Source organism: Cervus canadensis, chromosome 8 (assembly GCF_019320065.1).
Source record: "Cervus canadensis isolate Bull #8, Minnesota chromosome 8, ASM1932006v1, whole genome shotgun sequence".
NCBI lineage: Eukaryota > Metazoa > Chordata > Mammalia > Artiodactyla > Cervidae > Cervus > Cervus canadensis.
Window position 1 is genome coordinate 80642480 of NC_057393.1, and position 60948 is coordinate 80703427.

The window sequence follows — 60948 nt, forward strand, 5'->3', positions numbered from 1 at the left end:
AGCATTTTTTAATTTCATGGCTGCAGTCACCATCTGCAGTGATTTTGGAGCCACCAAAAATAAAGTCTCTCCCTGTTTCCATTGTTTTCCCATATATTTGCCATGAAGTGATGGGACCAGATACCATGATCTTAGTTTTGTTAGTATTGAGTTTTAAGCAGCTTTTTCACTCTCCTCTTTCACTTTCACTAAGAGGCTCTTTAGTTCCTCTTTGCTTTCTGCCATAAGGGTAGTGTCATCTGCATGTCTGAGGTTATTGCTATAACTCCTAGCAATCTTGATTCCAGCTTGTGCTTCATCCAGCCTGACATTTCTCATGATGTACTCTGCATAGAAGTTAAATAAACAGGGTGACAGTATGTAACCTTGACGTACTCCTTTCCCAATTTGGAACCAGTCTGTTGTTCCATGTCCAGTTCTAACTGTTGCTTCTTGACCTGCATACACGTTTCCCAGGAGGTAAGTAGGGTGATCCGGTATTCCCATCTATTTAAGAATTTTCCAGTTTGTTGTGATCCACACAGTCAGAGGTTTTAGCATAGTCAGTGAAGCATAAGTAGATGTTTATCTGGAATTCTCTTGCTTTTTCTGTGATCAAATTGTTGGCAATTTGATCTCTGATTCCTCTGCCTTTTCTAAACCCAGATTGAACATCTGAAAGTTCACAATTCACATACTGTTGAAGCCTGGCTTGGAGAATTTGGAGCATTACTAGTGTGTGAGATGAGTGCAATTGTGTGGTAGTTTGAGCATTCTTTGGCATTGCCTTTCTTTGGGATTGGAATGAAAACTGACCATTTCCAGTCCTGTGGCCACTGCTGAGTTTTCCAAATTTACTGGCATATTGTGTGTGGCACTTTCACAGCATCATCTTGTAGGATTTGAAATAGCTTAACTGGAATTCCATCGCCTCCACTAGCTTTGTTCATAGTGATGCTTCCTAAGGCTTACTTGACTTCACATTCCAAGATGTCTGGCTCTAAATGAGTGATCACACCATCATCGTTATCTGGGTTATTAAGATCTCTTTTGTATAGTTCTTCTTAGAGGGATACCTTAATAATTTGGAGTCTTTCCTATTATCCTCAGTTGGAGGGAGGGACTATTGCCCCTACATGAGAACTGTTGTACTCTGTACATTATTGACATAGTGTTTTTGAGAATCAGAGTCAGGAAGCAGGTCCATGGGCGTATGGAGACAGTCTCTGAAAGACTCACATTTGAATCAGGACCTATATCTGTGCTTCAAGTAGGTTATATTTATTCACCATGGATTGGGAGAAACCTCAACCCAATCAGCAGAGCCTCTTTATTGATTTAGTCTAGAAAGTTGGGGGCTGAATCTAGACCCAGGTGATTTTCATCTAGACTTGGTACCTGCTAGGTCCTGGACCTCTATCCATAAGAGATGGGCTGGTGGACATACTCAGTGGACATGGGGACTGGAGCCATGTATTTTAACTTATGCCTAATCCAGGAAAGGCACTGGATCAAGGAAGGGTGATTTTTCATTTGGACCCTGGGCACTGACAAACGCAGGAACGTTTGGAGCAATGCTGAAGATCTTGAGCCTAGTGCTTGAGGAAGTAAGGGTGAATCTCTGGCTATTTCCTAGAAGACTCCTAAGGGGGCTGATCTGAAGGCATCCATTTTCCAAAGAGAGGACAACAGAGGTGCTGGGTGGTGTGTGAAGGGCCTGACATTCTGGCCAGTCAGTGAGGGATCTGCTGGAAGCCAGGTGTCTGGTGTTGACCTGATGTGCCCAGCATTTCCAAGGATCAGTTTGCAGATCTAGATCAAATTCCCCTGATTAGGCCTAACCAAAAATGCCCTCTGCCTGATAGATTGGGTCAAAATGATTTGGAATGTCTTACTTCTGATGTGCATGTCTCCCTTCTTCCCTTGATGTGGTTTTGGAACCAAAGAGCTTGGCACCTGGAGCAGAGCAGAGGGGCCTGTGAAGGTCCTGGCACGTGCACGCGTGCTCAGTCGTGTCCGACTCTTCGTGACCCCACGGAATACAGCCCACCAGGCTCCTCAGTCCATGGAATTTCTCAGGCAGAATACTGGAGTGGGTTGCCATTTCCTGCTCCCGGGGATCTCTTCATCCCAGCAATCAAACTCAAGTCTCCTGTGTCTCCTGCATGGTCAGGTGGATTCTTTACCAGTAAGCCACCTGGGAAGCCCAAAGTTCTTGGCAGAAGGCCCCCAATGCCAGGCTAGATCTTATTGCTCGTGGGAACAAAGCCACCTGTCCACTGCCCACAGTAGCTCTCATCATTTGCCTCCTTCCAATTTGCATTAGAGCATCCAGTCTTTTGCCACAGCAGCTCCTTTTTTCTTCCCCATGTTCTTTGTTCCTCCTGTGCCCTCTGTGGATTGGTCATTGAAATCAATGGTGGTGCAGCCTACCCCAGCTGTGCAGGGAAGAGAGAACTTTAAACCCCTGCGAACAGTTCCAAGTCAATCCTCAGCAGGACCAAATCTGCAAGTGGGTCTCCACCCACTCACACAGCTCTCTGACCTCCATCCCGAGGAACATACCAGGAGAGCAACTTGCAGACTGGCTTGAGAGCACTCCCCTTCCAAGACTCCCCTCAGCCTGACCTTGACAGTCCTCAGCCACACTTGCAGGATTTGGCTTGGCCACGCTTACCCCAAGCCACGGAACTGGGGACCAAAGTTGTAGTCTCCAGATGGGAGTCTCAGGAAGGAAAGATTCTGCAGACTGCACACGTTGAGCCTCATGTCTGGCAGTAGCAGGCACTCTCAAGTGAAGAGACATCCCCTTTGCTGGACCAACACCAGCACTCAGCACTCGGAAGCTTATCAAGCCTCTTAGATGAACTCTTGTCAGCCAAAGACATTCAAGAAAAGGTACAACCATTCCTGAATGTGGGTGCATGGGAACAGAAGCCACCAGAAACTCCAGAAGCTGCCCTCAGCAAAGAAAAATTTCAGGCTCTTATTGACATGCTGCCAAGCTGACAAAGGTCTCAGACTTAGGAGGAAGAAAGAAACTTTCTCTGGACCCACTTTGAGGTCTTCTTTCTTGAGATACAGGACCATCTTGATAGAAAAGAGGAACAAGCAACACTTAGTGTTTGGGAAACACACATAGGCAAGAAGACCCATCCTTGACTTGAAAGCCTGAAGGGCTTGTTTTCCCTTTGTCCTATTGCCTCCTTGAGTGTTTCCCAGCTCCACCTGGATTCTGAGGAAGCTTGGACACCAGGAGAGGCACCATTCCTGAAGTTTTAGTGAAATCTCACATTGTAATGACAAATGTGGCCCAATTCTTCTGTCTGCACCATCCCTGAACTAGAACCAGACCAAGAAGATTAGATATAAGGACTTGTTCACATGTATTACTTTTCTGACAAGATTGCAAGGCACATCTGAAGTGTGCTTGTTGTATAGACGAGGAGGGAATGTGATGTGGCTTGACCATTCAGGTCTAGGAACGTGAGCTCTTTTCATGGCTGTGAATGTCTGATCTGGCAACTGGAAGCAACTTAAGCCTCTAACTAGTAATGAGTGCTTCAGAGCTTCAGTCCTTAATACACTGGAGACCTCACATATTATTTTTCCCTGGAGCATTTGCAATATAAAAAAAAAATGGCAGGAGAAAGTACAATAACATCTCCAACCCATTACTCTGGAAAGGCTAGGAACCTCACTTTCTATCATTTGAGCATGTTTGTATGTGTGGGTCTGCATATGTACCTAGAGTTTTTTGTTATGGATTAAACAAAAAACGTCTGCTTTCTAACTCTTTGTGGTCTTCCTTCAACAGAACCTGCTCCCTTCCTTTGAAAAGGATACATAGGATTTTCAAGTTGTATGTGACATTCCATTGATTCAACAAGTGTCTCTTTGAATTCACTGTGACTTCTTTGTTGTGGTTTGGTTCATTCATACTACTTTCCCATCTTTCCAGTTCTCCTTATCTGTATATACACACACATCTACCTCTATTTTCATTTGACAGGAAGACTGTTAACAGTGGCCACACATGGTGGGATAGTGCCTCTGGCAAAGAGTCTGAATGTGGTGGCCTCATGACAATTGGGGCTTGAGATTTGGAATCGGACTCCTGGTGGAAAGGATTGTGTATTTCAGTATGGTGGGAGGAAAGGTGGCTAGAAACACTCAGATCCTTTGTTGGCAGGACTTCTGCAGGCTGTAGATAGAGCAAAGGGCTATCCCGCTGCAGAGGAGCCCCGGGATGGGCAGTGGAGCCCACATAGTGATCCGATGGCCTGCGCAGTACACCTGCAGGCTCTCAGGATACCCTGGATGCTGTGCATATTGAAGCCTCTGTTCTGGGACATCCCTGGTGGTCTAGTGGTTGGGACTCCATGCTTCCACTGCACGAAGCCTGGGTTTGATCCAGGTTGGGGAACTAAGATCCCATGAGCTGCATGGTGAAGCCAAAATATAAAAGCCTCTGCTCTGAAAAGCAGCCTACCACTTGAGTTGTCCAGTTGGGAGGTGGTGGAGGTCTGGCAGCCAGTGCTTTGGCAAGAGAAGCAATCTAATCAGAAGTCTCAGGAAAGTTTATCAGCCAAAATGTCCGCCTTGAGGCAAGACTGTCCTGATCCACAAGATGGTCTCATCACCTCCCCACCTCTGGCACCTGAGGATGAAGGACTAGAATCTGGATGTCTTCAAGACGTTCTCCTGAGACTTGAAGACAGCTTCTAGTCCTGTTGGCAGCCATCCACAGGCACCACCTGACGACCATCTTTAGAGTGGGCAGAAAATGAAACACACACAAAAATATAGCAACCAGAATGACCATTTGGCCTCTGGAGCCATGGTTAAGACATAGATCCTGGGCCAGGTTGGGGCTTTTATGCTTTCACAAATGCTATAGTTGAGGCCCTCCTTCTGCAAAAAAGGTTACTGTGCTCATGCTTGAAGCTTTATACTCAAGTAAGTCCTTGTGCTGTAAGTAAATAAGTCCTAGAGGCATTTGAGGGTGGAGAGCGAACTACTGTTTGGGAAGAGTCATGTGCTTCCACAAAACATACGCTTAGTCAAAACAATGGTGTTTTGCTTATGTAGAGCCAGTGGCATTCAAAACAAGCACACTCACATCAGCATTATTTTAACTAATTAATTTTAATTAAGAGCTGGTGCAATTATTTGCATTCCAAATTCTAAATAGTCTTAATTTCATCTTAGTCCATATTTCTGAGTTTCATAAACCTGAGTGACAAAAGAATATACTAAAGTTGGTAATATGAATGTGTTTTAATTTTTGAATCGCCAGGAGTTCAAACTGAATTGAAATGTTGGCATGGTAGTATTTTTCATCCAAATCATTCCTTTCAAACATAACTGTGGGGGACCAACTCGAAGATGGTGTTGGAATAGGACGGGGAGATCACTTTCTCCTCCACAAATTCTCGAATTATCCTTTGAACGCTGAGCAAACTCCACAAAACAACTTCTGATCACTAGCAGAGGACATCAGGCATCAGAAAAGCAGTCCATTGTCTTCGAAAGGAGGTAGGACAAAATATAAAAGATAAAAAGAGAGACAAAAGAGGGAAGGGAGTCTTAATAGAGGAAGTTTCCAAACACCAGGAAACCCTCTCACCGGCGGGTCTGGGGGAAGTTTTCGAATCTCGGAGGGCAACCTAACTGGGAGGAAAAATAAATAAAACCCACAGATTACATGCCTAAAAGCAACTTCCAGCAGAAAAGTACTCCAGACGCTCGCATCCGCCACCAGCAAGTGGGGGCTGAAGGGAGAGGAGTGGGCGGCATTGCTTAGGGTAAGGACCGGGCCTGAAAGCCCTGAGGGCAATCTGAGGGAGTTAATGTGAGATAGCAACTTAAACTGTGGGATAGCAAGAGAGAGAATTAACCTGTGCAAAGCCCTAAACTAAGGCACTACCCGCTGGTTCCCAGAACAAAGGACTGAGCAAATACCAGAGAAGAGCTAGCCGGACTGGCCCATCCCCCGCTGGAGGCAGGAGGCTGGGGGGAGGGAAAAGGGGCAAACTCAGCCCCAGAGATGGCATCCCCTATCAAACTGCAAACAGTCTTCCAGTCTCTAACCAAAGACTTCCTGAGATTCTGGATGGTTGACATCTGCCGGGAGGGTCGCAGCCAGAAAGCAGCTCCCCAGAAGAGACACAAGGTGCACTGGATCAGCGCGCCTGGAAACTGAGGCTGGGACCGCAGAGGGGATAAGGCGCACTGCACCCGGGGAGAGTGTGCTCGTCAAGCTCCTGGCTGCCTGAGCTGCTCGGACTGGGAAGGCACAAAACGCAGGCCCAACTGAGTCTGCGCCTTTGTGGAGTACCTGAAAACCTGAACCTGAGCGACTTAGGCCTGGGAAGTGCACACAACTCAGGGCCCGCTCCCTGTGGAGCAACCTGGAGCCTGGGCAGTGTAGACGGGGAGAGCACACACGCTGTGAGTGGGGGCAAACTCAGTGTGGCCAGAACACTGCAAGCACGCCCCACACACGCCAGTGATATTTGTCTTCAGTGCCCCTCCCTCGCCACAGCACGACTGAACAAGCGAACCTAAACAAGAGACCACCTCCGCCTGCTTGTGTCAGGGCGGAAATTAGACACTGGAGAGACCTGCAAACAGAAGCCAAATAAACAAAGAGAACCTTTTAGAAGTGACAGGTGCAACAGATTAAATCCCTGTAGTTAACACCGACTACACTGGAAGGGTCCCATAGATATTGAGAAGTGTAAGCTGGAACAAGGAGCTATCTGAAACGGAACCGAACCCACACTGCCCACAACAGCTCCAGAGAAATTCCTAGATATGTTTTTACCATTATTATTTTCTTTTTTAGATAAAAATTTTTTTCTCTTTCTTTTTTTTAAAGTTCTCTATTACTCCTTAATTTTCATTTTTATAACCCACTATAACCTTGCAAAAAAAAAGGACCCTATTTTTAAAGTGAACTTCATATATATTTCTTAAATTTTTTTTTTTTTTAATATTGTATTTTTAAGAGTCTAACCTCTACTCTAGATTTTTAATCTTTGTTTTTCAGTATTTGATATCTATTTTGGACATTTAAGAATCCAACCTTCAGTACCCATTTTTACTCAAGAGTGTGATTACTGGTTTGATTACTCTCTCCCCCTTTTGACTCTCCTTTTTCTCCCCCAGATCACCTTTATTTCCTCCTTCCCCCTTCTCAATCCAATTCTGTGAATCTCTGTGGTTGTTCTGGGCTGCAGAGAACACTTAGGGAATAGAGTACTGCCTAGATCTGTCTCTCTTCTCTTGAATCCCCCCTTTTCTCCTCCTACTCACCTCTATCTCCTTCCTCCCTCTCCTCTTCTTCATGTAACTCTGTGAACCTCTCTGGGTGTCCCTCACTGTGGAGAATCTTTTCACCATTAACCTAGAAGTTTTATTATCAGTGCTGTATGGATGGAGAAGTCTCGAGGCTACTGGAAGAATAAGACTGAAAGCCAGAGGCAAGAGGCTTAAGCCCAAAACCTGAGAATACCAGAGAACTCCTGACTACAGGGAACATTAATTAATAACAGATCATCCAAAAGCCTCCATACCTACACTGAAACCAATCAACACCCAGGAGTCAATAAGTTCCAGAGCAAGACATACCACACAAATTCTCCAGCAATGCAGGAACATAGCCCTGAGCATCAATATACAGGCTGCCCAAAGTCATACCAAACCCATAGACCCATCTAAAAACTCACCACTGGACACTCCGTTGCACTCCAGAGAGAAGAAATCTAGCTCCACCCACAAGAACACCAACACAAGCTTCCCTAACCAGGAAACCTTGACAAGCCAATCGTCCAACCCCACCCACTGGGAGAAACGTCCACAATAAAAAGGAATCACAGGCTACCAGAATACAGAAAGGCCACCCCAAACACCGCAATCTAAGTAAGATGAAAAGGCAGTGAAATACCCAGCAGGTAAAGGAACATGAAAAATGCCCATCAAGCCAAACAAAAGAGGAGGAGATAGGGAATCTACCTGAGAAAGAATTTGGAATAATGATAATAAAAATGACCCAAAATCTTGAAAACAAAATAGAGTTACAGATAAATAGCCTGGAGACAAGGATTGAGAAGATGCAAGAAATGTTTAACAAGGACTTAGAAGAAATAAAAAAGAATCAATTAAAAATTAATAATGCAATAAATGAGATCAAAAACACTCTGGAGGGAACCAACAGTAGAATAATGGAGGCAGAAGATAGGATAAGTGAGGTAGAAGATAAAATGGTGGAAATAAATGAAGCAGAGAGGAAAATAGAAAAAGAATCAAAAGAAATGAGGACAACCTCAGGGACCTCTGGGACAAAGTGAAATGCCCCAGCATTCAAATCATAGAGGAGTCCCAGAAGAAGAAGACAAAAAGAAAGGCCATGAGAAAATACTCAAGGAGATAATAGCTGAAAACTTCGCTAAAATGGGGAAGGAAATAGCCACCCAAGTCCAAGAAGCCCAGAGAGTCCCAAACAGGATAAACCCAAGGTGAAACACCCCAAGACACATATTAATCAAATTAACAAAGATCAAACACAAAGAACAAATATTAAAAGCAGCAAGGGAGAAACACACAAGGGGATTCCCCTAAGGATAAGAGCTGATCTTTCAATAGAAGCTCTTCAGGCCAGAAGGGAATGGCAGGACATATTTAAAGTAATGAAAGAGAATAACCTACAACCCAGATTACCGTACCCAGCAAGGATCTCATTCAGATATGAAGGAGAATTCAAAAGCTTTACAGACAAGCAAAAGCTGAGAGAATTCAGCACCACCAAACCAGCTCTTCAACAAATGCTAAAGGATCTTTTCTAGACAGGAAACACAGAAAGGTTGTATGAACGTGAACCAAAAACAACAAAGTAGATGGCAACAGGACCATTCTTATCAATAATTACCTTAAATGTAAATGGGTTGAATGCCCCAACCAAAAGACAAAGACTGGCTGAATGGATACAAAAGCAAGACCGCCCCCCCTCCCCATATATGCTGTCTACAAGAGACCCACCTCAAAACAAGGGACACACACAGAATGAAAGTGAATGGCTGGAAAAAAATATTTCATGCAAACGGAGACCAAAAGAAAGCAGGAGTCGCAATACTCATATCAGATAAAATAGACTTTAAAATAAAGGCTGTGAAAAAAGACAAAGGACACTACATAATGATCAAAGGATCAATCCAAGAAGATATAACAATTATATATGCACCCAACATAGGAGCACCACAATATGTAAGGCAAATGTTAACAGGAATGAAAGGGGAAATTAACAATAACACAATAATAGTGGGAGACTTTAATACCCCACTCACACCTATGGATACAACAACTAAACAGAAAATTAACAAGGAAACACAAACTTTAAATGACACATTGGACCAGCTAGACCTAATTGATATCTTTGGACATTTCACCCGCAAACAAACAATTTCACCTTTTTCTCAAGTGCACATGGAACCTTCTCCAGAATAGATCACATCCTGGGCCATAAATGTAGCCTTGGTAAATTCAAAAAAATTGAAATCATCCCAGTCATCTTTTCAGATCACAATGCAGTAAGATTAGATCTCAATTACAGGGAAAAAAACTATTAAAAATTCCAACATATGGAGGCTAAATAACACGCTCCTGAATAACCAACAAATCATAGAAGAAATAAAAAAAAAATCAAAATATGCATAGAAACGAATGAAAATGAAAACACAACAACCCAAAACCTATGGGACACTGTAAAAGCAGTTCAAAGGGGAAGGTTCATAGCAATACAGGCTTCCCTCAAGAAACAAGAAAAAAGTCAAATAAATAACCTAACTTTACACCCAAGCAACTAGAGAAGGAAGAAATGAAGAACCCCAGGCTTAGCAGAAGGAAAGAAATCTTAAAAAATTAGGGCAGGAATAAATGCAAAAGAAATGAGACCATAGCAAAAATCAACAAAGCTAAAAGCTGGTTGTTTGAAAAGGTAAATAAAATTGACAAACCATTAGCCAGACTCATCAAAAAACAAAGGGAGAAGAACCAAATCAACAAAATTAGAAATGAAAATGGAGAGATCACAACAGACAACACTGAAATACAAAGGATCATAAGAGGATACTACCAGCAGCTATATGCCAATAAAATGGACAACTTGAAAGAAATGGACAAATTCTTAGAAAAGTATAACTTACCAAAACTGAACCAGGAAGAAATAGATCTTAACAGACCCATCACAAGCACAGAAATCGAAACTGTAATCAGAAATCTTCCAGCAAACAAAAGCCCAGGACCAGATGGCTTCACAGCTGAATTCTACCAAAAATTTAGAGAAGAGCTAACACCTATCCTACTCAAACTCTTCCAAAAAACTGCAGAAGAAAGCAAACATACAAACTCATTCTATGAAGCCACCATCACCCTAATACCAAAACCACACAAAGATGCCACAAAAAAAGAAAACTACAGGCCAATATCACTGATGAATATAGATGCAAAAATCCTTAACAAAATTCTAGGAAACAGAATCCAACAACATATTAAAAAGATCATACATCATGACCAAGTGGGCTTTATCCCAGGAATGCAAGGATTCTTTAATATCCACAAATCAATCAATGTAATATACCACATTAACAAATTGTAAGGTAAAAACCATATGATTATCTCAATAGATGCAGAAAAATCCTTTGACAAAATTCAACATCCATTTATGATAAAAACTCTCTAGAAAGGAGGAATAGAAGGAACATACCTCAACATAATAAAAGCTATATATGACAAACCCACAGCAAACATTAACCTCAATGGTGAAAAAGTGAAAGAATTTCCCTTAAAGTTAGGAACAAGATAACGGTGCCCACTCTCACCACTACTATTCCACATAGTTTTGGAAGTGTTGGCCACAGCAATCAGAGCAGAAAAAAAAAAAATAAATAAAAGGAATCCAGATAAGAAAAGAAGAAGTAAAACTCTCAGTGTTTGCAGATGACATGATCCTCTACCCAGAAAACCCTAAAGACTCTACCAGAAAATTACTAGAGCTAATCAATGAATATAGTAAACTTGCAGGATATAAAATTAACACACAGAAATCCCTTGCATTCCTATACACTAACAAGGAGAAAACAGAAAGAGAAATTAAGGAAACAATACCATTCACCACTGCAACAAAAAGAATAAAATACTTAGGAGTATATCTACTTAAAGAAACAAAAGACCTATATGTAGAAAACTATTAATCACAGATGAAAGAAATCAGAGAGGACACAAACAGATGGAGAAATATACCATGTTCATGGATTGGAAGAATCAATATTGTGAAAATGAATATACTACCGAAAGCAATCTATAGATTCAATGCAATCCCTATCAAGCTACCAACGGTATTTTTCACAGAACTAGAACAAATAATTTCACAATTTGTATGGAAATACAAAAAACCTCGAATAGCCAAAGCAATCTTGAGAAAGAAGAATGGAACAGGAGGAATCAACCTGCCTGACTTCAGGCTCTACTGCAAAGCCACAGTCATCAAGATAGTATGATACTTGACACAAAGACAGAAATATAGATCAATGGAACAGAACAGAATGCCCAGAGATAAATCCACGTACCTATGGACACCTTATTTTCAACAAAAGAGGCAAGGATATACAATGGAAAAAAGACAACCTCTTTAACAAGTGGTGCTGGGAAAACTGGTCAACCACTTTTGTAAAAGAATGAAACTAGAACACTTTCTAACACCATACACAAAAATAAACTCAAAATGGATTAAAGATCTAACTGTAAGACCAGAAACTATAACGCTCCTAGATGAGAACATACCAAAACACTCTCCGACATAAATCACAGCAGGATTCTCTATGACACACCTCCCAGAATATTGAAAATAAAAGCAAAAATAAACAAATGGGACCTAATGAAACTTAAAAAGCTTTTGCACAACAAAGGAAACTATAAGCAAGGTGAAAAGACAGCCTTCAGAATGGGAGAAAATAATAGCAAATGAAGAAACAGACAAAGGATTAATCTCAAAAATATACAAGCAACTCCTGAAGCTCAATCCCAGAAAAATAAATGACCCAATCAAAAAATGGGCCAAAGATCTAAACAGACATTTCTCCAAAGAAGACATACAGATGGCTAACAAACACATGAAAAGATGCTCAAACATCACTCATTATCAGAGAAATGCAAGTCAAAACCACAATGAGGTACCATTACACGCCAGTCAGGATGACTGCTATCCAAAAGTCTACAAGCAATAAATGCTGGAGAGGGTGTGGAAAAAAGGGAACCCTCTTACACTGTTGGTGGGAATGCAAACTAGAACAGCCACTATGGAGAAGTGTGGAGATTCCTTAAAAAACTGGAAACAGAACTGCCATATGGCCCAGCAATCCCACTCCTGGGCATACACACCGAGGAAACCAGATTTGAAAGAGACACGTGCACCCCAATGTTCATCTCAGCACTGTTTATAATAGCCAGGACATGGAAGCAACCTAGATGTCCATCAGCAGACGGATGGATAAGGAAGCTATGGTACATATACACCATGGAATACTACTCAGCCATTAAAAAGAATACGTTGAAATCCGTTCTAATGAGATGGATGAAACTGGAGCCCATTATACAGAGTGAAGTAACCCAGAAAGATAAAGACCAATACAGTATACTAACGCATATATATGGAATGTAAAAAGATGATAACGACAACCCTATATGCAAGACAGAAAAAGAGACACAGATGTATAAAACAGACTTTTGGACTCTGTGGGAGAAGGCGAGGGTGGGATGTTCTGAGAGAATAGCATTGAAACAAGTATACTATCAAGGGTGAAGCAGATCGCCAGCCCAGGTTGGATGCATGAGACAAGTGCTCAGGGCTGGTGCACCGGGAAGACCCAGAGAGATGGGATGGAGAGGGAGATGGGAGGGGGGATCGGGATGGGGAACACATGTAAATCCATGGCTGATTCATGTCAATGTATGGCAAAAACCACTACAATGTTGTAAAGTAATTAGCCTCCAACTAATAAAAATAAATTAAAAAAAGAAAAGAAAAAAAACAAACATAACTGTGTCATCAATCATCTGAGTTGCTGCATCCCTCTCTTTTTTAAACACACAATTTAAAAAATATCAGTTGTCACTTCAGGTCTGTATTTTGTTTTCATATAGGTATAATGAGGTCTGTCTTGGATGCTGTGGGGCTATCATTGTACTTCCCCCCTGATTTGAATTGTCTTTTTCTTCTCACAAGTTGTTGAGTCATGCCCGCCTTTTCTGCACTTGTGGTTTTCTGATACTCCCAGACCAGGGAGGGAGTAACCAGCTACAGATGGTGAATTTCTCCTTCCTTCAACTATTAAACAGTTATATCTTATTTCCCTTTAGGGGGATATTGTCAGAGAACATTGTTTTATAGATTATGTTGTATTTGTATGGGATGGGCTATTTTTAGCCACACATTCAGTCCTGTGTTGGGCATGTGTTGTTGGAATTCATGGAGAGAATATGACCCAGGTCGACCTGGGAGATGAACCTAGGTAATTGAATCACCTCACCCACCCCCCAGCCTTGTGCTTGAAATGTGCATTCTGCTCGATTTCCCCCAAGTGGTAAGCTTAACAAGGACACATCTTTGAGACAGCATGGTGTTGTTGGCACCTTTGGACAGTATAGCTGACTGAACTGCTAAGGCTTCTATTTAATGTTTTTAAAGATTCTGGCATACAGGTGGGAAATCATCTTGTGACTGCCCGAGATGAGCCTCAGAAGTAAATTTCTTTGCTTGTTAAACACCTACCTACCTACCTAGTGTGGTCTGCCCATTTCTTCAGTCTCTGTGGCATGTGAGTAACAGGGTGGGTTTCACATTACACACAGGAAGCTGCTGAGTAGTTGAGATCCAAGAGCATGATCCACGTGTAGACACTGGCCTTACTCATTCACCCATAGTATTCAAAGTATCATGATCACACCCTCAAATGAAATGATTTAGAAATGGCATGCAGTAGGTTTCTGAAGATGCCAAGGGAGATGTGTAGTGTACACAAGGAAGTTAGGCTGTTCGTTTTGGAAAGAACATACATGAACCTAATCCCGAGGAACCCAGAATCACAGATTGCAACTGAAAGCAAACTGTTTGAGTATGTGAAAATTAGAGAGCCCTGAAACAAAATTTAGGTGAAAGGATGATGGCAGCTTCAGAAGTATCTGGTACTTCTGGTACTTAAGGCCTCTGAACTTGTTTTTCATTTAATTTCCACTTGCCACATGGGATTCCTTCAAGGTCATAAATTTTGAATGAGGGCTTATGGTAGGAAGCGGTTGAGATAGATAGGAGTGGAGCATCTTGTGCTTCCATAAACTGAACAATTGGCCAGCAGTTTGTGTGATCCACGTGGTTCCCCCAACATGGATTCATCAGCTTATCAAGCAATAAGTTTACCTCAGCATCTAGGCTTTGTTGTTGGATCATCCAAATGACTTGATGCAAAGTATAAGTGACCACTAAGATTGCAATGACAGGTTTTATTGGGCTGTGTTTCTGGAATAAATTGGGTAAAAAGATTGAGAGTGGCTTGGGCATTTTCTTGAGATGGAAAATGAAGTTGGTAGCCCTGTTGCCCATCAAATGCTTCTCTACCAAAAGTCTTAATTAAAGTTGGCACTGTAAATGTACAGAATGTCACATAAATTTTCAAATGTCTTTACTTAGTTGATAAAAATAATATGTTTTCCAATAGACCAAGTTAGGAATTTTGAGTTGGTTTGGTTCTTTTTTGTTGTCTGTTTTTATTGTTTTTAGTTTTAAGTGGTTAATTTCTGTTGTGTTGATGGAAATAATCAAGAAACAATTCACAGTAAGAACAGAAGAGAGTTTATTTTTGCCAAACTGAAAACTAGACCCCAGAAGACACAGATTCCAGATTCACTTGGAATTGTCTTCCCCTAGATTACAAAATGGAGGAGGCTTATAAAGGCGAAATCTGCAGTGTTGCACTTAGTTCCATGAATTATTTCTAAAGAGTTACTATTGGAGCTAGCAAGAAGTAAGGGTGGTGTTAAGTAAGTATTGGTTGAGGTCTGAAACCCTTCCTACTCACAGGGGAAGATCTTGAGACCGTAAGTTTGCAGCTGGCAGCTGCTAGCAGTCATCGTCGTCGTCTTTTTTTTTTTTTTAAAGGGCTGGTGGTGTCCTGGAGTTTGAATTCAGGAAATTCAGGATCTCAATGATGCAGGGACATGTGTGGAACCACAACCATCATGGCCATCTGGCTACAGTTGGAATGCCTGAAAAACACGGTTCTATACTTTTTCATAACAAAGAACAAACATCAAATATGATGGAGTTTAAAGTTTCACTTCAAAGTTTGAAATAAGAAAGATTAGCATGTACACAACTAGTCAGCATGACCTCACTATCTTCAAAAGGAAACTCATCCTCCAAGGAGTACCAGCCTGGGTATCATCAGAAGGGGGACATTTGTCCTTATCTTGAAAGTAGGTATTGAAAACAATCTAATAAAGGGAGTCTGTGTTTTTTTAATAGTTCAAGCAGATGTGCAATGTACATATGACAGGCCATAAGAGAAGTTTTTCTGATTAGCACAAGCATAAGGACTTTCCCATGAGTCAGTTGGAGAAGGAAATGGCAGCTCACCCCAGTGTTCTTGCCTGGAGAATCCTGTGGACAGAGGAGCCTGGTGGTCTACAGTCCATGGGGTCTGCAGAGAATCGGACATGACTGAGCAACTAACATGTATCAGTATGTGAAAAATTCTTCCATCTATTTAATGATATCCTGTTTTTCTGTGGCTTTGCATTTCATTTGCATGTAATTCTGTGGATTGTTTGTTAATGGTTGGTAGATCCCAACAGTGTTGACTCTTTTTTTTTGATAGACATATATCAAGCTCCCAGTGTCCCATTCAGTTAAAAATGGAATGTAGCCTCTGGACTTAGAAGTTTTCCACATGACATAAAGACAGTAGCTAGGCTGACACCATTGTTTTGCATCTATATGGAATCCACCTCCCCCCCGCCCCACGACTTTTCCCCTTTTCTGTTCAGCAGGCTGACTCTCAGGACTGTGAAGAAGGATGCTTGTGTGGAAGCCATATCAAAAGAACACCTACCGTGGTAAAACTACTAGAGAGCAATTGGCCTGAGAACTTGGTATTCTAGAAAGCAGAATTCAGGTAAATTAGAATGTTTTTATTCATTCTCTGTCCATGTCCAGAAGCAGTCTGGGCTAAGAAATCTGGAGTCAGTCTTTTAGGTCTGGAAATTTGCTTGTAAGTGTTAGCCTGATGGTGTCATGCAATGTGAAGAATTAAGTATAAACAGCCAACACGTGAAAGTGACGTACTAGAAAAGGGGTCTGAGATGCGAGTTTTCTCATAGGTTGAATGCCCAACATGTGGTCTGCTACAAGGACCTCAGTTTTGAGGACATGCTAGAGAGAGGTGCTTCTTTTCAGGTGCTTGAGACAACAGTGACTCCAGTCTTGGCAACAGTTGTTCATCCCTTGGGAAAACATGGCCAGAGTGAGCTGAGTGGCTATAGGCCCATTCCAGAGGATGGCGAGAAAGAAAAGCTCATGCAACAATGAAACACGAGGCTTGGTTGTGCCATGGAGTTTGGTCCTTTATTGCTTGCCTTCAGAGAACTGTCTGTGCTGAAGACTTCCTCTCTGATCAGGTAAGAAAGGAGTAATTAAAGAAAATAGTGTTTGAGCACAAGGCCTGGGATGGTACAGCATATCAACAAAGATTGACTGTCTTTCCCCAGAAATTTTTTCTTGGTTTATCAAACTATCCACACACAATGTTCAGAAATTACTGGAAAAATGAACACACATTGTTCTTTGGTCTTCAGTAGTGAGGAAGCAAGGACATTGTTTCACTACTGAAGTCAGTGGCACACATTTCAAAGATGGGGATCAGGTACATCAGAGTGTCCTGACCTAGAAGGGACTGTGGCCTGTATCCACTAAGATGCAACTAACTGTAGATGAATATTTCCCAGGCAGCATGGATTTTTAATTATTGTTATCTGGGCTTAGTGAATTTTTGACAGGGGCACTTGCCCCAATGTCTTGTGTGTTATGAAACAGTACTGCCTGAGGTGACTGAAGAGAGACAGAGAAACATTATTCAGGCCTAAGTGAGGCAAAAAACCAAACCAGAACAAGTAAGAATAAGAGGAGAGAGAAATGGAGACTGAAGCTGAAAGAGAGGAAAACAGAGACAGGCAGAAAGAGGGAGTAGAGATAGAGACAAAAAGTCCGATACAGCAACTGGCTGATTTGATGGTAAGAGAAATCAAGAGAGAGAAGGTGTCCTAGCGAACTCATTCTGACTGTGGGAAAGCACATATCGTCTCCACCGCTATGGGTCTTGACCTTGGATACCAAGAGAAAGACTAAAGAAAAAATTATTGCTTTCACTGATGCAGATTGTGTATTTTCTGAAATTCTGTTCTCTTATTCAAAGATGAAAGTATTCTTTGGATAGTTATATAAAGTATATTATAAAAATCTATGGATATAATATAGATCTTAGACCTTTGGATCATTAATATTTCCATTGGGGACAGATGGGCCATACTGGGTTTTCATTAGTTTCCTGGCTTGTTTGTTCTGTTGTAAATCACTGCAATAGATCTTGGAAACAAGTTGATAAGCTGTAGCTTAAATGAGAGCTAGGGCATGACCGTTCTTTAGTTTTAGCTGAGGAACTGGCAGTGTTGCATGTTCTGGCTCTTGAACCTGAGTGGGAGCTGTGGCTTGAACTTGCTCTGGTGCTACAGTGGGCAGTAGAGACTCTAGATCTTGAGATGTTTTCAGAGCTTGTTCTGGAGTTGGTGCTGTAGCTCCAAGAATAGAAAATGTCATCAATAGGACTGCTTTTCCACATGTCTCAGGAAACTTCTCACTGCTAATAACTGAAGTTTCAGTCCAAGATGCCATCCACCACCAGGCAGTCCTCCCAGACTACAGTCCAAGGGAAGAGTCATCTGAGCCTCCTCACTGCTCCTGGCCCAGCTCCAGCCTTGGGAGGCTCTACTCTTGTGTGGCCCACCCCCCTTCTCGTCCCATTTGCCCCCATCACCCACCCTGAGTCATCCTCACTATCCTCCTTTGCCTCAGTGGCTCCAGGTGCTCAGGTTGTGCCCAGAGAAGGCAGGGTTGGTGTGCCAGGTCTGAGCCAGGTATGCTGGGTTTTATGTAAGCCAGCAGCATCTTCAGGGAGGCAAATTATGGGGCTGGTGGAAGTCCTCAGGGTAAAGGTGCCCAGGATGGAAAGATGAACCAGGAGGTTGTTATGCAGGCAGCAGAGTCGGAGGCCAGGCATTTCCTTTCACACTGCTCTCCCAAGGCAGCATTGGTTATGATGTCTAGTGTGACTGTCTGACTCCAAACTAGAATGGAAGCCCTGGAGGTCTGGACTGCTGTCTGCCTGATACATTAAATGTTGGGTGTTCCCAGAAAAGCACCTGCCTCTAGTGAGCCTTCTATATTTGAAGAGTGAGACCAACCAGCCCCATCATATGCATCTGAGTGGCCTGCAGTTCTACGGCTTGCCTCCAGTGGTCCTTGCTCTTATTCACCCAGGACACAGAACCCTTTTTGGAATCACAAATCACCTTTTAAAATGGGAAAACAGCTCAACCCAAATCCACAAGGAGTAGCAAATGAGGCAGAGATTTTCTCAAGGGGAATAAATAAGTGATCAATTAGCACAACCACAGCCCCTCCAGCAGATTTTTCAATGGGGCCAGGTCCCTAGAAAGCACTTTCCATGAAGGACATACTTGGGCTCCACAATCACCCCATGGGGCTGGTCCTCCCTTTACCCTAGTGTGTAGAGGAGCAAACAGGCTCAGAGAGGTGAAGTGACATTCCAGAACCTCTCAGCTAGGAGATGCTTGAGATGATTTCACTTTTTTTTAATTTACCAAGGCTAGATTTATGCCCAGGATGTGATCTATCCTGGAGAAGGTTCTGTGTGCACTTGAGAAAAAGGTGAAATTCATTGTTTTATGGTGAAATGTCCTATAGGTATCAATTAGGCCTAACTGGTCCATTGTATCATTAAAGTTTGTGTTTCCTTGTTAATTTTCTGTTTAGTTGATGTATCCATAGGTGTGAGTGGGTTATTAAAGTCTCCGACTAATATTGTATTACTGTTAATTTCCCCTTTCATATTTGTTAGCATTTGCCTTATGTATTGGAGAAGGCAATGGCAACCCACTCCAGTACTCTTGCCTGGAAAATCCCATGGACGGAGGAGCCTGGTAGGCTGCAGTTCATGGGGTTGCTAAGAGTTGGACATGACTGAGTGACTTCACTTTCATGCATTGGAGAAGGAAATGGCAACCCACTCCAGTGTTCTTGCCTGGAGAATCCCAAGGATGGGGGAGCCTGGTGGGCTGCCATCTATGGGGTCACCCAGATTCAGACACGACTGAAGTGACTTAGCAGCAGCAGCAGCAGCCTTACATATCATGGTGCTTGTATGTTGGATGCATATATAATTGTTATATCCTCTTGGATGGATCCTTTGATTATTATGTAGTGTCCTTCTTTGTCTCTTTTCACCACCTTTATTTCAAAGTCTGTTTTATCTGAGTATTGCTACTCCTGCTTTCTTTTGGTTTCCATTTGCATGAAATATCTTTTTCCAGCCCTTGACTTTCAGTCTGTATGTGTCCCTAGGTTTGAGGTGGGTCTCTTGTAGACAGCATATATAGGGGTCTTGTTTTTGTATCCATTCAGCCAGTCTTTGTCTTTTGGTTGGGGCACTCAACCCATTTACATTTAAGGTAATTACTGATAAGTGTGATCCCATTGCCATTTACCTTGTTGTTTTGGGTTCACGTTTATAAACCTTTTTTGTGTTTCCTGTATAGAGAAGATCCTTTAGCATTTGTTGGAGAGCTGGTTTGGTGGTGCTGAATTCTCTCGGCTTTTGCTTGTCTGTAAAGCTTTTGAATTCTCCTTCATATTTGAATAAGATCCTTGCTGGGTACAGTAGTCTGGGTTGTAGGTTTTTCTCTTTCATCACTTTAAGTATGTCCTGCCATTCTCTTTTGGCTTGAAGAGCTTCTATTGAAAGATAAGCTATTATCCTTATGATTACTTAAATTTTCTATTTGTTACCTATATATAAAAATGATTTTTATATAGCCAGTTTGCTAATTCACTAATACTTTTCCCAGAGACGTGTTTAATGTATACAATGGTATCACCTGCAAATAATTCATTTTTTTCTTTTTAGTTTGCTTAATTCCAGTTTTTGATGTTTTATTTTTATTTGGCCTTAATGACCTAGCTAAAGCCTTCAGTCCAGTGTTAAATAGAAGTGGTGGTAACAAGCATTCATATCTGATTATTAATATAAGGAAGAAACATTCCAGTATTTATCTGTTTAGTATGATATCTGTTGTATGTTAGCATTTTGTTTTTAGTGAAGTCTCCTATTTCTATTTTGAAATCATGAATGTGTGTAGTTTTATCATATTTTTCTGTATCTGAGACATTAATATGGCTTCACTTCTTTTTCTGTAATGTGGTAGGCTCTATGTCACTTAACTTAAAACTGTCAAACATTTGCTTGAAAATGATTTCAAACTTACAAAAAAGTCACAAGCATAGTACAAAAAACTTGCAATTCCCAACTCTGAATTGCATTTCTTCTATCTACCTCTTACACTTGCTTGAACTCTATCTATACACAAATTACTTTTTCCTTTCTAACATATTTGAAAATAACCTGCACATGAAACCTCATTTCCATAAACTCAAAATGGGTTAAAGATCTAAATATAAGACCAGAAACTATAAAACTCCTAGAGGAGAACATAGGCAAAACACTCTCCGACATAAATCACAGCAAGATCCTCTATGACCACCTCCAAGAATATTGAAAATAAAAGCAAAAATAAACAAATGGGACCTAATGAAACTTAAAAGCTTTTGCACAACAAAGGAAACTATAAGCAAGGTGAAAAGACAGCCTTCAGAATGGGAGAAAATAATAGCAAATGAAGAAACAGACAAAGGATTAATCTCAAAAATATACAAGCAACTCCTGAAGCTCAATCCCAGAAAAATAAATGACCCAATCAAAAAATGGGCCAAAGATCTAAACAGACATTTCTCCAAAGAAGACATACAGATGGCTAACAAACACATGAAAAGATGCCCAACATCACTCATTATCAGAGAAATGCAAGTCAAAACTTCAATGAAGTACCATTACACACCAGTCAGGATGACTGCTATCCAAAAGTCTACAAGCAATAAATGCTGGAGAGGGTGTGGAGAAAAGGGAACCCACTTACACTGTTGGTGGGAATGCAAACTAGAACAGCCACTATGGAGAACAGTGTGGAGATTCCTTAAAAAACTGGAAATAGAACTGCCATATGACCCAGCAATCCCACTCCTGGGCATACACACCGAGGAAACCAGATTTGAAAGAGATACGTGCACCCCAATGTTCATCTCAGCACTGTTTATAATAGCCAGGACATGGAAGCAACTTAGATGCCCATCAGCAGACAAATGGACAAGGAAGCTGTGGTACATATACACTATGGAATACTACTCAGCCATTAAAAAGAATTCATCTGAATCACTCTAATGAGATGGATGATACTGGAGCCCATTATACAGAGTGAAGTAACCCAGAAAGATAAAGACCAATACAGTATACTAACGCATATATATGGAATGTAAAAAGATGATAACGACAACCCTATGTGCAAGACAGAAAAAGAGACACAGATGTATAGAACAGACTTTTGGACTCTGTGGGAGAAGGCGAGAGTGGGATGTTCAGAGAGAACAACACTGAAACAAGTATACTATCAAGGGTGAAGCAGATCGCCAGCCCAGGTTGGATGCATGAGACAAGTGCTCAGGGCTGGTGCACTGGGAAGACCCAGAGGGATGGGGTGGAGAGGGAGCCGGGAGGGGGGGTTCAGGATAGGGAACACATGTAAATCCATGGCTGATTCATGTCAATGTATGGCAAAAACCACTACAATGTTGTAAAGTAATTAGCCTCCAACTAATAAAAATAAATGGGAAAAAAATATTATCTGGTTTACAGGCAAAAAAAGAAAAAAGAACATTTCCCCTATACACCTGAGTGTGTATGTTCCCCAAACAAAACACTTACCTACAGACCCAAGTGTGAAAGTAACACTACTGTCTATCTAGTCTACACTCTTTAATTTTTAAATTTTTCCAACTATTCTGTTTTTATCTTAAGAAAATTGAAGTATACTTGCTTTACAATGTTATTTTCTGTTGTACAACAAAGTGAATCAGCTATATGTATACATATATACCCTTACTCTTGGACCTCCCATTCCCCCATCCTGGTCATCACAGAGTTATGAGCTGAGCTCCCTGTGCTATACTGTGCAGGTCTCACTAGCTACGTATTTTTATAGTGTATTTATATCAGACCTAACTTCCCAATTCATCCCACTATCCACCTGCCTGTGGCCATACATCCATTCTCCATGTCTATGTCTTTATTTTTACTCTAGAACTAGGTTCATCTGTACAATTTTTCTGGATTCCACAGACATTAATATGTGACATTAGTTTTTTCTGACTTAATATCACTATGTATGACAGACTCTAGGCCCACCCACATCTCTCCAGATGACTAATTCTGTTTCCTTTTATGGCTGAGTAACATTCCACTGTACCATGTATTCTTTCATCTGTCGGTGGACACAGATTATTGCTGTGTTCTGAGTATTGTACATAGTACCGCAGTGAACACTGTGTCTTTCTGAATTATGGTTTTCTAAGGGTTTATTCCCTGTAGTGGGACTGCTGGGTCTACTTTTACTTTTTTTAAAGGACCTCCATACTGCTCTCCATAGTGGCTGTATCAGTTTACATTCCTACCAAAACTACAAGAGGGTTCTGTTTTCTCCACACCTATTTGTAGACTTTATGATAATGGTCATTCTGACCCATATGAGGTGATACTCCACTGTAGTTTTGATTTGCCTTTCTCTAATAATTAGTGATGTTGAGCATCTTTTCATGTGCCTCTTGGCCATCTGTATGTCTTCTTTGGCACATGTGTGTGTTTAGTCATGTCCAACTTTTTGCGACCCCATGGATTAGAGCCCACAGGTTTCTCTATCCATGGAATTTTCCAGGAAAGCATATGGAAGTGGGTTGCCATTTCTTCCTCTAGGGGATCTTCACGACCCAGGGACTGAACCCATATCTCTTGCATTGGCAGGCAGATTCCTTAACATTGCACCAGTTTTGGGGAAGCCCATGTCTTCTTTGGAGAAAAGTCTATTTAGGTCCTCCACCCTTGTTTTGATTAGGTTATTTGTTTTATATTGAGCTGCATGAGCTGTTCATGTATTTTGGAGATGAATCCCTTGTCAGTTCCTTCATTTGCAAATATTTTCTCCCATTCTGAGGGTTATCGTTTTTCTCGTTTATAATTTCCATAAAGTTTAATTTGGTCACACTTGTCTTTTGTTTTTACTTTCATTACTCTAGGAGGTTGGTCAAAAAACATCTTGATGTGGTTTATGTCAGAAACTGCTCTACCTACATTTTTCTCTACCAATTTTATAACACCTAACCTTACATTTAGGCCTTTAAACCATGTTGAGTTTACTTTTGTTTGTGGTGTTAGGGAGTTCATTCTTTTACATGTATCTATCTAGTTGTTTTTTTCAGTTTGTTTGTTTGTGGTTGTTTTTTTTTTTTTTTTTTTTTTTTAGCATTTAAGAGATCGTCTTTTCTCCATTGAATGTTTCTACTTCCTCTGTCCTAAATTTGGTGACCACAAGTGCATAGGTGTATCTCTGGGCTTTCAATCCTGTTTCATTTACATTTGTTCTGTGATAATGCCAATATGGACTTGATTACTGTTGCTTTGTAGTATAGTCTGAAGTCAGCCTCATTTCTCCAGCTCGTTTTCTTATTTGAGGTCTTTTGTATTTCCATAGAAATTTAAAAATTTGTTGTTCTGTGAAAACTTCAAGTGGTAATTTGATAGGGATTGTGTTGAATCTTTAGATTGCTTTGGGTAGTATAGTCATTTTGACAATACTGATTTTTCCAATCCAAGAATATGGTATAATCTCTCCATCTATTTGTGTCATCTTCGATTTCTTTCATCACTTTTTTTCTTATGGTTTTCTGAGTTCAGGTCTTTTGCTTCCTTGAGTGAGTGAAGTTGCTCAGTTGTGTCTGATTCTTTGTGACCCCATGGACTGTAGCCTACCAGGCTCCTGAGTCCATGGAATTTTCCAGGCAAGAGTACTGGAGTGGGTTGCCATTTCCTCCTCCAGGGGAGCTTCCTGACCCAGGGATTGAACCTGGGTCATCCGCATTGCAGGCAGACGCTTTACCATCCGAGTCACCAGGGAAACCCTTTGCTTCCTTAGAGAGCTGTATTCCTACATATTTTATTCTTTTCTGGGGATGAGACATTGGATTATTTCCATAGTTTTGCTTTCTGATCTTTCATTCTCATTGTATAGGAAAGCAGGAGATTTCTTTGCATTTTGTACCTTGCAACTTTACCAAACTCATTGATTAGCTCTGGTAATTTTCTGGTAACATGTTGAGGATTTTCTACATATAGTATGCCATCTGGAAAGTGAGTTCTACTTCTTTTCCAATTTGGATTCATTTCTTTTACTTGATTGCTTTGGCTAGGACTTCTAAAACGATGTTGAATTAGAGTGGTGAGAGTGGACATCCTTATCTTCTTCCTGATATTAGAGGAAATATTTTCAATATCTCACCATTGAGAATGATGTTTGCTGTAGGTTGGTTTGGTCTATGGCCTTTATTATGCTGAGGTAGTATCCCTCTTTGGCCATTTTCTGGAGAGCTTTTTTAAAAATCATAAATGCTGTTAAATTTTATCAAAAGCTTTTACTTCATCTATTTAATTTTTTAATATAGTGTAGCACATTGATTTGTGTGTATTGTGAAGAATCCTTGCATTCCTGAAATAAATCTCACTTGATCATGGTGTGTGATCCTTTGAATGTATTATTGGATTCTGTTTGCCAGTATTTTGCTGAATTTTTTTTATCCATGTTCATCAGTGATATTTTTATATCTATGTTCATCAGTGATATTGATGTCATTTACTTTTTTCTGTGATATCTTTGTCTGGTTTTGGTATCAGAGTGATGTCAGCCTTGTAGAATGAATTTGGTAGTGTGCCTCCCTCTGCAATTTTTGGAAAGACTTTGAGAACAAGTGTTAACTCTTCTCTAAATGTTTGGTAGAATTTGCTTGTGAAACCATCTGTTACTTGACTTTTGTGTGTTGGAAGACTTTTTTAACTATACTTTCAATTTCATTACTTGTGATTGGTCTGTTTCCCAATCTGGGAAAATCCTAACCTGGTTCAGTCATAAAAGGTTTAAATCATAAAGTTTTATGCTTGTCCAAGAATTTGTCCATTTCTTCCAGGTTGTTGATTTTATTGGCATATAGTTGCTTGTAACAGTCTCTTATGATCCTTTGCATTTCTGCAGTGTCAGTAGTAATTTATCCTTTTTAATTTCCAATTTTCTTGATTTGAATCCTCTCCTCCTTTTCCTTGATCAGTATGGCTAAAGGTTTATCGGGTTTTGTTGTTCCTTCTCTAGTTGCGGTATGAAGTCAGACTGTTTGAGACTTTTGTTTCTTGAAGTGAGATGGAATTATTATAAACTTCTGTCTTAGAACTTTTTTTGCTCCATCACTTAGGTTTTGTATCATTGAGTTTTTATTGTAAGTTATTTCTGTGTATTTTTTATTTCCTCTTTGATTTCTTGGTAATCTCTTGGTTATTTAGCAATGCAGTGTTCAGCCTCCATGTTTGTGTTTTTTACAGTTTTCCTGTAACTTGATTTCTAATCTCATAGCACTGTGGTCAGAAAAGTTGCTTGATAAAATTTCAATTTTCTTAAATTTTCTGGGGCTTGATTTGGGACCAAAGATGTGATTTTATTCTGGAGAATGTTTCATGTGCACTTAAGAAAGTGTACTCTGCCACTTTCAAGTGGAGTGTCCTGTAAATATAAATTAAATCTACCTGGTCTGTTGTGTCATTTAAAACTGTACTATTTCTTGTATGGATGATCTGTCCATTGCTGTAAGTGGGGTGTTAAAGTCTCCCACTATTATTGTGTTACTGCCAATTTCCCCTTTTATGGTTGTTAGCATTTACTTTGTGTTTTGAGATGCTCCTAACTGTTGTATCTATGAGTGCTCCCTTGATCATTGTGTAGTGTACTTACTTATCTAACACTCTTTAAAGTCAGTTTTATCTGATAGGAGTATTGCTATGCCAACTTTCTTTTTGATTCGCGTTTGAATGGAATATCTTTTTCCATCCTCTGATTTTCAATCTGTATGTGTCCCTAGGTCTATAGAGGGTCTCTTATACAGGTCTATTTTTGCATCCATTCTGCCAGTTTGTATACCTGATTGGTATTTTGTGGGGAAATACTTAAGAGATTATGCCAGTATTCTTCATTAAGCTTCTACATACAAAGTAGTAGACTGTGTAAGTAGACTTAATGAATGAACCACCTGTATGATGGCTGCCAGTGGTGTTTTTATCTATCGCCATTATTCTTACTACATTTATTAGTTGGCACTGTATAAAGAAAAGCTTTTTTTCCCCTTCCTTTATGTATTTATTTACTTATATCAGTATGAATGAATGTTCAGACTGTCTTCAGATTTGGCCAAGGAAACCTGTCCAAGGTGGTTCTTTTGCCCTTTTGACATATCTGCATAATTATTTGAACAATTTCTTATTGTTTAATAGATAAGACCATACTATATTTCTCCCATGACTGACTTAGAATACGGCATTACTCCAGAGATGTGATCCATTTTTGACCGTAGGGTTCAGTTCAGTTCAGTTCAGTTGCCCAGTAGTGTCTGACTCTTTGCGACCCCATGAATCACAGCACTCCAGGCCTCCCTGTCCATCACAAACTCCCGGAGTTTACTCAAACTCATGCCCATCGAGTCGGTGATGCCATCCAGCCATCTCATCCTCTGTCGTCCCCTTCTCTTCCTGCCCCCAATCCCTCCCAGCATCAGGGTCTTTTCCAATGAGTCAACTCTTCGCATGAGGTGGCCAAAGTATTGGAGTTTCAGCTTCAGCATCAGTCTTTCCAATGAACACCCAGGACTGATCTCCTTCAGGATGGACTGGTTGGATCTCTTTGCAGTCCAAGGGACTCTCAAGAGTCTTCTCCAACACCACAGTTCAAAAGCATCAATTTTTCGGTGCTAAGCTTTCTTCACAGCCCAACTCTCACATCCATACATGACCACTGGAAAAACCATAGCCTTGACCAGACGGACCTTTGTTGGCAAAGTAATGTCTCTGCTTTTTAATATGCTATCTAGGTTGGTCATAACTTTTCTTTCAAGGAGTAAGTGTCTTTTAATTTCATGGGATGGTAGGGTAGTATTTAGTAATTAATAACTTAGTACTTGGTGTGCTCAGTCCTACTGAGGTGTCATTATGTTCAGGCCTTCTCAGCTGACAGATCCATAAAACAAAGACACACACACATAACCACTAATATAACGATTTCTGTGTATTTAAAATGAGTTACAGTCCAATTCAACCCTCTAAGACATTTTCTAGCTTCTCCTGTTTCCATTTTAACAGATACCTTTTCCAACAACAGTGAGAAATTTGACTTTCAGCATCCTCCACACATTTACTTATCTGCCCAGTGTTACCAACACATCAGCCATGCTAACTGTCTTTTTCACCTGCACTCAGCACTCTTGATGCAGGTGGACAGAACACCTTTCTCACCCCGCCCCCGCCATGGCAGACCTGTGGGGAGGCCTGTAGGAGGACCAGCAGACATTTGAATTCCTTACAATCATTGATTCCAGTTCACATCTAATACCCTAAATTGGAAGGAAGAGCACACTGAGCATTGGGCCACACTGTATAAATGCTGTGTCTAAATGCAGGCATTCTTCAAATTTCACTGATTATGATTAGATTTAACCTAGAGCTTCTGCCCATTTAAAACAGAAGTATTTTTCTGGTAATTACTGTCTGATGTCCACTGAGATGCTACTTCAAACATTTCACGCAACTCCAATAAAATTATCACCTCAAAGTAAATGCTTTCCTATAATTTCCTATAGTTGGTGCATTTTCTCTGGCCTGTGGATGAAGTCTTTTCTACAAATACTGATAAGAGTGTTTACCTTGATTTCTCTGATATTTACTGAGGTGTGGTTTTGGGCAGAATGTTCCCTGTATTCATTCACCAATAGGTCTTCTCTATCTGAGCTTAATTCCAGCAGAAAATCTTCTGATTTTTCTATGTCCTTAATATCTTCACATTATTTTCTCCCCTTTGTAAGTTCTCTGATGTATTTTAAGAACTGACTTTAGACCAAAGGTGTTCTCGAAATCTTAACAGAGTTTTCTCCCCATTTGGTGTTCTCTGTTCTATAAACTGTTGACTTCACCCAGAGTGATTTCCCTCATTTATTATACCTATAGGGTTTCTTCCCAAATGTATTCTCTGATGTACAGTAAGTTTTGACTTCACATAAAATGATTTTCTGCAAACACTACATTCATAGGGTTTCTCCCCTGTGTGTGTTCTGTGATGTGCAATGAGTTTTGACTTCACACAGAATGATTTTCCACATTCATTACATTCATAGGGTTTCTGTCTTACATGAGTTCTCTGATGAACAATTAGAGCTGACTTCTGACGGAAATTTTTCCCACATTCATTACATCCAAAAGGTTTCTCTCCTGTGTGTCTCCTCTGATGTTCTGTGAAACCTGAGTAATAGCAGAAAAATTTTCCACATTCAATACATTCATAGGGCTTCTCACCTGTATGAGTTCTCAAATGTTTAGTGAGAGTTGACTTCTCAGAGAAAGATTTCCCACATTCACTACATTCATAAGGTTTTTCTCCTGTGTGAGTTCTTTGATGTTTAACGAGGTCTGATTTTCTTAGGAAGGCCTTCCCACATTCATAACATTCATAGGGCTTCTCCCCTGTGTGTGTCTTCTGATGTACAGTAAGAACTGACTTAAATGAGAAGGCCTTCCCACATTCATGACATTCATATGGTTTCTCCCCTGTGTGTGTTCTATGGTGTTGGGTGAGGGTTGACTTTTCACTGAAGGATTTCCCACATTCGTGACATTCATAAGGTTTCTCCCCTGTATGAATTCTCTGATGTTTAATGAGGTCTGAATTCTTGTAGAAACTTTTCCCACATTCATGACATTCATAGGATTTCTCCCCTGTGTGGGTTCTCTGATGTCTTATGTGGGCTGACTTCTGGTTGAATGTTTTTCCACATTCATGACATTCATAGGGTTTTTCTCTGGTGTGCATGCTCTGTTGTGCACCAAAGACTAAGTTTTCATTGAAAAAGGTTCCACATTCATTATATTCAATTACACTGTCAACTGAGTGGGTCCTTTGAATTGGAGTCAGGTCTGACTTTTGGCTCAAAGGGTGAACACTATGTTCAAAGAGAATGGAGTCTTCAAAGAAAGTTTCTCCACATTCATTAAATTCGTAGTGATTCTCTTTTGGATGTGTTCTTTGAGCAATGAAAGGTGACAAATCACAGGTTTTTCTGTTTTCATTGTATTCACAGGTGTTCTGTCCTGTGTAAGGTTTCTTACATTTAACAAAGAGTGAATTCGCATGGAAAGCTTTCATACATTCATTGTATTCAAAAGGTTGCTCCAAAATTTGAATTTTTTGATGCTGAACAGACTCTTCATTAAGACAGAGGCCATTCTCATTTTTATTATATTCATAAGACTTCTCTCCATAATGAATTCTTTCATGCTTGTCATCATGGAACCATTTTCTACTTTTGTTAAACTCAAACTTCTTTCTTGAATAGTTTCTACTGCTGTTAATTAATTCTGAAATAGAGGGACAAGAAAGATTCGTTCACAAGAATATTTAGAGGAAATAGTATTAGGTTTGGGGGAGTTGATCAGTTTAGGTCCTAATCTCTTCATGGCTAGAGTATGACAAGTATATACATCCAATCTCATCTCTTTGTCAATTCTACCCAGGAGCAACAAGCCCATATTCTAAAAGCCCTAATTCATAAAGGAACAGTACTAAAATCCAAGCTCCAGTTCTGACTCTAGCTCTGATTCATGATGAATAAAAATATGCAACAAAAAAACATGTCAGTGAGCCATTCTTGCCACAGGATCAGACTCACAGCTCTATTCTAGTTACATTGTGTGTGTGTGTGTGCATGCTCATGTGCACACTCAGTCATGTCCAACTCTTTGCAACCCCATGGTCTGTAGCCCACCAGGCTCCTCTGTCCATGGAATTTTCTGCAAGAATACTGGAGCAGGTTGCCATTTCCTCCGCCAGGGGATCTTTATGTTCTCTTTATTATAGTACATCAGACTTACTGATCAGGGGACCTCTCCTGACCATCAAACCCCATTTCAATCCCTTCTGGCTTTCCCCCAAAATAAATCTCAATCCTGCTTTCACATACATGTTTCAACATCTCTGTATACCACGAAAATCATAAAATTCTAAACCTGGTCCTAAAAATGTCATTTACCTTTAACCTTATGATTTTTTTGGTTATGTGTACCTGTTTTTACTCCTCTGCTATCTATAATCCTCTATGAGTGAATGATAGATAGTTGCTCAGTCATGACTGACTCTGCAACCCCATGGACTTGTATGTAGCCTGCCAGGTTCCTCTGTCCATGGAATTCTCCAGGCAAGATTACTGAAGTGGGTTGCCATTTCCTTCTCCAATAATGGTCTATATCCTTGAGTTTAATGTCCTTGGTGACAATATATATCTAAAATTTTACTTTATGGTAATATAGCTGATTTACAGTGCTGTGTTAGTTTCTGGTATACAGGAAAGTGACTCAGTTCTACATATTCTTTTTCATATTCACTTCCATTGTAGTTTATTACAGCATACTGAATATAGGACCTTGTTATTTATTCTACATATAAATAGTTTCTATCTGCTAATTCAAAACTTCCAATGCATCCCTTCCCCATCCTTCTCTCCTTTGGCCGTCACAAGTATGTTCTCTGTGTCTGTTTCATAGGTAAGCTCATTTGTGTCGTATTTTAGATTCTGCACAAAAGTGATATCATATGGTATTTGTCTTCCTGACTTACTTGGTATGAAAATCTCTAGGTCCATCCATATTCCTAAAAATGGTGTTTTCCTTCTTTTTTATGGCTGAGTAATACTTCATTGTATATATGTATCACATCTTCTTTATCCATTTCTCTGTTGATGGACATTCAGGTTACTTCCATGTCTTGACTATTATAAATATTGCTGCAGTCAACACTGGGGTACCTGTTTCATTTTTGAATTACAGTTTCCTCTGAATACATGCCCAGGAGTGGGATTGCTGGATCATAGGGTAGTTCTATTTTTTAAGGAACCTCCATACTGTTCCCCATAGGGGCTGTATCAATTTATAGTTGCACCAACAGTGTAGGAGGGTTCCCTTTTCTCCACACCCTCTCCAGCATTTATTGTTTGTAGACTTTTTGATGGTTGCCATTCTCACTGGTGTGAGGTAATACCTCATTGTAGTTTTGATTTGTATTTCTCTAATAATTAGCAATGTTGAGCATCTTTTCATGTGCCTATTGGCCATCTGGATATATTCTTTGGAAAGATATCTATTTAGCTCTTCTGCCAATTTTTTGTTGAATTGTTTGAGATGTTTGTATACTGTGGAAAATATTTTTTTTTTTTTTGGTTCTGAAGGGTTTAAGTATCATTGAGACAGTTTTTTAGCCATCATTTTACAAATGTAGAGTGAATATATTTTTCTCTAGGTAAACCCAGCTGTTTATCCCCCATAAATTGCTTTTTCATCTACTGTCATCCACTCCTCACTGTTCCCCTAGTTCTGCCTTCTCTGTGTGTTCCAGCACACCCACCTTTAGATGTATGGACTCTCTGGTGTCCTGGTGTGTTAGGCAGAGGGATTTGGTGGTTCAAAGATGTTTTACTGCTTGCAGGTTGAAGGAAAATAACAAATATCTCAACTATTATGATAGTGACATCACTTAAAAGGGTAATTTTTAAAAAGAGCTTTGTGTTGTTTTGTGGATACTACATCAGACTGTATGGTATAAATCAATTTGGCCTAAACCCTACAGAAATTCATCCTGATCAGGGAAAGAAGTTTTTGTGGGTGAAAAGTTATTGTTCATGCCTAGATAGAACAGGTTCCCATAATGGGACAATTTTTGCCTATGGGGGCATTAAAAGGCTTTAGGTTCTCAGGGAAGGTAGTATACAAAGGAGACCACATGACCAAGGCAGTCTTCAGATGGAGATACTTTGGGAGATGCGTTTTGGAAAAGTAATGTTGAGTTTGCTAAGGAGTTCCTGTTAAAATCTGTTGCCTGATCTATTAGAAGCTGATAATGGTTCTCTAGCCTATTGCACTTTTGGGTGGATCACCTGGAATCCACCAGAAAACCTGTAAAAGAAAAAAAAAGACTTAAGCATAATCCTATGTATGTGAAAGTTTGGCCTTAATTTGTCCTTTAAGTGTGAGCCCTCTGATGACAAGGATAGTTATCAGAAATGTTCAAATAATTGCACAAGCCCCTGATAGTGTAAGAAACCTCAGACATGTAGTCTGTAAGCAGTTTTCCTATAGTGTGGTTACTCCATTAGAAAGAGGTGTGAAACATGAATTTAGCTGAAGAGATTCATGAGCCTGCCTTAGCCTAGAAGGCATTTAAACCAGCTTCATCTGACTGGCCAAAGCTGTATGGAGAGCAAACGTGCCACTGACTTACTTATTGCAGTTCAAGGCACGGTGTGGGCAAAACACTAATGTGTCCCGCTTCACCAGGGTACAGATAGGCCAGGTAAAATCTTCATTGTTAAAGGCCAAAACAAAACAAGGAATGGCACATTATATAGAGAAGCTGGCCAGAAGTCACCTATGGAGAAGTAAAATGAGTGGCACTGTGGGATTCTACAGAATATCATTTTACTTTGCTGCACAGTTAGAACTTTGTGAATGAATGTTAACAAAACTTGGAACCTAAATTTTGGAGAGTAATTTATTACATATGGATAGAATGCTAGAGAGATTTACATTTCAGTGGGGGTGCTGAACCCTGGGACCCTGATGCAATCTTTGATATAGGCTGGAGACAGTGTTGTTTTTTTTTCCCCCCTGAAGAAATCTGTATACCAAAAAGTTAAGAGAAAGAACCCCAAATCTTCTCTCTCTTCTCTTAAAAGAAAGGGAGAGCTACCTCTCCCTTCTACAGAACCATGCTCAGATTCACTGGTAGTGTTCTTCACCTGCAACACCAAATTTGTGTCTCTCTGTAGGACTCCTGGCTTCTCTCTCATTGCACCAAGAGAGTAGGTACATCAGACCACATGGTTAGTAGTTCGTATTAAGTAAATATAATTCATTATCTATTCTGTTCCAGAAACTATATGTACTGTATTTATGATATTGACAAAAATAAATATTTACAATTTAACACTCTGAAAATCTCCACAACAATAATTTCAGACCCAAATGGCTTCAGTGGTGAAATTTTCCAAACACCAAAGAAATATAAAAAATCATCATGAAACAATGCTCTCTTGACTCATCTTACAAAAATGAGTGTATATGCAAATCAGAAAACAAACTTACGGTTACTCAAGGGGAGACTGAAGGGTGGAGGGACAAATTAGGGGTCTAATTTAAGAGATACAAATTGTTATGTATAAAATAGATAAGCAACAAGGATCTACTGTATAGCACAGAGAATTATAAGCATAATAACTTATAATGGAGTATAATTTGCAAAAATATTGAATCACTATTTTGTTCACCTTGAAACTAATATTGTAAATCAACTAATTAAAAAGTATAACATTATTTTTCAAATATTGCAAAATTCAAAATAAACAAAACAAGTGTGTTTCAAATATGTACCCCAATTATGTTTCAGTAATGGAATGGAGGGATAAGTTCTGGGTTAGTCACAATGGAACACTGCAAAGCAATAAATTACTGATACACGACATGTATGACAAACACAGTGCTGATCCAAAGAAGGCAGACACACTATATAATATATACATAGTGCACATATATTTACATATAGTACATACTGTATGACTACAGTTATCTGAAGTTAAAAACAGGCAAACTTGATCTATGCTAATAGAAGGGGGAGCAATGTTACTTACTGGGAGGACACCACCAGGGGACCTTCTGGGGTGCTTAAAAAATTGTTCCATATGTTCATCATGATTGATATATAGGCATCTCTGTATAGAATATTTACTTGAATGCTTAAACATTTGCATTTAACTTATTATATAATTTATACCTTAAAAGAGATACCAGCATTTTGACACTGGGAAGATACGCATGATTCAATGACACTGGATACTTGAGCCATGTTAATGTGCATTCCAAAGGTCCAAAGCCACAGAAACATGATTCCTGAAGACCCTTTCAACGGTCTTAATCTCTGAACTTAACCTTTTGTGATCTTATTTTCTCCTAAACACCATGTGGCTTATACTCCTACTGACTCACTCACCTGGGACACTCTGCCTTGAGTACTCTTCCGCTAATATCCATGGCTCCTCTCCTTGCTCCAATTTGAGGATCACTTCTGGCTTAGGGATACAGTACCCTGTGAATGAGGATTATATGACTTGAAACAAATTGGATTTAAGTTTCAGGGCCTTTGAAGGAGCAGTACAATGTACTTCAAAGAATATACAATTAAAGAAAGCTCATTTAATCCTCTAACGGGGCAGAGGTGGCTTCCCTGGTGGCTCAGAAAGTAAAGAATCAACCTGCAATGTGGGAGACCCGGGTTTGATTCCTGAATTGAGACGATCTCCTGGAGAAGGGAATGGCAACCCATTCCAGTGTTCTTACCTGGAGAATTCCGTGGACAGAGCCTGGGGGGGCTACAGTCCATGGGGTCACAAAGAATTGGATACGACTGCGTGGGCAGATGACAACACATTCTTTCTGGTACTCAAAAGGGATAAACTGTCCTTGGTCTCTAAATTCCAAACCTAAGCATTATTTTAGTCTACAAAAATTCCACAAGTTTCTATAAGTGAGAAAGGACATGTACACTGGGAGTCTGCATGGGGAACAAGTGCTACCTACCCACTGAGATGAGGTGGCTGTAGTTCTCCAGCATCACGTCCCTGTACAGCATCCTCTGAGCTGGGTCCAGGTGTTGCCACTCCTCCTGAGTGAAGCCCACAGTCACATCCCTGAATGACAATGATCCCTAGAAAACCACACTTTGGCTCAATCTCCAAGGGTGAGAATCAGGTGATTGATGTGGGGGAAGAAAAAGAGTTTGAAGACTAATTCTTACCATTTTCCTGTAAAAATGTTAACAAAGGATCTTTACTATGTAGCTTACACTTTGGTGTTAAAGTGTTTTTACACTTTGTGATTAAACAAAAGAAACCATGGTAGAGATACCATTGGCAAATTGGTTTATTACTTAATGGAAAAATACGCTCATGGCTTTATATGACTGAAACTGTCCTAGTTTTTGAGAATTCCAAGTTGAATAATTTAGTCTTCCTGGTCTCAAAGAACTTATTCTCATAAGGAAACATATCAAGACATACCTACCATATAACTTAAAGGATTCATATCACAAATACATGCAATGCAGACAGAGATCATAAAGGGATGCTATGCAAATTCATGTGAGAGTGTCAGCACCCTGGATTTCACTGAGCAGATAAAACTTCCAGTGCTTATATAGAAATAGTAGTTTCTTTGCAAATATATGGCAAAACTGCTAGAAAAGAAAATGGGTAGCAAGCCAATGGACTGCACAACAGGACAGGAGAGCAAGTCTGAAGCTGTGATGAGATGACGGCTGCAGAGGTGGGGGTAGGGGTGGGGAAGGTTTGGGGGAAGGAAACCAGGGAATATATTTGGCTTAAATTCTGTTGGTGATCTCCAGATATTTCATCACTCAACCTAATCCATACAATTCTTGAGGAACCATTAGTTTTCTCTATAAATTAAATATTATCAATTCACATACAAGAACTTAATTCTGTTCTTACTTTTCAGATAAAAATCTAAATAAACAAGCTAGTATTTTCTTCCTGTGTCCTAAAGGATAGACAGTATGTGACATACACACAGTTATCTTGCACACTCCCTTGGGGCACAGCCTCCCTCTCTCCCCCCACCTCTACTCACCCCAGGTCATTGCTGTGAATAGCAGGAAGACAATGGTGAAATGGAAATACACAATTCAGTCCCACTTAAACTAATTGTTGCTGAGGAAGTAGTGATCCCAAAGTAGGGTAGAGACTGTGCTGGAGAGCACTGTTGGACCTGGATCGCCTATAGTAAGGGGGCAGCAGCAGCAGAGAGGCTAAACAGACAACTTGGTGAACAAAGGAGAGAGAAATATTTACTCTCAGAGGATCTTCAAGATCTGTGTTAGAGGTTCTGGAAGCCCCTTGTCAAGTCTAGGGAAACAAAAGGAAGAGCAGGGTAGACGCACAGTTAAATGAAACAGATGCTAGACATACAGTACACCAAATAAACAGAACATGGAAGTGTAATAACAACTGGAAGGTTGCATAGATGATTCTAGAAAAGAGGAGAGAGCTCTAGTATGAAAAAAAAACTTGGGTGAAAATGGCAACTCCATGTCACTGGTGTTACCAGAGTGAATCAGATGGTCACAGAGGAGATAAGCAAAGAAAGAAATGCCAGCACAGAATATAAAGGAATACCAATACTTGAGTGGCTGATAGAAAAAAGAAAAACAGGCTATTAAAGCCAAGAAGAAATTTTTTGAAATGTAAGAACAGGAAACTAGTACAGCCACTATGGAGAACAGTGTGGAGATTCCTTGAAAAACTGGAAATAGAACTGCCATATGACCCAGCAATACCACTCCTGGGCATACACACCGAGGAAACCAGAACTGAAAGAGACACGTGTACCCCAATGTTCATCTCAGCACTGTTTATAATAGCCAGGACATGGAAGCAACCTAGATGCCCATCAGCAGACGAATGGATAAGGAAGCTGTGGTACATATACACTGTGGAATATTACTCAGCCATTAAAAATAATTCATTTGAATCAGTTCTAATGAGATGGATGATACTGGAGCCCATTATACAGAGTGAAGTAAGCCAGAGAGATAAACACCAATACAGTATACTAACGCATATATACAGAATTTAGAAAGATGGTAACAATAACCCTATATGCAAGACAGAAAAAGAGACACAGATGTATAGAACAGACTTTTGGACTCTATGGGAGAAGGCGAGGGTGGGATGTTCTGAGAGAACAGCATTGAAACATGTATATTATCAAGTGTGAAACAGATCGCCAGTCCAGGTTGGATGCATGAGACAAGTGCTCGGGGCTGGTGCACTGGGATGACCCAGAGGGATGGGATGGGGAGGGAGGTGGGAGGGGGGTTCAGGATGGGAAACACATGTAAATCCATGGCTGATTCATGTCAATGTATGGCAAAAACCACTACAATATTATAAAGTAATTAGCCTCCAACTAATAAAAATAAATGAAAAAAAAAAGAAAAAAAGAAATGTAAGAACAGAACCAAATGACAGAATAGTAGGAAATAATAAGTAACAGTTTCACAAGTAACACAGTTTCACAAATAACTGACACTTCCAATTAAAGATGGCAGACTTAACACATCTACTTCTGAAGACTCTGATGCCTCCAGCAATGTAAGTGGAAGAAACAATAAAAATAAATGTGCAAATAACAGAATATACTGGAAGACAATTTTATTCAACTTCTAGATGATATGAGCAGATACTATGAGACAGAGAGAAACTACAAGTGTGATACCTACAATTTATGTAAGCACAGACGTGGAAGCTTCCAACCACAGCCAGTGACCACCAAGCTCTAAGCCCTCCAACCAGGGCTAGGGGTCAGCATAGGTGGTAAGATGAATGGCAAAATGACTGACAGTTGACTGCTAGGGCAGTCTCTCTTACTCTGTGGAGATCCAGCAGCTAATGAAGACCAAAGTTGAAGAGCAGCCATTCTATGAAGTTGGGACACTTAAAAAAAAAGCTCTATATATAGTTGGCCCTCCATATGTACAGGGTCCACATCCACAGATTAAACCAACCATGAACTGAGAATATTTGGGGGAAAAAAACTAGAAAGTTCCAAAAGGCAAAACTGAATTTGTCACACAGCAGCAACTACTTACAACTACATACTATTTAAATAGTATTTACATCATATTTGGTATTATAAGTAATATAGAGACAATTTAAAGTATATGAGAGGATCTATCACAAAGGAGGCAAGAATATATAATGGCAGAATGACAGCTTCAATAAATCATGCTGGGAAAACTGGACTACATGCTCACACCATAAAAAGTTAAAACTCAAAATGGATTAAAGACTTAAATGTAAGACCTGAAACCATAAAACTTCTAGAAAACATAGGCAGGGGATTTCCTTGGTAGTCCAGTAGTTAGGACTCTGTGCTTCCACGGCAGGGGGGCCGGGTTCAAACCCTGGTCAGGGAACTAAGATTCCGCAAGCCATGTCCAAAAAAAAAGCTAATAACCCCTGACCCCCCAAGACCTATAGGCAGTACTTTCTCTTTAACATTAGTCTTAGCAATGTTTTGGACATTCTACTCAAACAAGGGAAACAAAAGCAAAAACTACCAGGTAGGGACTAGATCAGTCTAAAAAGCATTTATACATTGAAGAAAACTATCAACAAAATGAAAAGGCAGCCTAATGAATGGGAAAAGACATTTGTAAATAATATATCCAATAAGGGGTTAATATCCAACATGTATAAAGAACTCGTACAGCTTGACATAAAAACACACACACACACACACACACACACACACACACACACACAGTTAAAAATGGGCAGGGACTTGAACAGACATTTCTCTAAAGAAAACATACAGATGGCCAGTAGAAACATAAAACAATTTCTGGCTACCAAGTGGCAGCGGTTGGGGAGGGAGGAATTAGATGAAGGTAAGTAAAATGTAAAAACTTTTAGTTATAAAATAAATAAGTACTATGGATTAAGTACAGCTGATTAAGATAATTTACACTGTTACATGTTATTAAATGAAAGTTGAGAGCAGACAATCCTGAGTTCTTATCAAAAGGAAAAAAAAAATTTTCCTATTCCTTTAGTGTTGTACCCATGAGATGATGGATATTCACTCAGCCTACTGTGGTAATCATTTCATGATGTAAGTCAAATCATTATATTGTATACCTTAAACATGCGTGCTATATGTCAATCATATCTCAGTAAAACTGGGAAAAATTTAAAAGTATATGGCATGATGTGAGTAGGTTATATGCAAATATTACACCATTTTATGTATGAAACTTGTGCATCTGCAGATTTTGATATCTTTGGGAGGAATCTAGAACCAACCCCCAGCAGATACCAAGGGATGAGCGTATATGGACAACATGGACAACTCTGCCCAAAGTTAAGTTAACTAAGAAATACAACTCTTCAAACTTCAGTCCTCCATAATGTTGTGGTTCGGTTGCTAAGTCATGTCTGACTTAGCCTGTGGACTGCAGCACGCCAGGCTCCCCTGTCCTACACTATCTCCTGGAGTTTGCTCAAATTCATGTCCATTGAGTCGGTGATGCCATTCAACCACATCACCCTGTGCTCCCACCCCCACCTTGCCTTCAGTCTTTCCCAGCATCAGGGTCTTTTTCAGTGAGTCAGCCTTCACATCAGGTGGCCAAAGTATTGGAGCTTCAGCAACAGTCCTTCCAATGAATATTCAGAATTGATTTCCTTCAGGATGACTGGTTTGATCTCCTTGCAGTCCAAGGGACTCTCAAGAGTCTTCTCCAGCACCACAATTCGAAAAGCATCAATTCTTCATCCCTCAGCCTTCTTTATGGCCCACATCTCACATCCATATATGGCCACTGGAAAAACCATAGCTTTGACTATATGGATCTTTGTCAGCAAAGTGATATCTCTGCTTTTTAATATGCTGTCTAGGTTTGTCATAGTTTTCCTTCCAAGAAGTACACATTTTTTTAATTTTGTGGCTATAGTCCCTATCCATAATGATTTTGGAGCCCAAGAAAATAAAATCTGTTACTGCTTCCACTTTTTCCTCTTCTATTTGCCATGAAGTGATGGGACTGGATGCCATGATCTTAGTTTTTTGAATGTTGAGTTTCAAGCCAGCTTTTTAACTCTCCTCTACCACCCTTACTGAGAGGCTCTTTGGTTCTTCTTCACTTTCTGTCATTAGAGTGGTATCATGGATGTACCTAGAGAGTACCATGCTAAGTGAAACAAGTGAGATAGAGAAGGACATGGATGTACCAAGTGGGTGCCAAGTGAAATAAACAATACAGAGAAAGAAAAATAATGTGTGATTTCACTTATATCTGGACTCCAAACAAATATATGAACAGATATAACCAAACAGAAACAGAGTCACTAAAAAGAAAAACCAACAGACTTTAGTGCTGTCATTTCAGGACACTCACCCTCCATTTCAGGAACTGAAGGGGGACCTCCTGCTTGCCTGCCTGGCCTGAAGGAAAGTCCTCTGTGTCTATCCCTAGCCATTACCTACAGAATCTTGTGGTAAGAAACATCCACACCTACATCCTTAACTATCCATTTACTTTGCCATAGTTACCAATGCTAATCAAACTAGATCTTCATAGAGAAACATGAAAAGAAAATGAAGACTTATCAAACAAGTAGGGAGAACCAAAGCATTAAAAGTAAGTCACCAGAATGAACAGAACGATTGAAGAGTAAGGGAGGGGGGAGTACAAAAATAAGGGTAAGTAGTGAAATATTCTAAACAGAATCCTCAAAGAGGGACTTCTCTGGTGATCCAGTGATTAGGACTCAGTGCTTTCACTGCCGTGGCTGAGTTCAATCCCTGGTTAGGGAACTACTATCCCACAAGCTGTGCGGCATGGCCAAAAAAAAAAAAGGATACTCAAAGATATTCAAAAGAATATAGCTTCCACATAAAATGAGAACAGCTGTCTATAAGAATCCATCTGAGAGAAAAAAGAGTACTTGGAAATGTTCATATTTGCTTAAATTGTGGAAACATAAGATAAATGCTCTCAAAAGGCTACTAGAAAATGAACTTGACAAAGAATACAAAATTGTCTCTCAAAATAAAAATCAGAAAAATAATGACGAGTTTATAAAATGTGAATGAATCCAGAGATAAATACCACTCTAAAAGAAATTCTAGGACAGACCACATAGGATGGAGGAAAGAAAAAAAGAAATAACAGCACATATGCCCAAAGAGAGACGAATCTTCACATTTAAAAGACACACTGAATACAAAGGGTTTTTGGGAAAAAATAAAAATGTGTATGTAGTTCCACCTGATGAAATTTCTGAAATCCAATTAAAAATCCTTAAACTTCTATGAAAGTAAACAAGTAATGACTGACTGCAAAGAAATGAGAATCAAACTGATACCTGATTTATCCACAGCAAAAATCAGTAACAAAGGAAAGGAAGAGAGAGATGCTTACAATTTTCTGAAAGCAATAACTTTTTTTTTTCCTGCCCAGAATTATATAGCCAGCCAAAAAGCCATTCATACAACAACAACAACAAAAAAAAGTATATGATAAAATTAAAAACCATACATCCCTGAGCCTGTTTTACAAAATTATTCCAGAATATACTCTATCAAAACAACAGAATCCAAGAAAGAGAGATACATGACACAAGAAATAAGTTAAGAATCTAAGAGATCAGCATTAAATAGTTTCTAGTAAAGCCAGAGAAGATGGTTATCATGGTTATAAATGGAAGGGAAGTGGTTCTGTTTACTGAACAGGTGGCATAAGATTGTCAACTTCCTGAGAAGTACATGTACCCAAAGCATCCCTCCATAATGACCATGGACAGTGCTGCAGGCTGAGGACTCAGGCTGAGTTGCCCTGAAACAAGAGAAGTGGCATTGTTCCACCAATGAACAAAGAATTTATACAAAGAGAAGTGCTGAAATAGGCAACCTAAAATGAGATGATAAATCTGCAATAAAAGACAAAACAAGTCCACTGTCATTTATTGCAGTGGGCTCAAACCTAGGTAAAAAGTCTCAACCATTTTCAGTGTTCCTTTGAATAAATCACTCCATCTACCTTCCACATATAACCCTTTGTTGACTACCATTCATCACCTCTAAAATGATATAAAAAGAGCACTGGAATTATATGAGCTAATAAAGAGACGATACCTGCAGGGCCTCACACATGGTCATTCTTCAATCACAGCTTTCCTACATGTCAAGAACTACTGTTCTTACAAATTATTTTTGATATTGCAACAACAAAATAACCTGAATACTTCAAGCAAGTCTAACTTACCAGCATTCCATTTTTTAAGAATAGAAAAAATATTAATAGTCAACATGTAAAGAAACCATTACAATGATTTCTGTAAACATGGGATATGAGAGGGGGGAAAATCACTGCTGAAAAAATCACATCTTGTTTATAGTTTTGAAATATATACAAATATCAAATTATGTTATGTCTGAAATTAATATTGCAAATCAAAAAATTCAGTCCAGGCAGAAAACCAGTAGGCATTGTTCAAAAACATTTTAAGACCAAAGAAAAGCCCATAGCTACCTGGGCAAAAGATTACTACAGACATACAATAGGTTACCTAAAGCCTGGGGAAAAATGTTGGGGATACAGTTTCTTTTTTGGGATATTAACCAAAAATACTTGTGTACACTAGGGAATTTAGAAAGTCATACACATACCCAGGATAGGTTGCATTCCTAGGAAAGACCTCAGAAGACCTAAGGTTGTACGTCTAGTTGATCTCTACATGCAGTGCAAGCAGGATACGAAGGCTAGGGCAACTGAACATAGGCATGCTAAGTCCTAAAGAATAACTCCAGCACTGTGTCAATTTGCAAAGACTGGGAAAGGTGGTTGCTTGGGAGGTTTTGGTTTTTTGTTTTTTTTTTTTTCATCCCAGCTTTCAAGGAACAGTCTGTCAAAACACTAACTGAACACAAGTTAAAGAACAGAGAATTCAGTGACCACAGATGATGAGAAATACCTTGCAAAAACAAAAGCAGTTTGAAAGTCATATGGGTAACTATGGAGAAGAGCAAGAAAGTAATTTCTAAAATTACAACATTATCTTTCAACAACAACAAAATCATAAAGCATACAAAGAAACAAAAAAATATGGCCCAATCAAAGGAAAAATGTAAACTGACAGAAACGTTCCTGAGGAAGACCAGACACTGAACTTCCTAAACAAAGACTTTAACTACTCAAAAAGCTAAAAGAGAGGCAGGAGTCAAGATGGCGGAGCAGGGCATGGAGTTTATCTCTCCCTACAAATATATCAGGAATACATCTACAAGTGGAACAATTCTCCCAGAGCACCTGCTGAACACTAACAGAGATCCTCAGACACCTGTAAGGACAAGATTAATCCTCAGGTAACCAGGTAGGACCAAGGAAAGAAAATGAAAAGTGGCAATGGATGGGACCTATGCCCCTAGGCAGAAGAGGAGGTTCCCACACCCAAGGAAGCTCCCTCACCAGGGGTAGGGGGATCAGTTGGAATAAAAAAGGGGGCTTCAGGGGTTTGGAGGAGAGTGTAGCACCCTCCTGTGGCAGGCAGGACACAGTGAGATCTATACAGGTGGTCTGTGCCACAGCTTTGCATGCCCCAGGCAGAGACATGTGTCTGCCAGTGCGATGGGGGCTGGATGCTGAGCAGGGTGTTTGGAGAGCAGATCCAGAAAAAGGACTAGTATTGCCTGCGAGGAGCTCCATAACTGGGAATGCGCACAGAAAAAGCCCGGGCTGCCACAGAAGTGAAGCAGCATTGTTCAATGACATGCAGAGAGAGGAGTCACCACTGTAGTCTCTGTCCCCACATGCCTGTTGCCTCCACTATGGGCACTAGCGGGCACCTGCTGGAGTGGGCTGGTGTGGCCCTGGCTGCCACCTCTGGCCCCTCCCACTTGGTGGGCAGTGTGCCACAGTTAGTCACTGCCTCTGCCCCCTCCTGCCTGGGCAGGCCCACGCACCCTTGATCCCTTCCCACCTGTGAGGGCTTCATGTGCTCTGGGATAGCCCTGGGAGCAGACGCCTATAGGTAGCGCACACGCAGAGGGGAAGATAAAACCACAACTGAACCCCAGGGGCTGTGCAGCTAAGGAGGACGAGCTGAAACCTCTCCTCTGGGCTGGCTGCATGAACTAAGGATTTACACCCCCGAACCCACTTTGCAGACATGGCCTGTACAGAACATCTAAGCATACACAACAGCTCTCGCAAATGAGATGGGTCTAGCTGTAGCAGCTGTGGGCTCTGGGGGCACTAACACGTGGGGGACGGGCTGGGCTGAGCTGTCCTCGTAAGCAGTCACAGTGGGTCCAGATGCATGATTACTGCAATCCTGGGACCTGACCTCAGTGAATCCAGGCTGGAGGCCTGATGAAAACAACTGGCCTGAGAGAGACCAGGGCCAATTGCTAGAATACCTACAGTTAAGGTGAGGCTGTGAGCAGTGCCAGCAACAGTATAATCTGTGAGCATGGACAGTGGGTAAAAGGTGACATAACAGAGCATGCTCGCAGATGAATAGCTTCACAAGAGGAATACTCAGAGGCTTCTCTCCCAGTGGGAGTGCTCCAGTACCACCGCAGATCAGAAACACAGCTGGAAAACAGATGTACTCCAACAGCTAGGGAGGGCAGTGACACCACAGAGCAAAGGGGAGGCTCCGCTCAACATCCAGGTGAGGCTGTGGTCACCACAACGTCAGTCACAGCTCTTAAGGTGGTAAGCATAAGCTGAAGAGCAAGGTGGCACACATTCAAACTAAAAACAGCCCTTGGACCAAAAAACGTTAAACCCCACACAGGCTACACAGAGACACTCCCACATTAAAAATAGCCCTCCAAGACAGTTATGAGGGTTTGACACCGGGAGAAAGATCTCCAGAGCATGTAGCCTTGAAGGCCAGTGGGGCTTCAAGTGGGCTTGCAGGAGCTCCACAGGGCTGGGGGAAACATAGACTGCACGCTTGGAAGGTGCACTTAAGGTCTTGTGCAGTGTGACCCAGCTCAAAGCAGTACTTCCAAAGGAACCTGGGCTAGACCTACCTAGTGGTCTTGGAGGGTCTCCTGGGAAGGTAGGGATTGGTTGTAGCTCACCATGGGGGAAAGAATACTAGTAGTGAAGGCCCCAGGGAACTATGGTGTGAGTACTCATCTAGGTCCCCATTTTGGCACCAAGATCTGATCCTACCCAACAGCCTGAAGGCACCAATGCTGTAAAATCTCAGGCTAAATAAACCAACAAGATAGGAGCAGAGCCCCACCCACCAGCAGACAGACTGCCTAAAGTCACACTGTGCTCACAGCCACCTCACAAATAAACCCTTTGACACAGCCTTGTGCACTAGAGGAACCACACCCAGCTCCACCCCACAGAGAGCACATACCAGTCTCTCTGACAAGGAAGCCTGCACAAGTCCCTAGACCAACCTCACCCACCAGGGGCCAGACACCAGAAGCAAGAGAAACAATAATCCTAAAACCTGAGGAAAGGAGACCACAAACATATAAATTTAGAGAAAATGAGATGACAGAGAAATATGCTGCAAAACAAAGAACAACCTAAAGACCTACAAGAAAAACTAAATGAAGAGAAGAAAGGCAATCTACCTGAAAAATAATTCATAGTAATGATAGTAGAGATGATCCAAAATCTCAGAAAAAGAATGGAGGCACAGACCAAGAAGATACAAGACATGTTTAACAAACAGCTAGAAGATTTAAAGAATAGAGATGAATAACATAATAACTGCAATGAAAAATATACTAGAAAGAATAAATAGGATAACTGAGGCAGAAGAATGAATAAATAAGCTGGAAGACAGTGGTAGAAATACTTCCACAGAACAGGATAAAGAAAAAGGAATGAAAAGAAATAAGGACAGTCTCAGAGAGCTCTGGGACAACATTAAAGGCAACAACTGAATTGATTATAGCTGAAAACTTGCCCTAACATGGAAAAGGAAACAGTCACCCAACTGGAGGAAGCAGAGTCCCATACAGGATAAACAAAAGGAGGAAGACTATGTTAACAAAATGTTGAGACACATGCTAATCAAGCTAACGAAAATTAAATACAAAGAAAAAAACTATAAAAGCAAAAAGGGAAAAACAACAAATAATATACAAAGGATTCCCCACAAGGTTATCAACTGATCTTTCAGCAGAAACTCTACAGGCCAGAAGGGAGTGACACAATATATTTAAATCAATGAAACATAAAAATCTATAGCCAAGAATACTCAACAAGGCTCTCTCATTCAGATTTGACAGAGAAATCAAAAGCTTTACAGACGAACAAAAGCTCAGAGAATTCAGCACCACCAAACCAGCTTTACAACAAATGCTAAAGGAACTTCTCTAAGGGTAGAATAAAGAGGTCACAACTAGAAACAAGAAAATCACAAGTGGGAAAGCTTACCAGTAAAGGCAAACACATAGTAAAAGTAGGAAATCATCCACACACAAATATGATATCAAAGCTAGCAACTGTTAGATGAGGAGAGTACTAATGCAGGAAATGAGGACTGCAAATTGAAACTGAAAGACCAGCAACTTAAAACAATCTTATATAGACCACTATATCAAAACCACATTAAACACACACACACACACAGGAACTACAAACAAGAAACAACAGATGCACACACAAAAAGAAAAAGGAACCCTAACACAACACAAAAGATAGTCAACAAACCACAAGAGAACAAAGAGAAAGGAAAGAAAAAAAGACCTACAAAAACAAATCCAAAAATATTCAGAAAATGGCAACAGGCACATACATATCAACAAATACCTTAAATGTCAATGGATTACATGTCCAAACCAAGATACAGGTTTGCTTAATGGATACAAAACTAAGACCCATATACATGCTGTCTACAAGAGACCCACTTCAGATCTAGAACACATACAGACTGAAAGATGCTGGATGGAAAAAGATGTTCCAGCAAACGGAAATAAAAAGAAAGCCAGTGTAGCAATATTCCTATCAGACAAAACTAGACTATAAAACAAAGACTGTTACCAAGAGACAAGGAAAGACACTACATAACGATCAAGGGATCAATCCAAGAAGAAGCTAAAACAATTGTAAGTATATATGCACCCAACAAAGAAGCACCTCAATATTTAAGGCAAAATCTATCAGCCATAAAAGGAGACATTGACAGTAACACAATAATTGTGGGGGACTTTAATATCCCATTTTCATCAATGAACACATCATCCAGAGAGAAAATCAACACAGAACCACAAGTCTTAAATGAAGTATTAGACCACACAGAATTGATATTTGTAGGACATTCCATCCAAAAGCAGCAGTATATACTTTTTCTCAAGTGAACACAGAACATTCTCCAAGATAAATCACATCTTGGGCCACTAATCTTGGGTTGCAAAGAGTCGGACACGACTGATCGACTGAACTGAACTGGGCCACTAACCAAGCCTCACTAAATTCAGGAAAACTGAAATCAATCAAACATCTTTTTGACCACAATGCTGTAAGATTAGAAATCAATTACAGGAAAAAAATAAATAAAAAATACAAATACATGGTGGCTAAACAATGTTAGTAACTCAATGGATCACTGAGGAAATCAAAGAGGAATTCAAAGAATACCTAGAGACAAATGACAATGAAAACATGACAATCCATAACCTATGGGCTGGAACAACAGCAATCCTAAGAGTAAAGTTTATAGCAATACAAGCTTACTTCAGGAAGCAAGCAAACAAAAAAACTCAAACATCCCAACTTTATACCTAAAGCAACTAGGGAAAGCAGAAAAAACAAAACACAACAGTAGTAGAAGAAATGAAATCATCAAGATCAGAGCAGAAATAAATGAAATAGAAGTGGAGAAAACAACAGAAAGGAACCACAAGATCCACATTTGTTCAGAGGATTAGAGGACATGGAAAACTGTAAAGATGAAGAAAAGGTTTTCTATGTCCTACTGGTCATACTTAGAAGACATTTCCATACTATAACCATTGTTTTGTGTGTGTATATAGTCTATATGGTGGTCAAATGAGTCCTCTGTTTGCAACGTCTAGTCTCTAGATGTTATAGACATCACCACTGTATGATACAGTAATAAAATTAGCACATTTAGTACACTTCCTATTGAAATTCATAGGAAAGTTGTCTTCTGTAAATGATGTTTGGATATGAATTTGTTCAACTACCTCTAAACATTACATGTGCCTATTATTTGCCCACTGGATTGGTGGTGGAGAGAAGGAAGTGAGGGAGGGAACAGTTCAGGTCAAAACAGTCATATTTGGAGGATACTTCAGGTTATAACCATTGTTACATGTGTGCTATTTTAATTAACTGTTCTGTGTACACAGTGGATAAGTAAGTTCTCATATAAAATATCTGGTCTTTCTAGATATTTAGAAGTGCTTGATGTATTTAAAAGGAGAAGTAGTAGAATAATACTTCCTGTAAATATATTTTAAAAACTGAAGAGAAGGCCTCCCTGGTGGTCCAGTGGTTAAGAATCTGCCTGCTGAAAGCAGGGGAAATGGGTTCAGCCCCTCGTGCAGGAAGACACCACATGCCACACAACAAAGCCCATGTGCCACAACCACTTAGCCTGCACTCCAGAGCCTGTGCTCTGCAACAGGAGAAGTCACTGCAACGAGAACCCTGAGCACTGCAACAAGGAGCAGCCCCGCTCACCACAACCAGAGAAAGCCCATGCACAGCAACAGAGACCCAGCACAGCCAAGAAGTTAATTAATTAAAAAAAAAACTGATGGGAAATATTGTCTTTAGAAACGGAATTGTTAAACCTCCTCCCTGAACAGTATACTCTGTGCTTTTTCATTGGATTGATGGAGGTGAGAGGGAAGACTGCAAAGGTGTTTTGTTAGTATGTACTAGAACATTTCAGCTTGTCCATTGCTCTATATGTTACATATAGAGCATATATATTCACTGCATATATTATGTATATACTGGACAAATGAGTCCCAATTTTAGTTGGGACTAGTTTCTAGATATTAAAGAGATTGCCAGTGTATGATAAAAATTGAGTTAGTAAATTAATACATTTTGTACACTTTGTGTTAAAATTCACTGAAAGGTCATATTCTGAAAAGGACCTTTAGAAGTGAAATTGTAAATCACATTTAAGTGACAAAAGACATTAATCTACAATAAAGGAGCAAGACTGATCAATGGAGAAAAAAGTCTCTTCAATAAGTAGTACTGGGAAAACTGGACAGCTACATGTAAAACAATTAACTTAGAACGTTCTTTAATCTAGACACAAAAATAAACTCAAAATGGATTTTAAAGACCTAAATGTAAGACCAGATGGATACTATAAAACTCTCAGGAAAACATAGGAAGAACACTCTCTCACATAAATTGCAGCAGTATCTTTTTTAATCATCCTCCTAACACAATGGAAATTAAAAACAAAAATACACAAATGTGACCTAATTAAACTTAAAAGTTTCACACAGCAAAGGAAACCATCAGCAAAATGGGGGAAAAAAAAAACAAAACAACCACACAGAACGGGAGAAAGTATTTGAAAATGATGCAACTGACATGGGATTGATACTCAAAATATACAAACAGCTCATGCAGCTCTATGTATAGAACAAACAAACAAAAAAAAAGAATGAAAAAGTTGGCAAAATATCTAAATAGATATTTCTCTAAAGACATATAGCAGGCCAAAAACCACATAAAAAGATGCTCAACATCCCTAATTTAGGTCAACATTTTCACTCTCCTTTCACTTTCATCAAGAGGTTCTTTCGTTCTTCGCTTTCTGCCACAAAGGTGGTGTCATATGCATATCTGAGGTTACTGATATTTCCCCTGGCAATCTTGATTCCAGCTGTGCTTCATCCAGCCTGACATTTTGATGATGTACTCTGCATATAAGATAAATAAGCATGGTGACAATATACAGCGTTGAACTGCTCCTTTCCTGATTTGGAACCAGTCTGTTGTTCCATGTCCAGTTCTATTGCTTCTCGACCTGCATACAGATTTCTCAGGAGGCAGGTAAGGTCGTCTGGTATTCCCATCTCTTTCAGAGTTTTCCACAGTTTATTGTGATCCACATGGTCAAAGGCTTTGGCATAGTCAATAAAGCAGAAGTAGATGTTTTTCTGGAACTCTCTTGCTTTTTTGATGATCCAGCGGATGTTGGCAATGTGATCTCTGGCTCCTCGGCCTTTTCTAAACCCAGCTTGAACATCTGGAAGTTCATGGTTCATGTACTGTTGAAGCCTGGCTTGGAGAACTTGGAGCATTACCTTGCTAGCATGTGAGATGAGTGCAATTGTGCGGTAGTTTCAACATTTCTTTGGCATTGCCTTTCTTTGGGATTGGACTGAAAACTGACCTTTTCCAATCCCATCACTTCATGGCAAATAGATGGAGAAACAATGGAAACAGTGAGAGACTTAATTTTTTTGAGTTCCAAAATCACTGCAGATGGCGACTGCAGCCATGAATGCTTGCTCCTTAGGAGAAAAGCTATGACCAACCTATACAGCATATTAAAAGCAGAGAGACTGTCAACAAAGATCCGTCTAGTCAAAGCTATGGTTTTTCCTGTAGTCATGTATAGATGTGAGTTGGGACTTACAATAAAGCTGAGAGCCAAGGAATTGATGCTTTTGAATTGTGGTGTTGCAAAAGACTCTTTAGAGTCCCTTGAACTGCAAGGGGATCCAACCAGTCAATCCTAAGAACAATCAGTCCAGAATATTCATTGGAAGGACTGATGCTGAGCTGAAGCTCCAATACTTTAGCCACCTGATGTGAAGAACTGACTCATTGGAGAAGACCGTGATGCTGGGCAAGATTGAAGGCAGGAGGAGAAGGGGATGACAGAGGGTGAAATGGTTGGATGGCATCACCAACTCAATGGACATAAGTGTGAGCAAGCTCCAGGAGTTGGTGATGGACAGGGAAGTCTGGCACACTGCAGTCCATGGGGTTGCAAAGAGTTTGACACGACGAAGCGACTGAATTGAACTATTATCGGAGCCTTCAGCAAGTCATGATCTTTTTGCAGTCATAACATCAGAGGTCACTGATCATAGATCACCTTAACAAATATAGCATTCAGTTCAGTTCAGCCGCTTAATCATGTCCGACTCTTTGCAACCCCTTGAGCCAGAGCATGCCAGGCCTCCCTGTCCATCACCAACTCCCGAAGTCCACCCAAACCCATGTTCATCAAGTCGGTGATGCCATCCAACCATCTCATCCTCTGTCGCCCCCTTCTCCTCCTGCCCTCAATCTTCCCCAGCATCAGGGTCTTTTCAAATGAGTCAGCTCTTTGCATCAGGTGTCCAAAGTATTGGAGTTTCAGCTTCAGCATCAGTCCTTCCAATGACCACCCAGGACTGACCTCCTTTAGGATGGACTGGTTGGATCTCCTTGCAGTCCAAGGGACTCTCAAGAGTCTTCTCCAACACCACAGTTCCAAAGCATCAATTCTTCGGCGCTCAGCTTTCTTCACCGTCCAACTCTCACATCCATACATGACTACTGGAAAAACCACAGCCTTGACTAGACAAACCTTTGTTGCCAAAGGAATGTCTCTGCTTTTTCATATGCTATCTAGGTTGGTCATAACTTTCCTTCCAAGGAGTAAGCCTCTTTTAATTTCATGGCTGCAATCACCATCTGCAGTGATTTTGGAGCCCAAGAAAATGAAGACTGACACTGTTTCCCCATCTATTTCCCATGAAGTGATGGGACCAGATGCCATAATCTTAGTCTTCTGAATGTTGAGCTTTAAGCCAACTTTTTCACTCTCCTCTTTCACTTTCATCAAGAGGCTTTTTAGTTCCTCTTCACTTTCTGCCATAAGCGTGGTGTCATCTGCATATCTGAGGTTATTGGTATATCTCCCAGCAATCTTGATTCCAGCTTGTGCTTCCTTCAGCCCAGCATTTCTCATGATGCACTCTTCATATAAGTTAAATAAGCAGGGTGACAATATACAGCCTTGACTTACTACTTTTCCTATTTGGAACCAGTCTGTTGTTCCATGTCCAGTTCTAACTGCTGCTTCCTGACCTGCATACAGGTTTCTCAAGAGGCAGGTAAGGTGGTCTGGTATTCCCATTTCAATCAGAGTTTTCCACAGTTTATTGTGATCCACACAGTCAAAGGCTTTGGCATGGTCAATAAAGCAGAAGTAGATGTTTTTCTGGAACTCTCTTGCTTTTTTGATGATCCAGCGGATGTTGGCAATGTGATCTCTGGCTCCTCTGCCTTTTCTAAACCCAGCTTGAACATCTGGAAGTTCATGGTTCACTTAACTGCTGAAGCCTGGTTTGGAGAATTTTGAGCATTACTTTGCTAGCGTGTGAGATGAGTGCAATTGTGCGGTAGTTTGAGCTTTCTTTGGCATTGCCTTTCTTTGGGATTGGAATGAAAACTGACCTTTTCCTGTCCTGTGACCGCTGCTGAGTTTTCCAAATTTGCTCGCATATTGAGTGCAGCACTTTCACAGCATCATCTTTTACAGTTTGAAATAGCTCAGCTGGAATTCCAACACCTCCACTAGCTTTGTTCGTAGTGATGCTTCCTAAGGCCCACTTGACTTCACATTCCAGGATGTCTGGCTGTAGGTGAGTGACCACACCATCATGATTATCTGGGTCATGAAGATCTTTTTTGTACAGTTCTTCTGTGTATTCTTGCCACCTCTTCTTAATATCTTCTGCTTCCGTTAGGTCCCTGCCATTTCTGTCCTTTATTGAGCCCATCTTTGTATGAAATGTTCCCTTGGTATCTCTTAATTTTCTTGAGGAGATCTCTAGTCTTTCCCATTTTATTGTCTTCCTCTATTTCTTTGCATTGATTGCTGAGAAAGGTTTTCTTATCTCTCCTTGCTATTTGGAACTCTGCATTCAAATGGGCATATCTTTCCTTTTCTCCTTTGCTTTTCACTTCCCTTCTTTTCACAGCTATTTGTAAGGCCTCCTCAGACAGCCATTTTGCTGTTGGGTTAACCAATAAGTTCATTTGGGTTTTTCCATAAGAGGTAATGTTAAAACCTGAATGAACTTTTTGGCCAACCCAACAATAATGAAAAAGTTTGAAATGTTGTTGAGTGTTATTAAGAAGTAAGCAAATGGTCTTGCAAAAATATTACAATAGAATTTCTTAATGCAGAATTGCCACAAAACTTCAATTTATTTAAAAAAATCTGCAAAGCACAATAAGATATGCCTATATGTACCTTATTTTCAAAGAACTGTGTTTTGATCTGTTTGGGGGCTGTTTGAGGAGAATGCCTACAACTCAATGACAACAACAAAATTTTTAAATAGACAATGGACCTGAAAAGACATTTCTCCAATGAATATATACAAGTAGCTAGCTAGCCTATGAAAATATGCTCAAAATCACTAATCATTATGGAAATGCTAATCAAAACCACTATCAAATATTACCTACACCTATTATGAGGGATGCTATTTAAAAAACCTGAAAAGAATAAGTGCTGGTGGGAATATAAAAGGGTGCAGCTTCTGTGAGGGACAGTATGGTGTTCTTCAAAAAAAAAAACTGAATTACCATGTGACCCAGTAATACCACTTCTTGGTGTTTACTCAAAAGAACTGAAAGCAGAATCTCAGGACAAGTTTGTACATCCATGTTCATAAAAGCATTATGCACAGCAGCCAAAAGGCAGAAGCAAATGTCCATCAACATATGAATGAATAAACAAAAATGTCATATATATACACACAATGGAATATTATGAAGGAAATTCTGACACATACAACATGGATGAACCCTGAGGACATTATGCTAAGTAAAAGAAGCCAGTCACAAAAAGACAAGTCCTATATGATTTCACTTCCATGAAGTATCAGAGTAGTCAAACTCACAGAAACAGAAAGTAGAATGGAGGCTTTCACTGGTCAGGGAGCACAGAGGAATGGGGAGTTTTGTTTAATGGGTGCAGTGTTTCCGTTTTGTAAGATGAAAATATTTTGGAGGTTGATTGTACCATAATGTGAATAAATTTAACACTACTGAACTATACACTAAAGAACATTAAGATGGTAAAACAAAACAAAAACAAGGATGCCTGCTTTGGCCACTTATATTCAACTCTGCACTAGGAATTCTAGTCAGAGCAATTAGGCAAAAAATAGATAAATAAAAGGTATTCAAACTGGACAGAAGAATGAAATTATCTCTATTTGCAGATGATATGACTGCATATATAGACAATTCTAAAGAATCTACAAAGCAACCATTAGAACTTGTGAACAAATTTGACAAAGCAGGGTATAAGCTCAACACTCAAAAAATCAGTTGTATTTCTACATACCATCAATAAGCAATCAAAAAGGGAACTAAGAAAAGACTTCCATTTACAATATCATCTAAAAGACCACTTAATAGTAAATTTAAGCAAACATGTAAGATCTGTACTCTGAAAACTACAAAACAGAAAATCTAACTTACTGGAAAAACATCTCACGTTCATAGATACTTAATATTCTCAAAGTGGCAATATTTCCCAAAGGAGTCTATAGATTCAATGCAATCCTTACCAAAAACACAACAGCCTTTTTGTGTGGAAACAGACAAGCTAACATAAAATTCATATGGGCTTGGCAAGGGACCTTGCTGTGGAACACAGTTTGCCAGTTTCAAAATAAGCTAAACACAGAATTATCACATGATCCATCAATTTCACTCCTAGGAAAGAACTGAAAATAGGTCTTCAAGCAAAAACTTGTACATGAATGCTCACAGCACTATTCTCAATAACCAAACATGGAGTCACCCCCAAATGCCCATCAAATAATAGATAAACAAAAGGTAGTATAGACAATGGAATATTTATTTGGTCATAAAAGTGATGAAGTAACAATACAAACTACAACATGGAAGGGTCCTGAAAATACACTAAGTGAAAGAAGTCACATACAGAAGGCTACATGATTCCATTTATATGAGCTATCCAGAATAGGCAAACCCATAAGAAGAAAATAGATTAACAGTAGCTAGGGGCTGTGAGGAATGGGGAATAGCTGTTTATTAAGTGATGGTACTGCTTATTAGGATTCGCTGGTAGCTCAGTGGTAAAGAATCCATCTGCCAGTAAAGGAGACTCAGGTTCGATCTCTGGGTTGGGAAGATCCCCTGGAGTAGGAAATAGCAACCCACTCCAGTATTCTTGCCTGGAAAATCCCACAGACAGAGGAGCCTGGTGGGCTGCAGTACGTAGGGTTGCAAAGAGTCGGACAGGACTTATAGACTAAACAGTATGGGGTCTCCTTTTGGTATGACGAAAATATTCTTGAAGTAAGTGGTGGTCATGGTTGCACAACATCATTAATATACAAAATGTCACTAAATTCTACAGTTTAAAATGGTTGAAATGTGAATTTTATGCTATGTGTATTTTACCAAAATTAAAAAAGAAGAATCCCTTGCCAGACTCTACAAAGATTTAGCTTTTGCCCAGCCCTCAGGACCGTCACAAAGCCTGCCTCCTCCTACTAAACAACCTAGGTCACTTGGTCTATCCAGATGGTCTCTTCTTTGAAAAACCATGAGTCCTAATGCTGGCTCTAATTCACTTGAATTATTTATCATGAATTTTCTTTTGATATCCCTTAACTTTTCCTGTGGAATAGACAAGAATCATTCCCTTTATTCCAACCACTTCTTTATGCAACTGCAAAACTGTCAAAAGAAGGTTCACAACATCACATAATGAAGTCTATCAAAAAAATTTTTTTATGGCTCCATTTCACCGCTCAATAAGATCACAGGATCTGCATTTACCTACACAGCATCTTTGTACTACTACTGATCTGCTCTTCTATATCAGAGGTCAGCAAACTTTTTCAGTAGATGTTCATAGTAAGTATTACAGGTCTGTGAGCTGTCTCTGTCAAAATCACTCAACTCTGCCCTTGTAATCTGAAGGCAGTCACAGCCATAAATAAAACAGCATAGCTGTGTCTCAGTAATAAGTTTTACAGACACTGAGATTTGAATTTCACACAGTTTTCACATCACAGACTATTACTCTTGATTTGTTTCTCAATCATCTAAAAATTCTTAGTGTATGGGCAATTAAAAAAAACAGGCAGCATGCCTCATTTGGCCCATGGGCTGTAATTTGCTGACTTGTGCTCTATATTTTCCCTGATGTTAACATTTATTTCTACTATTTCAAATGAATGTATAGGCATGGTATAAACTTCAAATAATCACTGTTAAGCAAAGCTGTGCATAAATTAAACAACTCACCTGCGATGTGATCATTTTCTGTTGCTGCTGGAGGAATGTAGAGAGCTGAGAGAGTACACCTGAGAAAGCAGGAAAGGTCATGAGTGATATCACCTGCCTAAAAAGCGCCACCCTAGTAGCTGGCATAACATCTTAGAATGGGAGATGCCTTGAGAAGGGGCAGAAAGGATAACAGTAAGGGAGGGAGCACTCCATGTCCATGCATGACTCTGGTATGATTATATAATACTTGGACAAGCTAGTTTTCAAATGTAAAAGCATTTGTTTTCTGCTCATTTGTTAACAGTGTATGCTCTAACATAGAGAAAATGTGAACAACACATTAAACTAATTGAGTCAATTAGGAAAAGCCAAAGAATACAACATTAAAACTGATGCTGAGCAAAAATATTCAGCACAAAAATTTATAATGTTTATTACAAACCAGAAAATCTCAACAATGTTCTGAAAAAAAGCATGGGGTAGGGGGGAAAAAAAGAGAGTTTACTCTTAACTTGGTTTCCGGTCTCAACAGTATTTTTTAATTAAAAACAAGAAACTGGTTTTGACTTCTGTGTTCTTAAGGCAGAAAAGACCTACCTGGACCATCAAGAGACTCCATGGCTGTCCCTGATTCTGCCATAACAAAATGAGGATTGTAAACTAACCACTTTTTTACCCACTTCCTGCCCACACGAACCCAACTCCATGCTTTAAGTAAAACATAAAAAGACCGTCTTAAGTCCAAGTCTTAACAACCTGTCTTGCAGCACCACCTCTGATTCTGCAAGCTCAGGTATGTCTCTAGTTGTGCTGAGTGCAGGAGCAGCTCAGAATACAGCAAGTGGAGTAAAGAGTGAAGGGAGCAGGAAGGTAAGTACCCTCTCCTGTGGCTGGCCAGCTCTTCCTTCCACAGGATGCCTTCACAACCTCCCAGGCAGTAGCACCTTCTGTTCCTTTTGTCCGGAAAGTTGGCCCGAGGTTTCCACCATCACTACCACCTGGTCCAGCAGGAGGACCAGTCTGCTCCTCTGAGGTCCCAAGCGAACTGACTGTCCTGCTAGAGACTCCTGCTCCCGGAACCACCCTTTCTACTCCACAAAAAGCTGTTTTGTTGCAAGAAAGGTGGACCTAAGAGGGTCAGAATATTTGTCCAAGTACTAAAGCTCCTGGAATTTAAGCGGGACCTCCTGTAAAAGCCAAGTAGTGCTACTGAGGGCACAGGCAAAGCTGACTACAGGCAACCAGGCGAGGCCCTCAGCGAGGCCCTGAGTGGGGAAAAAAAAAAAGTTTCTCCGCTGAGAAGAAAAGTGCACATCTACTGGGAGCCCTAAGCCAGTTTCTGCGCCGTCTTCCAAGGTCTCAGACCACCCCACACCTTGGAAATGAGAAAAAACAAGCTTCACCTGGTAACAAGCGCTGGGACGTGCTGGTCCTCACTAGGAGTCAGAGTCACACCGAGTCTGAAGACAAAGCCGTTTCCTCCTTCACCTGACCCCCGGTCGCCAGTCTCAACTCTGCAGGGCTCCACCGAAGCGTCCTGCTCAATGGTCGGGTCCAGACGCCCGAAGCTCCGGAATCATCTCCTCGCGAGACTGCAGCTGCAGACCGGAACCTGCAGGCTAGCAGGGAGAGGAGGGGGAGGATGGAGCGCACATGCGCAGAAGGCCATAGCTGCCGCCGCGTTCTGTCCCAGAAAAGGCACAGTACATTTCTTGAAAGCTTGTTATTGTTCAGTCGGTTAAGTCGTGTCTGACTCTTTGCGACTTCATGAACTGCAGCACTTCAGGCCTCGCTGTCCTTCACTATCTCCTATAGTTTGCTCAAATGCATGTCCCCTTGAGTCGGTGATACTATCTAACCATCTCATCCTCTTCCGCCCCCTTCTCCCTTTTGCCTTCAGTCTTTCCCAGGACCAGGGTCTTTTCCAAAGAGCAGGCTCTTCCAGTCAGGTGGCCAAAGTATTGGATCTTCAGCTTCAGCAACAGTCTTTCCAATGAATATTCAGGTTGATTGCCTTTAGGATTGACTGGTTTGATCTCCTTGCAGTCCAAAGGAATCACAAGAGTCTTCTCCAGCACAATTCGAAAGCATCAATTCTTCCGAGTTTAGCCTTCTTTATGGTCCAACTCTCACATCTGTACCTGACTACTGGAAAAACCAGTTTTTGACTGTATGGACCTTTGTTGGTAAAGTGTTGTCTCTGCTTTTTAATACGCTGTCTAGATTTGTCATAGCTTTCCTTCCAAGGAACAAGTGTCTTTTAATTGCAGTCACTGTCCCCAGGGATTTTGGAGCCCAAGAAAATAAAATCTGTCACTGCTTCCATTTTTTCTCGTTCTATTTGCCATGAAGTGATGGGACTGGATGCCATAATCTTCGTTTTTTGAATATTGATCTTCAAACCAGCTTTGTCACTTTCCTCTTTCACCCTCATCAAAAGGCTCTGTAGTTCCTCTTCACTTTCTGCATATCTGAGGTTGTTGATATTTCTCCCATCTCAATTAGGATAGGGTCTGCGATAGAAACAAACTTATGGTTACTCAAGAGGAAAGGGGGGAAGGGATAAATTAGGAATATGAGATTACTATATATAAAATAAATAAACTACATATAAAATAGATCAACAGTGACCTACTGTATAGCACAAGGAACTATATTTAGTATCTTGTAATAACCTAAAATGGAAAAAATCAGAAAAAGTATACATATGTGTGTATACATATATATATATATATATAAGTATGTATATACATATGTGGATGTGCTTAGTCACTCAGTCGTGTCCAACTCTTTGCAACCCTACAGACTGCAGGCTGCCAGGCTCCTCTGTGCATGGGGATTCTCCAGGCAAGAATACTGGAGTGGGTTGCTATGCCCTCCTCCAGGGAATCTTTCTGCAACCCAGGGATCAAACCCAGGTCTCCCACATTGCAGGTGAATTCATTACCGACTGAGCCACCAGGGAAGCCCATGTATATATATACTTACATATGTAACTGGATCAACTTGTGGTACACTTGAAAGTACACTGTAAATCAACTATACTTCAGTTTTTAAAAAAGGCTCTGCAATTTTGGGTACATTGGGTAGAATTGCCAGATTTAGCAAATAAAGTACAAGTCATGAGACACTCTTTTATTCGTTGTTCATCTGAAATAAATTTTAAGTATCTAAATTATGTATCTCTCATCAATTAAATTTCTGATATATTGGCTCTCCTTAATGATTCCTTGTTTTAAAGAATTGAGTTACATAATTTATTCCAGAGACTGTCCATTTACATGGTTCCATTTTCATTATATGTTACTTATTTCATAGTTGTATCTCACTTATTTTGTCCTTTGGACATTCATTAATGAGAAAACACATTTAGCTTTATGAACAGATATAATGGCATAAAGTTAACAACTCTGGGAACTGCTCTTCAAATTTGATTTGTTAAACACATAAGACCATCATTCATGGCAGAACTTGCCTTTTCCACTCTTCCGGATCACGTTGGATCTCTCTGATTAATAATTTTTTTAACATGTCCACTAACAAAAAAACTTTTTGTCAGTTTTTTCCTTTCCCTTTTAACACTATGATACTTTCACTTGTCCATATGCTAGAAAAGCAGTTAGTAACATCCATGTAAAAAAATAAAATTCTTTAAGAGATGAAACTCATTTCAAAATACAGTCATAGCAAGTACAATAATGATTATCCACATAATCATTTTATAATCATTATTGAAAGAGGAGAAATTGCTCTTCTCTCAATTTCCATATTTCTATTGTTAGAGATACTGAAAACTACAAAGAAGAAATAAGCAAATTAGCTTCATTTAATGGAATATTTAAAAAGTTAAATAAGAATTTGGGGCCTTTTCTGGAGAATTAAAATATTTCAGTGCTTTAAATATTAAAACTGAGAACTCTTCCAGCTGTATTTGTTAAAGAGTGTCAATGAATTTCTGAATGCAAGAGAAATGAAGAATACTGACTGCCAACAAAAATTACAGAAGTCCTTTAATCATTCAATTCAAATGTTAATAGTATAAATGCTGAAGTAAGAGAACAACTTCATGTCAATTACTTCAACATCAATAGAAAAACTATCTCTATTTGAAGAGCAAGTATTATGAAGAATGTGGCCCGACAGTCAACACCTTCCACATAATCTCTCATGCTTTGTTTATCCTCAGAATAAACATGTCTTCACCTTTATGTAAACATCCACCAAAATTTGTATTTGTATTACATCGATCAAAAGCAGTGTAGAAACAAGGGGAAATATGTATTTTCTACATCGTAATTGCTTGCACCCATGGCTATGCTGAAAAAAAAATGAGGCTATTAAAACACTGATAATCTCTGTAATCATAAGTGAAGCTATTATTTTTGTTGTTGCAGTGGACTTTATCTTGGCACTTGAAATTATGATTGCAACTTTGGAATCAGAAAA

At 40.0% G+C, this 60948-nt stretch overlaps 1 protein-coding gene across 6 annotated transcripts; it reads right to left on the reverse strand.

Annotated features, from left to right (window-relative positions):
- Positions 1 to 28441: 28441 nt before the first annotated feature.
- Positions 28442 to 58340, reverse strand: ZNF37A (zinc finger protein 37A). 6 transcript variants are annotated; one of them, XM_043476980.1, is made up of 6 exons: positions 57906 to 58340; positions 56521 to 56579; positions 35238 to 35389; positions 34651 to 34746; positions 32014 to 32084; positions 28442 to 29975 (listed from the first exon to the last, which is right to left on the reverse strand). In XM_043476980.1, exons 4-6 carry the CDS (start codon positions 34689 to 34691, stop codon positions 28534 to 28536), a joined length of 1554 nt encoding a protein of 517 aa, XP_043332915.1. In that variant the 5' UTR covers positions 34692 to 34746; positions 35238 to 35389; positions 56521 to 56579; positions 57906 to 58340; the 3' UTR covers positions 28442 to 28533. The 6 variants fall into 6 exon arrangements, with proteins under 6 accessions (XP_043332915.1, XP_043332913.1, XP_043332914.1 ...); XM_043476978.1 differs by lacking the exon at positions 32014 to 32084 and adding an exon at positions 42012 to 42075 and having other exon boundaries at positions 35238 to 35319; positions 57906 to 58337; XM_043476979.1 differs by lacking the exon at positions 32014 to 32084 and having other exon boundaries at positions 57906 to 58337.
- Between the last annotated feature and the right edge of the window lie 2608 nt (positions 58341 to 60948).

Excerpts from the sequence above, each read along its gene's own strand:
- ZNF37A (XM_043476975.1), bottom strand. Across the intron at positions 34,747-35,237 it reads CAGCCACCTCATCTCAGTGG|GGTACTGTATCCCTAAGCCA; the intron begins GTAGGTAGCACT and ends CCTCATTCACAG. Across the intron at positions 29,976-34,650 it reads CTCAAGGCAGAGTGTCCCAG|AATTAATTAACAGCAGTAGA; the intron begins GTGAGTGAGTCA and ends CCTCTATTTCAG.